Source organism: Rutidosis leptorrhynchoides, chromosome 11 (genome assembly GCF_046630445.1).
Source record: "Rutidosis leptorrhynchoides isolate AG116_Rl617_1_P2 chromosome 11, CSIRO_AGI_Rlap_v1, whole genome shotgun sequence".
In the NCBI taxonomy this organism is placed as follows: Eukaryota; Viridiplantae; Streptophyta; class Magnoliopsida; order Asterales; family Asteraceae; genus Rutidosis; species Rutidosis leptorrhynchoides.
In genome coordinates this window covers 322275887-322347975 of record NC_092343.1, presented here as the reverse complement: position 1 = coordinate 322347975, position 72089 = coordinate 322275887, and positions in this window count along the sequence as shown.

Here is a 72089-nt window from a genome sequence, read left to right as displayed (position 1 = left end):
TCCAAGGTACATTGGACCATTCAAGATTATAGATTGTGTCGGACCAGTAGCTTACCAACTGGAGCTACCTCAACAACTCGTGGCTGTACATAACACTTTCCACGTCTCGAATTTGAAGAAATGTTTTGTTAAAGAAGATCCCACTATTCAGTTGGACGAAATCCAAATCAATGAAAAACTTCAATTCATTGAAGAACCCATCGAAATAATGGATCGTGAGGTTAAGAGACTTAAGCAAAACAAGATACCGATTGTTAAGGTTCAATGGAATACTCGTAGAGGACCCGAGTTCACCTGGGAGTGTAAAGATCAGATGAAGAAGAAATACCCACATCTATTTCCAGAAGATTCGTCAACACCTTCAACAGCTTAAAATTTCGGGACGAAATTTATTTAACGGGTAGGTACTGTAGTGACCCGAACTTTTCCATGTTTATATATATTAATTGAGATTGATATTTACATGACTAAATGTTTCCAACATGTTAAGCAATCAAACTTATTAAGACTTGATTAAATGAAATAAGTTTCATATAGACAATTGATCACCCAAGTTGACCGGCGATTCACGAACGTTACAAAATTGTAAAAACTACATGTTGTGGTATATATAGACATATATATATGGTTGACATGAGATTATGATGAGTAAGTATCTCACTAAGTATATTAACTATGTGTGATATACATAAGAAATGAGATTACTAAGTTAAGAAACTCGAAATGATATATATAACGATTATCGTTATGATAACGTCTACTAAATATATATGTATCATATTAAGATATTGATACACTATATTTAACATGATAAAATGATATTTAAATATATCATTAAGTGTGTTAACAATGAACTACATATGTAAAAACAAGACTACTAACTCAAGAATTATGAAACGAGACTTATATGTAACGATTATCGTTGTAACGATATTTTAATGTATATATCATATTAAGAGATATTCATACATCATAATATCATGATAATATAATAATTTAACATCTCATTTGATATAATAAACATTGGGTTAACAACATTAATTGAGATCGTTAACTTAAAGGTTTCAAAATAACACTTACATGTAACGACTAACGAAGACTTAACGACTCCATTAGAATGTATATACATGTTGTGTTTTGATATGTATTCTTAAACTTTTTAAAGACTTGAAGACACATATCAAAGTACTTCTACTTAACAAAAATGCTTACAATTACATCCTCGTTCAGTTTCATCAACAATTCTACTCGTATGCACCCGTATTCGTACCCGTACAATACAAAGCTTTTAGATGTATGTACTATTGGTATATACACTCCAATGATCAGCTCTTAGCAGCCCATGTGAGTCACCTAACACATGTGGTAACCATCATTTGGCAACTAGCATGAAATATCTCATAAAATTACAAAAATATTAGTAATCATTAATGACTTATTTACATGAAAACAAAATTACATATCCTTTATATCTAATCCATATACCAACGACTAAAAACAACTACAAACACTTTCATTCTTCAATTTTCTTCATCTAATTGATCTCTCTCAAGTTCCATCTTCAAGTTCTAAGTGTTCTTCATAAATTCCATAAGTATAGTTTCATAAAAATCAAGAATACTTCCAAGTTTTCAAGTCTACTTCCAAGCTTTCTAATCTATTCCAAGTAATCATCTAAGATCAAGGAACCTTTTTTATTTACAGTAGGTTATCTTTCTAATTCAAGATAATATTCATATTCAAACTTTGATTCAATTTCTACAACTATAACAATCTTATTTCGAGTGAAAATCTTACTTGAACTGTTTTCGTGTCATGATTCACCTTCAAGAACTTTCAAGCCATCCAAGGATCCTTTGAAGCTAGATCAATTTTTCTCATTTCTAGTAGTTTTATCCAGAAAACTTGAGGTAGTAATGATGTTCATAACATCATTCGATTCATACATATAAAGCTATCTTATTCGAAGGTTTAAACTTGTAATCACTAGAACATAGTTTAGTTAATTCTAAACTTGTTCGCAACCAAAAGTTAATCCTTCTAACTTGACTTTTAAAATCAACTAAACACATGTCCTATATCTATATGATATGCTAACTTAATGATTTAAAACCTGGAAACACGATGAACACCATAAAATCGGATATACGCCGTCGTAGTGAAACCGGGGGCTGTTTTGGTTTGGATAATTAAAAACTATGATAAACTTTGCTTTAAAGGTTGTTCTTCTGGGAAAATGATTTTTCATATGAACATGAAACTATATCCAAAAATCTTGGTTAAACTCAAAGTGAAAGTATGTTTTTCAAAATGGTCATCAAGATGTCGTTCTTTCGACGGAAATGACTACCTCGTTAGTAATTGACATGTAACTTAAATTTCAGACTATAAACCTATATTTTTTCTGTTTGGATTCTTAAATTAGAGTTCAATATGAAACCATAGCAATTTGATTCACTCAAAACGGATTTAAAATGAAGAAGTTATGGGTAAAACAAGATTGGATATTTTTGATCTTTTTAGCTACGGGAAATGTTTAACAAATCTATATAAATCATATCCTAGCTAACTTATATTGTATTATACATGTATTCTAATATATTATGTAATCTTGGGATACCATAGACACGTATGCAAATGTTTTGACATATCATATCGACCCATGTATATATATTATTTGGAACAACCATAGACACTCTATATGCAGTAATGTTGGAGTTAGCTATACAGGGTTGAGGTTAATTCCAAAAATATATATACTTTGAGTTGTGATTTAGCCTGAGACATGTATACACTGGGTCGTGGATTGATTCAAGATAATATATATCGATTTATTTCTGTACATCTAACTATGGACAACTAGTTGTAGGTTACTAACGAGAACAGTTGACTTAATACACTCAAATCTTTAAAACATAATAAAAATGGTCGTAATTATATTTTGATCATACTTTGATATATATGTACATATTTGTATAGGTTCGTGAATCGATCCGTGGCCAAGTCTTATTTCCGAGGAAGGAAATACCTGTGAAAGTGAGTTATAGTCCCACTTTTAAAATCTAATATTTTTGGGATGTGAATACATGCAGGTTTTATAAATGATTTACAAAATAGACACACGTACGTGAAACTACATTCTATGGTTCAATTACCGAAATCGAATATGCCCTTTTTATTAAGTCTGGTAATCTAATAATTAGAGAACAGACACCCTAATTGACGCGAATCCTAAAGATAGATCTATTGGGCCTAACAAACCCCATCCAAAGTACCGGATGCTTTAGTACTTCAAAATTTATATCATATCCGAAGGGTGTCTCGGAATGATGGGGATATTCTTATATATGTATCTTGTTAATGTCGGTTACCAGGTGTTCACCATATGAATGATTTTTATCTCTATGTATGGGATGTGTATTGAAATATGAAATCTTGTGGTCTATTGTTACGATTTGATATATATAGGTTAAAACTATAACTTACCAACATTTTTGTTGACGTTTAAAGCATGTTTATTCTCAGGTGAATACTAAGAGCTTCCGCCGTTGTATACTAAAATAAGGACAAGATTTGGAGTCCATATTTGTATGATATTGTGTAAAAACTGCATTCAAGAAACATATGTCGATGTAATATATTTCTATTGTAAACCATTATGTAATGATCGTGTGTAAACAGTATATTTTAGATTATCATTATTTGATAATCTACGTAATGTTTTTAAAACCTTTATTGATAAAATAAAGGTTATGGTTGTTTTAAAAATGAATGCAGTCTTTGAAAAACGTCCCATATAGAAATCAAAATCTCGCAACGAAATCAATTAATATGGAACGTTTATAATCAATATGAACGGGACATTTCAGAAGGATGATGAAGAATATTATCCGCAAGAGTTGAGAGTAAGGAGCAAGGTATTCGCTAAAGACTTCAACAGACACTGAATCATTTGGATTCTTTGAAGGAATATTTAGTCTTTGTGAATTGTCCACACCCTCCTTCATGGTTTGCTCTATCCGTTTTTCAGTACCAAATTTTCTCATTTTCTGAGCTTCTTCAACACTCTATCAAACTTTTGATTGTTAAGGTCGTTTACAGTTTTTGTTGCTTCATCAGCATTCAAAGTTATCATAACCGAATCGTTGGTTATCTATCCGAGGTGTTTTCAAGAGTTTGAAGGGTTTGAATGAAGATTGTAATTGTCAAGATTTATATGATGTTCTAGAATTTTGAATGACATAATTATTTTTCTGGGTTTTATGAATAGGAGTGATGTTCTAGCATAGTTTTGAAATCAAAGTACAGCTTTGAAAGATGTAGGGATCTAAGAGTGATGATATCGGTTATATCTCGACTTGGATTCTGATATGTTAAAATCAGAATATGTAATTGAATTTGAATGAGTATGGTTATTTTGATTTCTATGAAAGAATATATCTCGTTGTGAAAGTAGTGAGTATAGTTGATGATTTATTAAATCAGAATCAAAGAATGTAGCATATTAATTGTGAATTTATATATCTCTCGGGTATTACCTACCCGTTAAAATATTCTCACCATTAATAGTTTGTACAAAAGAATTTTTAATTACAATCTTTATGAAAATATACCTACATATATATTTTCTTTAGATGTAATCATGGATTTAATGAGTTAACATAATATTAATCTCATCTGATTTTCGATTAGGACTAGATTATAAAATCTCTAAAACTTTAGATATTACATAATCGGCGTAGAATATTTATTCAATGAAGTTATGAATTAATACTTCATCGTTTGTTGTTGTTGGTATTCCTTGGTATCTACAGGGCGTATGACGTTGATGCTCGAGGTACACATTGTGATGTTGAGGCATGTGATGCGGACGTTGTTGTTGGTGGTGGTAATGGTACTGTTGGTGTTGATGATGGTGGTACTGTTGATTCCGGTGATGCTGCTGGTGCTTGTGGTATTGAGGCTTGTGATGTGGATGTTGTTAGCGGTACTGGTGTTGTTGATGGTGCTTGTAATCTTTGCACCATATTCTCCAAAGCCGTCACGCGAGCGCTGGGGTGATTGTCGGTTCAGATGAGCGGATGAATAAGATCTAGAATTTGAGATAGTATATAATCATGACGAGATATTCTGGAAATGAGGGAGAAAATAGTATTACGAACAGGTTCGCCGGTAAGTGCTTCAGGTTCTTCGCTAAGAGGGGAATGTGGTGGATGAAAGGGATCATCTTCTTCTTGTCTCCAATGATTAAGTAGATTACGAACCCATCCCCAATTCATCCAGAATAGGTGATGCCTAATTGGTTGATCCATTCTGGTTACACTGCTTTCGAAGCTCAGGTCGAATTCCATATCGGAATAACTGTCGGAATCCAAGGAATTTGAACTAGATGCGGGATCCATCTTGTATAATCAGGGAATTGATTTTTGATATGAAATAGATTATAGTACTTAGAATGGTATTCTTCAACACATAATTTACATATGTATATATAATACCAAAATCCCATAAATTACGGAGAATTTTTTGAAAGATGTCAGGAAAAGTTTACAGTAACAGATATGTTAAGATATGAATTCGTCTGTATACTATCTATGCAATAATTGCAGAAAAACATGTCTAGAATCAAAAATGATAAGCAAAACTCGGTAAAAACAGATACGGTCATAGTCTAGACTCACTAATGCATCCTAACAATTATCAGTTAAACACACTAATGCAAATTCTAGTTTCCTATGACCTCAAGCTCTGATGCCAACTGTGATGACCCGTCCAAATCCACTTGGACGAATACATCATTCATCGATTTCATAGTGAGGTACTGACCTCTACATGATACGTTTTGTAAACATTGCATTCTTTTGAAAAGGCACACCATAAATGAATATCAAATTCCAAGGTTTTCGACATCTGATGATTTCTACATATAGACAATCACCGTAAATAATAGTTTACCATAATACATCCGTTGACAATGCAGTCAAAATAAGATACATGGTAATGATTTTGTGAATGCAAAGTTTTCTCGAATAAAGCATGTATGACTCCACGCACATAGCTTGTATAACGTATAAGTAAACATCGGAAGACTTCTAGGAACCTGAGAATAAACATGCTTAAAAGTGTTAACACAAAGGTTGGTGAGTTCATAGTTTTAGTGTTGCGCATAATCTGTATATAAAGGTGGATCACAAGATTTCAGTTGTTTCATCCAGAAACGTTTATCAAAATATTCTACGAAATTGAGCACCTTGGTAACTAAACTTTAACGTTATAATAAGTACCCCTGTTTTAATATACATGCAACCAACATGTACAATACACGCAAACCAACATGTACTAACCTCAAATAGCATACGTCTGTTTTATAGTTCAGGCTAGGGTTTCTATACCTGGAACAGACGGGGATGTCAAGCCCTATGGATCCATATACAACTACTCGCGCCCACCAGTTCTTATAACCGGTAGTTACTAGTTACCAAAGCTAAGGGATTTTCAGTTCAAACTCAGTGTAGAATTTAATATGTACTTGTGTCCATTGCGTTTAAAATAAATTGTATGTATTCTCAGCCCAAAAATATAGATTGCAAAAGCAATTAAAAAGGGAGCAAATGAAACTCACCTTAGCAGCACATAAGGTCATTCACCGAAATGTGACCGAAACTCGGAATGCAAAATAACCGTAGATCTCAACCTAGAGAACATATGTTGGTCAATACATGTCTAACAAGCTAGGTCAGGTCATAGTGTATCACAATCCTAATGCTCGAGATCGACATGCAAAAGTTAACAAAAGTCATCTCAAAAGTCAACCTGACCCAATATGATCTTTAAATCTATACATGTTTATTAACATAGTATAAATCTTGATAATTGAACGAATTTATAGTTTATCAAACTCAAAATATTATTTATTTGAGAAGCTATGTTATATTTGAATTATCATGGCAATAGAACATATTTTACTATTTCACATAGTTTTCCAATACTTGTAAAATCAGATTATAGTGTTTATAAAGCTGTAAAACATGATAAGACAGTCAATTTTGACAATTGATCAACAAAACAAGACGTGCCTTATATAGAAATTCATTTACCCGATTAGTAATATCTAAAAATCCAATTTATCAATCTCATAGACAAGTTGTTTTAAATATTAATTTACAGTTTCAATTAACATCAACCATAATTCAGTTGATCATATCTTTTAATCCGTTCATCGAAATCACGCGATTTCTAAATGAAAAGTTATTAATTTTTCGATAGCTTTCCAACGACATGCATATCATATACTTTATATCAGTAACATATGTATTAAATTCGTGATTCATCATAAACTATCTAACGACAAAATTAAAGCATACAAGCATGCATAAACATATATACTAGAGCACTAGACATGGATACACTATTAATATATAAAAGATAAGATATGGCTCACATATCAATATTGTTATTCAATATTGCAGGAAAAGTACGCAAACGCAACAGAAATGATAAACGCTAGGTTGGTCTCACGAACAAAACCCATGAACCATACCCATAACCTCCATAGCTATAACTCATAATTTCCTTAGCTTTATCCCGCTCGAAAAGTTTGTTTTGAAATAACTCGCTCATGACCTCGTCGTAGTATTTTATGTATAATATTAATAATACTCCTAATTATAAGATTAATAATAATATTAATCTTAATAATAATAATAATAATAATAATAATAATAATAATAATAATAATAAAATAAATTAAATAAATACGTAGTAATATAAAGATCAGAGAGAGATTGATTTTTGTGAAGTGAAAGAGCAGAAAATGATCGAGCTTTATAGATGTTTTCTGTGATGACCCGTCCAAATCCATTTGGACGACTACATCATTCATTGATTTCATAGTGAGGTTTTGACCTCTATATGAAATGTTTTGTGAACATTGCATTCTTTTGAACATGCACACCATAAATGAATATATAAATCCAAGGTTTTTGACATCTGATGATTTTTACGTATAAACAATCACCGTATATAATAGTTTTTAACAATACATCATCCGTTGATAATACAGTCAAAATAAGTTACATGATGATGATTTTGTGAATGCAAAATTTTCTCGAATAAAGCATGTATGACTCCATGCACATAGCTTGTATAGCGTATAAGCAAACATCAGAAGACTTCTAGGAACCTGAGAATAAACATGCTTAAAAGTGTCAACAAAAAGGTTAGTGAGTTCATAGTTTTAATGTTGCGCATAATCTGTATATAAAGGTGGATTACAAGATTTCAGTTGTTTCATCTGAAACGTTTATCAAAAGATTCTACGTAACAGAGCACTCTGGTAACTAAACTTAATGCTATAATGATAATTACCCTATTCGTTTTTAATACACGCAAACAAACGTGTCATAAACTCAAATAACATACTTCCGTTAAAAGGCTAGCGCTCTAGCTCGGACGGGGATGTTGATATTGCTCAATTACATCACATATATATATATATATCTCGCAATATCGTGTAAAATACTCTCGAATCAAGGATAGTTAAGGCAGTTTCTACAAGTAATACACAAAAGTATGAAAAGTGTATCGGAAAGTGGTTTATAAAGAGTTTTGGTGAATTATGACCATTCTATAAGTTGTGATTTCATCATAGTTGATCCCGATACAAGTTATGGTCAAATTAGCGCTCTAAAACGATAAAACAAGGCTTCAGGTGTGTTGGACGCCGTCCAAAATGATTGGGACGCCGTCCAAATGAAGGGAGATTTGGAAAAAACGTTACAGAACAATTCAGCACAACTGGACGCCGTCCAGATTTCTGGACGCCATCCAGCCCTTCATAACGGGACGCCGTCTAGAAATCTGGACACCGTCCAGGCCTTTAAAATTGGACGCCGTCCATAAGTAGGTTTCAGCTACTTTTTGCTTTTGACCAACTTTCACCGCTTTAAAAGTGTATTATTGAGAGAGATACGAGTAGTTACGATACAGAGCAGTTCCAAGACGATTTTAGGAGCAAAATTGGAGAATTCCAAGCTCTTGGAAGAGGCTTAAACATCCAAGAATCAAGATTCAACACCTTCTCCATTCAAGATTCATTCTCTATTAGGTTGATTTCTTGTTCTTCACAATGAATTCTACTTATCAATTGATTGCTATTTTGTTGGTTAATATGATTTTTTGCTAAACTCTATAATGTTTGTCTAGATTAATAACTGAGGTATTGGATGTAATCTTATGGATTGAATGTATTATGTGTGATTAGATTAGAGCTTGAATCAAAGAACCATGCTTATTGATGTCAAATGATTTGTATCTAGTTAATTGATATGTTGTTGATAAAGAGAACTCTTGTTGATGTATCATATTGATTTACAATCAACTTGTCTTAGCTTGATTGTTTACTAAACTGGACCAAGGGGGTAAATTAGATCAAAATGATTAGACGATATAGGAATGAATTGTGTAGAGCGAATGCAAAAGACAATTGTTATTCAAGTCTTTGAGCTAGCTAATCAACTAGTCACAAACGAAAAGGTCTAGGTGATAGAGAACCCTCCACTTAGTAATTCTAGTTTGAGTACTTGCTAAAGAGAACTCTTGGCAAGTCGATTTGGGTGATTAGCATATATATCATAGTTATTTGGTTACAAACACGAGAACTATAGAGAAAAGGGAACCCTTAATCTTGTAATCGAGTTTGCGTGTTTACTAAGAGAACTGTTGGTAAATCTATTAGGTAACTTACACACATATTCATTCAATCGGGTCTTAACAATATAACTTACATCCAATACCGAGGGTAAAATATCTAGATGAACATTTCGTATCTTTGATCTTAATCAAACTATCTTATTTACTTTCTTTGCATTTGATTTCATTATATAAACTTAAAAGACCAAAAATATTGTTTTTACTTTTAATCTTCTCTGATTTGGCTAGATCGTTAAATAGCCACAAAAACACAATATCTTGTACCTTTAAGTTTCGTTTACTTAGTTATCACAATATAGTTTCTAATTTTAGTTTGACTAATCCAACTGTCCTTGGAACGATACACGGAACTAAACCATTATTTATACTACTACACGATCGGGTACACTGCTCGTTAGTGTGTAACAATCTTTAATCGGTATTTTTCCATACTATTTCATATAATAATTCATATACCACCTTTTGCACATCAAGTTTTTGGCGCCACTGCCGGGGATAGTTTTGTGTCAAAATAGAATTGTTAACTAATTTGTGATTAAGTAGTTTCTTAATTATTTTAAATTATTTATAGTCTTTGATTTTTAAACTTATAGAATCGGTGTGTTTAATAAGTTTTATTAGTTGTGTGATTGACAGATTTTAGGTTGCATATGTCACATACCCGAAGTTCAGATTCTCCATTACTTACACCGCTTACAGAACCTGATAGAAAGCTTGGTAGGATCCCAAAAGAAGTACTTGAACTTTTTGAATCTTTATCAAAGCAGGAAACTTTTGATTCAGAATCAAGTACAACCAAGCTGAGATATTCTGAATTTGGTGAGCCCGTTCCTCCTCCAAAATTTAAAATGGAAGGAGAAGCAAGACCGGTGGTACCAAGACAATCAATGGCGGCCAAGATGAAAACAACACGAACCGGACAAGGTAGTGCTATTACTCCGCCCACTGGTGAGGTAAATTTTGAAATAAAAGGACCTATTCTCCAAATGATTAATAACAGGTGTCAATTTGGTGGTGGTCCGAATGAAGATGCAAACGAACATATCCGTCTTTTTCAAGAGATATGTCTTCTTTTCAAACTTAAACCCGACACTGACCAGGCCATATTTTTAAGACTTTTCCCATGGACACTCTACGGGGAAGCACGAAGTTGGTTAGATTCATTGGCCGAGGCTACGATAGAAACTTGGGATGGTATGTTGGAAAAATTTCTTAAGAAATATTTTTCCGCTTCTAAGTCCGCGAGACTCCAACACGAAATTACTCAATTCTGTCAAAAGCCGATGGAAACCTTGTACGAAGCATGGAATCGATTTTCCAAAATGCTAAGAGGTTGTCCAAACCATGGTTTGGATACCTTCCAAAAAGTCTAAATCTTTTACAAGAGTTGTGATGTTGCAACCCGAATTTCCATTGATCAAGCGGCCGGAGGTTCACTTATGGACAAAACTGAGCAAGAGGCTTATGAGATAATCAAGAAGCTAGCCGATTATTCTCATGAGTGGCATCAAGAACGACCAATTACTCGTAATGCTCAAGTCCAAAGCGCCGGTGCTTATGATGACCTTAGTTCCCTAAGTGTGAAAATAGACGGTGTTGCTCGAAACATGGACAAAATCACCAAGGAAATTCATAGTATGAAAGTAGGTTGTGAATACTGTGGTGGTCTCCATTTAGGAAAATATTGTGATGCTGGTTTAACAATGGCTCAAAAAGAAGAAGTGGCTTTCATAAGCCAAAGAAATAATAATCAATTTCAAGGAAGAGCCCAATTTAATCGAAACTTCAACAACCCCTACAAGCCTCAAGGTCAAAATTCCAATTACCAACAAGGGTCAAGTAGTGGGTTCCAACAACAAACTCTGGGTTTTTATCAAAAACCCCAACAGGAAGATAAAAAGTCAAATTTGGAGAGTATGTTGGAAAAATTGATTGCGTCACAAACTCAGCTTGTCACAAACATAAACCAAACAAACGAGAAAAACGAACACCAGATTAGAAACCAACAAGCCTCAATTCAGAATTTGGAGAAGCAGATGAGTGGTTTAGCTAGTTTACTTAGTGAGAGAAAACCAGGAAGTTTACTGGGCGATACCAATAAGAACCCTCGAAATGAGCACGCCAATGTTATCACCACACGGAGTGGTTTAGCATACGAAGCTCCAAAGATGCCCAAAAATTCTGATTTCAGTGTTCCATTGAACCAAAATGATGAACCGGTTAAGGCGCCGGAACAGGTGGTTGAAAAAGAAGAACGGGAGAAACCCGTAATGAAGCCATATCAACCACCGCTCCCATACCCAAGGAAGCAACAACAAGAAAGGCTAGAAGCCGAAAGGTCAAAATTTCTAGATATGTTTAAACAAATTAACATAAATATGCCTTTCATTGATATAATCTCGGGTATGCCAAGTATGCTAAGTTCTTAAAAGACTTACTTACTAATCGGAAGAAAATGGAGGAACTTTCATCAGTCACTATGAATGCTAATTGTTCCGTAATCTTGATGAACAAAATACCAAAGAATTTAGCAGATCCTGGAAGTTTTACCATACCATGTCTCCTAGGAGATTTGGAATGCATTAAAGCATTAGCGGATTTTTAATGCCTTATTCATTATATGTTAAGCTAAACCCCGGGGTACTAAAACCAACCCAAATGGAAATTAAACTAGCAGACCTCTCTGTTAAATTCCCTCGTGGGATTTTAGAGAATATGTTAGTAAAAGTGGGTACCCTAGTATTTTCGGCCGATTTTGTAATTTTGGACATGGAAGAGGACACACGTGTGCCTCTTATATTGGGTCGACCTTTCCTCAATACCGCTAGAGCTATGATAGATGTTCATGGGCAGAAATTGACCCTTAGTATTGAGGATGTTAAGGTTACCTTTTCCGTTGACCATGCCTTGCAATACCCTGAGTCTACTGATGACCAATGTTATTATTTACAAACCGTAGACGCATATTCAGAGTTGTTGCAAGAATTTCCAGAATTGCAAGGTTCGGGAGAATTCATTTTGGCTGAATGCGATGAAGAAAACATGGTGGAAGAAGTGGAGATGTTGACCACCTTGATGGCTAACGGTTATGAGCCAAATGATGAAGAATACAGAAAGTTGGATTTAAAAAATGAGTACCGATGTAAAACATCGATTGAAGAACCTCCTGTTTTGGAATTCAAGCCACTTCCAAGTCACTTGGAATATGCTTACCTTCAAGAGGATTCTACTCTCACGATTATCATTTCATCCGAACTCTCTGTAAGTGAGAAGTCTAAACTTGTTTTCATGTTAAAAGCCCATAAACCAGCTCTAGCATGGAAAATTCATGACATCAAGGGTATAAGTCCCTCTTATTGTACACATAAGATATTGATGGAAGATAACTATAAGCCATGTGTACAAAGACAAAGGCGACTGAACCCTAATATGCAAGAGGTCGTTAAAAAGGAGATTGTCAAACTCCTAGATGCGGGTCTTATTTACCCAATTTCGGATAGTCCTTGGGTGAGTCCGGTCCAATGTGTACCCAAAAAGGGTGGCATGACCGTTATCACCAATGAAAACGATCAATTAATTTTCACTAAGACTATCACGGGTTGGAGGGTATGCATTGATTATAGAAAATTAAATGATGCTACCCGAAAAGACCACTTTCCCCTTCCTTATATTGATCAAATGTTGGAAAGGTTAGCAGGAAAGAACTTTTATTGTTTTCTTGACGGTTTCTCGGGATATTTCCAAATTCCTATAGCACCCGAGGACCAAGAGAAAACCACCTTTACATGCCCTTATGGTACTTTCTCCTATCGACGTATGCCCTTTGGCTTATGCAATGCTCCTGCTACCTTTCAAAGGTGTATGGTAGCTATTTTTCATGATATGATTGAAGACTTTATGGAAGTATTCATGGATGACTTTTCAGTCTTCGGTGATTCTTTTGATTCATGTCTTCATAATCTTGAGCGTATGTTGATTAGGTGTGAAGAATCTAATCTTGTACTTAACTGGGAAAAATGCCATTTTATAGTAAGAGAGGGCATTGTTTTAGGTCATAAAATTTCCTCTGTGGGATTGGAGGTGGACAGAGCTAAAGTGGAAGTCATAGCCAAATTACCACCACCGTCAAATGTGAAAGGTGTAAGAAGTTTTCTGGGGCATGCCGGTTTCTACCGTCGGTTCATTAAAGATTTTTCTAAAATTGCAACCCCGATGAACAAACTTCTTGAGAAAGACGCTCCATTTGTCTTTACGGACGAGTGTCTTAACGCCTTTAACCTCCTTAAAGCAAAACTCATGCAATCACCCATTCTCATATCGCCGAATTGGTCAATTCCATTCGAACTTATGTGTGACGCTAGTGACTTTGCTATTGGTGCCGTCTTGGGGCAAAGAATTGAAAAACATTTCCAGCCCATTTATTATGCTAGTAAGACATTGCAAGGAGCCCAACTTAATTATACTACCACCGAGAAGGAACTCCTGGCAATTGTCTTTTCATTTGATAAATTCTGATCCTATTTGGTAGTAGCAAAGATGGTTGTCTATACAGACCATTCAGCATTAAAGTACTTGCTTGCTAAGCAAGATTCTAAACCCCGGTTAATACGTTAGGTCTTTCTTTTGCAAGGATTTGACATTGATATTAAAGACAAAAAGGGGGCCGAAAACCTAGCTGCCGATCACCTTTCTCGACTTGAGAACCCGAATCTTGAGGTTCTCCATGAGACTGTTATCCAAGATAACTTTTTGGACGAAAATCTCATGAAAATTGAGAAAATTGATGATCCATGGTTTGTTGACATAGCCAACTATCTTGTTGGAGGGTACTTAGAAATCGGTTGGTCACATCAGAAAAGAAAAAAAATTCTTTAGTGACCTGAAATACTACTTCTGGGAAGAACCTTATCTTTTTAGGCATTGCGTGGACGGTATGATTCGGAGGTGCGTTTTGGGAAAGGAATGCACTCAAATTCTTTTTGATTGTCACCGTGGTCCAACGGGTGGGCACTTTGGTACCCAAATTATGGGGAGGAAAGTTTACGAGGCCGGTTTTTATTGGCCTACAATATTCAAAGATGCCTACGCCGTTTATAAGGCTTGTGACTCGTGCCAATGGGCCGATCAAATCACTAAACGGGATGAAATGCCTCAACAAAGCATCCAAGTATGCGAGGTGTTCGATGTTTGGGGAATTGACTTTATGGGGCCCTTTTCAAAATCTCATTCTTATCTCTACATACTCGTAGCAATTGATTGTGTTTCCAAATGGGCGGAGGCAAAACCTCTCCCCACAAATGATGGCCGAGTTGTAGTAACCTTTTTAATGGAACTTTTCTCTAGGTTTGGCATGCCTAAAGCCCTTATCAGTAACCGAGGTACCCACTTTTGCAACAAGCAATTAGAAAAGGTGTTAAAAAGATATGGAGTAATCCATAAAATTTCAACATCTTATCATCCCCAAACAAGTGGGCAGGTGGAGAATACCAATCGATCGTTAAAATGCATACTTAAAAAGACCGTTGGTGCGAATCCAAAAGAGTGGTCAGTTAAGTTAAACGATGCATTGTGGGCCTTTCGCACGGCCTACAAAACACCTATTGGAACCACTCCTTTCCGAATGGCATACGGAATGCCATCTCCCGTTGGAGATTGAGCACAAAGCGCATTGGGCGCTAAGGGCATGTAATTTGGATTACCAAGAGGCGGGTCGGTTACGTTTGACCCAGTTAAATGAATTAGACGAGTTGAGGCTTGAAGCCTATGACAACTCTCTAATTTATAAGGAAAAGACAAAAAATGGCACGACAAGAGATTGAAAAATCAAAAAGAATTCATGGAAGGAGATCGTGTCCTTGTTTACAATTTCCGTTTCAAGTTATCACCAGGAAAGCTTAAGTCCCGATGGTCGGGACCATTTGTTATTAGAAAAGTGTACCCTTATGGAACAATTGAAGTGGTGAACTGGAAGGGCGACATTTTTAAAGTGAATGGCCACCGGGTCAAATACTATGTCGATGGTCCCCTGGAAATCGAAGACGAGGTTAGCCTCAACTTCGAGAACAGCGCCTAAATCAAAATGGGGACGAGTTGGGTGAATGACTAGTTAAAGAAAGTTCACGCGTGTAAATAGTGTGAATTGAGTGTTTCATGATTGGTTTGATTGTTTTTAATGTACAAAATGACCTATGATGATGATATGAGCTTTTGTGTGTTGAAAATGGGAATTTTTATGAAGATTTTGAGCCTCCAGACCATTGGGACGCCGTCCAAATAGCCTTGGACGCCGTCCAATTTCAAAGGATTTTCGAAAAAAGAGGTCAGTAGGTTTTAGTGTAACTGGACGCCGTCCAGATTTTCTTTACTGGACGCCGTCCAGATTTCTGGACGCCGTCCAGATTTCTGGACGCTGTCCAGCTCTTTAATACTGGACGCCATCCAGAATGTTGGACGCCGTCCAGACACGTCACTCAGAAAAAAACGCGTTTTAAAGGTTATCCAACCTATTTTTCAACCACACACACTTTAAACTCAGTTTTTCTCTCCCAAAAACGAACCAACACCTAAAAACCCTAATTTCTTACTTCAAATTCGTGCATTCTTCCTTCAAATTCAAGATTGAATCATGTTTTCTAGGGTATTGCTAATCTCTTTTCATACATTTCTTTCTCAATTACTTGATTTGTATGTCTATATGCATAATTTAGTGAAAGATAAGTGTGGGGTGTTTGATTTGCATGATTCTTGTTTAGATTAACATACCTTAGTTGTTTAATTACCCATTATGTCTTGATTTTGCAATAATTATATGTTTGATGGGTATGTTCATGATTCTAGGGTTTGTAGTGATTAAATCAGAAATTAGGTTAATTAATTCAAGATTATTGAGTTTGTTTGTGATGTTTATGAAGCTTGTGAAGTGTTTAATTGTTGTTGATGATATAGATGTTAATTTGGCCGGGTCATAAATTGAATTTTAGTGAATTTCTAGCATGCTTTGAATTGTGATGTTCTTATGAAAGATGTATGCTAGTTTCTCACATGTTTAAGCCTATTGAAGTGGATTGATGGTATGGAATGCTATGATGTAGTGGCTTTATAATGGTCATTTTGAACTAAATTGTGATAACTAGTGCTATGATTATAATGAATATCATTAGAATGCAAGTTTAAATGTCATGACCTATGAACGCAATATGCTCGAGTCCTAAGTTGATGCCTAATTGTGAATTTTGTGAACCACATTTTTGTGAGAGTGTATTTGCTAGTTTATGTTGACTTTGGTTGACTGTGATCAATTATTCTGAACATACACTTTTACTTATATGAATCACAATGCTTATGAACTTTGAATGGCATGACTAATTCCTCTTGCTACTCGGTTATGTTTTTAGCTAACATTAACACAACGGTTTCTATGTTTTTTGTTTTGGTGTTATTATGTTTTACAGGGACAATCTAGCAGGGGTGGACAACCGAAAAGGGGCAGAACATCAAGAAACGTTCCACCACCACCACCAGCTCAACAACATTCATCATCATCATCTAGCGAAGAAGAAGACGCTCAAAATAATCCAATAGTTTGGTTAGAACATCTTCGGGACAATGATGATTACGGGGAAACTTTTGCTCGAATTACCCGTCGACCAATTAATGCTACATGGTATTTGGACTGGGCTCCTTTGATTGAGGCGGGTATGCATGCCCATGTTACTCATTTGTTAGCTATACCATATAGTAACAGATTGACAAACGCATGGGAACAAATTTTCAGTTTACACGATCAAGTGTTTCCCGTGCTATGTAAAGAATTTTACTCAACTTTCTGATTCAATAATGTTCGCGATCCACTCTCGGAAACTTTCTTTAGATTCCGGCTAGGGGGTGATGAAAGAAGTTTGAGTAGTTTTGGGTTATGCAGAGTTTTGGGTATTTTTCACGAGCTTACTGACGCACAATTAAGGCAATATTTGGTAAGCTCAGAGTATCATGGGGGAGTAAGTTTTAATGAACAATCCTTTTGGAGAAGGATTAGAGGGCCAAATTCATCTACCCCGTTCAAATCAAGCAGACACAAGTATACTGAAATAGCAACCCCTGACGATAAGCTACTCCATCGACTTATCGCATGTACCTTTAATGCGAGAGTTGAAGGACATGAAAAGGTTAAATCTTTGGATCTATGGATAATGGATCAAATAAAAAGGGGTTGTCACACCGATATACCGGGGTTAATTGGGAACTATTTACTGGGTATAGCTACGGATGCGCGAAGAGACAAACCACTTCTAGGGGGCCACTACATTACGCGGATTGCCCGTCACTTTAATATTGATCTTAATCGCCTCATAGAATGTGACCATGCAATGAAACCCCTGAAAAAGGTTTCTTATGTTATCGCCGAGATTTTGATGTACGATGGAAATAGGCGTTTGGTACCTTTTGTGGCAGGTGGCGCGAGTGGTAGTGGCGCGAATGTACAACAGGAACAACAAGAGGAAGAGGAAGCAGAAATGGAAGCCCAGACAAATGTTCAAAGTCAAGGTCCTTGGTATCTGTCTCAATCTGGTTGGGATGATTTGGTCAATAATATGAACAACATGAGGGTGAGTCAGCAAGGAATGGAGCAACGCCAGATTGCTTAAGTACATAACCAGGGATGGAACAGTTATGGTATTGATTGGAATAACCATAACACCGAATTATATTATTCCAACCCCGATCAGTACTATGGAACAACACGTCTGACACCCCAATATTACACTGATCCTGAAAACCCACCTCCGCCTTACCCAATTTATAATTCTAACGTTACGATGCAGGATGCCAGGAACCGATTTGAGCAGGAATACCCGCGAGGACGCTGAAGCAGAGATGGCTCAGAAAACTACTTTTGGCCTTACGATAACTGAAGGCCTGCGAGCCAATGATCATCTTGTTACATTTTCAAACAATCTATTTATTTGTTATGGTGTGTATTAAAACAATATTGGTTTGTATTTTTAAACTAATTATGTGGTTTGATAATGGATGTGATTGTAAAAACACCGTTATTTTTATTATTATTTGTGTGGTTTGTTAATTTGTGCAGCATGGTTGAACTTTAAAGACTGGCATTAAGTTCAGCAACATTTGATATTATGATGTATGTATGTTGATAATCGAGGAATGGACGATGCTCTTATGCTGGCAGTAAGTTCAGCGGCATTCATCTACATGTTCCACGATTTACAGGTTAAAAATTTGAAAATTTCTACAATCACCCTATCACTTTGCCCTCTAAATTTAATCATTTTTTTGATTTCATGCAATGAGGGCCTTGCATGATCTTAAGTGTGGGGTGAGAGATAGAAATTTATCGGGAATTCGTTTTACAAAAATTAAGGCGTTTATGATCAAAATTTTAAAATTTTCAGGTAGCCTTAGAAACGAAAATTGTCCAAAACCATTTTACATACATTGTGTTCTAAAACTAGAAAAGAAATGTTGAGTTATGTTTTATATTATTAATAGTCTTTGAAGTTGTACTATCATTCAATTATTTGAATGAAAATCCTACTAATTTAGTAAATCTAACTTGTAGGTCACTTGTACCAAAATGAGTGTAAACCGTGAGAGAGCGGTGATTGCATAGCGTGGTCAGAAATCGGACCTCGCGCCAGATCGAAAACTAAAACAGGACGATCCTCATTGTTTCTCCTAACAAGGACAAAGTTGCGTCCGACCACTTTATTATTACCCATAGGATGTATCCATTCCATCCTCAAGGAAGTAAAGTCTTCCGAACGACATACTTGCTGATTTGTTTCAGAAGTTTTAGTCCAGACCAGTTGTAGGGTGACGAAAAATCTTGAAAAGTCATTGCTAAAATCGACTGGAAATCTACCAGGCCTCAATGTCAAACAGAGAAACTGGTAGTCAAAGCTTATCTCAATAAGGGAGATTTGCTAGCCAAATGGGAAGCGCACCATGATACACGAAATTTCAGTGAATTGATCAGATTCCCAGTGGATAACCTCCGAAAAGGTAAGATATCAGCTTTTAAGCCTGATGAACCTCAATCTTTATGATTGACTTAACGGATTAGATGATTACCTCATGATTATCGATGATATCTGGACGTAATGTGTATCCTCCTAAACGCATTATTTTCTTACCAACATCTAACGATGTTAGGTACTGTGGGAGGGATTGGCTTGACCAATAGCGGGAAACCCGCACTCATTTTCCAAAAATTCAGAAAATCCGACAAAAAATCGGAAAACGTGCCTAGTGTAAAAACTTGCATTATATTTTCAAAAACATAAAACGTTTTTCATAAGGTCCTGATTTCCGTAGGATCAAATTTTTTTCGGATACTTGGCTCTAAAACTCCCAAAAATGTGTGCGTGTGTTCTCATTGTGTATATAACGTGAGTGTGATTACAATAAAAGTGTGTGTTATACTTAAAGCGTGTGTTTTATATAGCGTGAGTTTGCGTTTCAAATAAACGTGTGTGTTTCATGTGTTTTGCGTTACTTGTGTGATGTGTGTACTCTATATTGTGTAAGTGTGTTTGATAGTTTTCTACTTTGTAAGAATGAATTGCTTGAGGACAAGCAAGGTTTAAGTGTGGGGTGTTTTGATATTGCTCAATTACATCATATATATATCTCGCAATATCGTATAAAATACTCTCGAATCAAGGATAGTTAAGGCGGTTTCTACAAGTAATACACAAAAGTATGAAAATCGTATCGGAAAGTGGTTTATAAAGAGTTTTGGTGAATTATGACCATTCTATAAGTTGTGATTTCATCATAGTTGATCCCGATACAAGTTATGGTCAAATTAGCGCTCTAAAACGATAAAACAAGGCTTCAGGTATGTTGGACGCCGTCCAAAATGATTGGGACGCCGTCCAAATGAAGGGAGATTTGGAAAAAACATTACAGAACAATTCAGCACAACTGGACGCCGTTCAGATTTCTGGACGCCGTCTAGCCCTTCATAACTGGACGCCGTCCAGAAATCTGGACGCCGTCCAGGCCTTTACAACTGGACACCGTCCAGAAGTAGGTTTCAGCTACTTTTTGCTTTTGACCAACTTTCACCACTTTAAAAGTGTATTATTGAGAGAGATACGAGTAGTTACGATATAGAGCAGTTCCAAGATGATTTTAGGAGCAAAATTGGAGAATTCCAAGCTCTTGGAAGAGGCTTAAACATCCAAGAATCAAGATTCAACACCTTCTCCATTCAAGATTCATTCTCTATTAGGTTGATTTCTTGTTCTTCACAATGAATTCTACTTATCAATTGATTGCTATTTTGTTGGTTAATATGATTTTTGGCTAAACTCTATAATGTTTGTCTAGATTAATAACTGAGGTATTGGATGTAATCTTATGGATTGAATGTATTATGTATGATTAGATTAGAGCTTGAATCAAAGAACCATGCTTATTGATGTCAAATGATTTGTATCTAGTTAATTGATATGTTGTTGATAAAGAGAACTCTTGTTGATGTATCATATTGATTTACAATCAACTTGTCTTAGCTTGATTGTTTACTAAACCGGACCAAGGGGGTAAATTAGATCAAAATGATTAGACGATATAGGAATGAATTGTGTAGAGCGAATGCAAAAGACAATTGTTATTCAAGTTTTTGATCTAGCTAATCAACTAGTCACAAACGAAAAGGTCTAGGTGATAGGGAACCCTCCACTTAGTAATTCTAGTTTGAGTACATGCTAAAGAGAACTCTTGGCAAGTCGATTTGGGTGATTAGCATATATATCATAGTTATTTGGTTACAAACACGAGAACTATAGAGAAAAGGGAACCCTTAATCTTGTAATCGAGTTTGCGTGTTTACTAAGAGAACTCTTGGTAAATCTATTAGGTAACTTACACACATATATTCATTCAATCGGGTCTTAACAATATAACTTATATCCAATACCGAGGGTAAAATATCTAGATGAACATTTCGTATCTTTGATCTTAATCAAACTATCTTATTTACTTTCTTTGCATTTGATTTCATTATATAAACTTAAAAGACCAAAAATATTGTTTTTACTTTTAATCTTCTCTGATTTGGCTAAATCGTTAAATAGCCACAAAAACACAATATCTTGTACCTTTAAGTTTCGTTTACTTAGTTATCACAATATAGTTTCTAATTTTAGTTTGACCAACTGTCCTTGGAACGATACACGGAACTAAACCATTATTTATACTACTACACGATCGGGTACACTGCTCGTTAGTGTGTAACAATCTTTAATCGGTATTTTTCCATACTATTTCATATAACAATTCATATACCACGTTTTGCACATCAGATGTTAAGCCCTATGGATCCATATACAATTATTCGCGCCCATCAGTCCATATCCTATGTACTGGCAGCTACTATTTACCAAAGCTAAGGGATTTTCCATTTAACTCTGTGTAGAATTAAGTATGTACTTGTATCCATTGTGTTTAAAATAAATTGTATGTATTCTCAGCCCAAAAATGTTTAAAGCATTTAAAAAGGGATCTATAAACTCACCTTAGCAGCACATAAGGTCATTCACCGAAATGTGACCAAAACTCGGAATGCAAAATAACCGTAGATCTCAACCTAGAGAACATATGTTGGTCAATATATGTCTAATAAGCTAGGTTGGGTCATAGTGTATCACAATCCTAATGCTCGAGACCGACATGCAAAAGTTAACAAAAGTCATATAAAAAGTCAACCTGACCCAATATGATATTTAAATCTATACATGTTTATTTTTATATTAACATAGTATAAGTCTTGATAATTGAACGAATTTATAGTTTATCAAACTCAAAATATTATTTATTTCAGAAGCTATATTATATTTGAATTATCATGGCAATCGAAAATATTTTATTATTTCACATAGTTTTTCAATACTTGTAAAATCAGATTATAGTGTTTATAAAGCTTTAAAACATGATAAGACAGTCAACTTTGACAATTGTTCAACAAAACGAGATGTGCCTTATATAGAAATTTATTTATTCGATTAGTAATATCTAAAAATCAAATTTATCAATCTCATAGACAAGTTGTTTAAATATTAATTTACAGTTTCAAACACAATTTCAATTAACGTCAAACATAATTCAGTTGACCATATCTTTTAATCCGTTCATCAAAATCACGCGATTTTTAAATGAAAAGTTATTAATTTTTCGATAGCTTTCCAATGACATGCATATCATATACTTTATATCAGTAGCATATGTATCAAATTCGTGATTCATCATAAACTATCTAATGACAAAATTAAAGCATACAAACATGCATAAACATATATACTCGAGCACTAGACATGGATACACTATTAATATATAAAAGATAATATATGAATGCTCACATATCAATATTGTGATTAAATATTGCAGGAAAGTACGTAGACGTAACGGAAATGATAAACACTAGTTTGATTTCACGAGCAATACCCCCGAATAATACCCATCACCTCCTTAGCTATAACTCATAATTTCCTTAGCTCTTTCCCGCTCGAAAAAACATTTTGAAATCATTTGGACATAACTTCGTCGTAGTATTTTATGTATAATACTAATAATTATTATACTACTGATAATAATAATATGATTAATAATAATATTAATCTTAATAATAATAATAATAATAATAATAATAATAATAATATAAATATTATAAATATAGAGCAGAGAGATTTGAGAGAGGGATGGATTCGCAGAAAAAATGATCGAGCTTTATAGATGTGGCCTGGACTTGGCTGCCATGCGATCGCATGGCTTCCAAGGCCTTTTCCCATGCGATCGCATGGGGTGTTTTACATCTCACTTTGTTTTGTTGTTTTGCTTGTCGACATAATTAAATAAATATATAATATATATAATTTATATTAATTAATTATATATTATATTATATTCTCGTGCCTAGTTAACTTATAATTTTAGTTCCGATGTCTTGTACGTTTACGTTCGACTTATGTCCCGGTTCCGATTTTTCGAACGTCCTTTCGTACGCTTAGAAAACTTGTACTTTACGTTTTGTGATTCGTACTTTTGTCAAAATATAGTCTTACATTATCAATTAACTATATTACTCAAAGTGTATCTTGAACTTTCGAGTGTTTTGGTCATTTGCTTCTTTAAATCATTTTCTCGTTATTTATCAAAGTATATTTAATAATATTGTTTTAAATCAACACGTTTTATTACCAAGTTAATATTATATTTTATCACTTTTGTAAAATATACATACATTTTCATTTTGAAATAGTGTTTTATTGTAGCAAAATGATTTTTACAGTAGCAAATAGTGATTTTTGAAAACACTGTAGCTTTTCGGGTACTGTAGCAAATTAGTGTTTTACTTGTTCATCTTAAACGTTTTAGTTAACTTATCTAAATATCAATTGAATCAATAAATGAATGTTACTATCGTTTACTAAATAACTTGAAATTATATATATGTATATATCTTTATTTAATATACATAAATCAGTTTTTAAATACACATTGCAAGTTATTTATAATTAATTTTAATAATTAATATTCCAACTTATTGTGTATATATATATATATATATATATATATATATATATATATATATATATATATATATATATATATATATATCTATTTACAAATAGATGTTCGTGAATCGTTGGTCAATAGTCAAAGGTTAACTGAATATATAACATTGGTTCAAAAATTTCGAGAATCAATATTACAGACTTTGCTTATCGTGTCAGAAACATATAAAGATTAAGTTTAAATTTGGTCAGAAATTTCCGGGTCATCACAGTACCTACCCGTTAAATAAATTTCGTCCCGAAATTTGAGTGAGGTCGTCGTGGCTAATAATAAAAATGTTTTTATGATGAATATGAGTGGATAAATAGAGTTTTATCATTATTGACTAATATAGATAATACGATTCGATTATGTGAAGCGTATGAGTGAAGCTATCATAAAAGGTTGAGATAGAGATTTAACTTTGGACGTAGTCACGGTGGATTTCCGGATTTCAAGGGATTTAAAGGAAAATCTTCGTAATAAGATTTGGTTCTTTTGTAATTAATAAAATTAGGATCTTCTTTGGTTAAATGCAATAATCTGTTTTAGTTGCTCTGTCGAATATTTCACTATAAATCCACTCCCTTCATTTCCTTATTTCCACAGCTCACACCTTCTTTTCTTTCTCCCTCAATTCATACTTTAAAGCATTCGTCAATATGCTCCATCCCGTTCTGATTTTTGATATACTCCTAACTTTCATATCTATCATTCTTCTTTTTCATCTGCCGCCGGAAGAATCTATTCACTTCTAATATACTCTTGGTTTTATAGTGTTTTTAGTTCTCCTGTGTCTTTACGTTGCAATACTTATTGATATACACGGTTTGTAATTTATGTGTTGTCGTCGGGCTTTATATCTTTCCTTATTTTTCGGAGTCCCTGCTTCTATCTTTCTATAATCATTGACATCCACAGTTAATGCTCTCTCCTATTTTCTACGATTTATACTCCCATTTCCATTTCAGAGCTTCATGCTTTTGTTGTCTTCTTCCCGAATTCAAGTCAAGCGAATGATGGTCCAGAATTCGTAGGTATGGAGTTTCGAATGATCATAATATACAAAGCAGAAAGGAAAAGTAATAGCACGATTTGATTTTTCAAATTACCAGAATATCCCAAGAAGACTGAATCATCAAGAAAATATTTTCTTTATATATATGTTTAGAGGTTTAGAGGTTAAATAGAATGAAAGAGTTATGTAACATAGTTCATGATGAGGGTATGATCTGTGAACCTTTATCACAATCCATTAGAAACTCAGCATGCCTTACTGTAATATAATCACGTTGTTCAAGTGTCATTATATTATACTAACTCATGCTTCATTTCCCAACACTACTTCAATAACATTCATAATTTAAGTTCAAACTTTTCAGAATTTAGAAACTAAAACAGTTTCCTTTCCGATGTAACACTGATATCGCGAAGAGATAAATGATTTCAGATAAGAATAGTTATGAAAATATCTTCAGAAATATCGAGGATATTTATAATGAGAGATACGATGATATCTTAGAATTTCTAATATCGATGGATGATGAAGAAAATTTGTCTGTAAAGGTTTAGAGTCAGGAACAAGGTATTCATTAATGTCTTCAGCAGATACTGAATCATTTGGATTCTTTGAAGGCATGTTTAGTCCTTGTGATTTGTCTACAGCCTCCTTCATGGTTTGCTCTATCCGTTTTTCAGTACCAAATTTTCTCATCTTCTGAGCTTCTTCAGCCACTATTCTTTATCATCAAACTTTTGACTGTTAAGGTCGTTTACAGTTTTTGCTGCTTCCTTCATCTTTTTCAACATTCAGAGTATTGATTCATAGACTGGATGCTTTTCAAAATTTTAGAATGAAAGCTCATAATTCTAAGAGATGAATGTTATATGTATACATATGATGTTCTAGTATAGTTTTGAATTCAAAGTATGGCATTTGAAAGATGTAAGAATCTAAGAGTGATGTTTTCTGTTAAATCTTGGCTTGGATTCTGATTTTTCAAAATCAGAATATGTAATCAAATTTGGATGCGAATGGTTGTTTTGATTTCTAGGAAAGAATGTATATCGTTGTGAAAGTAGTGAGTATAGTTGATGATTTGCTGAATTAGAATCGAAGAATGTAACATATTAATTGTGAATTTATATATCTTTCGGGTATTACCTACCCGTTAAAAGTTTCACAAGTAATATTTTGTACCAGAGAATTTTATTAGTCTTTATGAAAATATATGTATGTATATTTTCTTCAGATGTAATACAGATTTAATGAGTTAATATCATATTAAACTCATTTGATTTTCGGCTGGATTAGAAATGAATAATCTCTAAAACATTAAAGATTTCATAATCTTCGCGGAGTATTTCACTAATGTAATCAATACTTCGTTATTCAGTTTTATTGATATTTTCTCAGTGAATCATGTTGGTGCTTATGGAACTCTTGCTAACTTCGCAAGGTATGAATGATGTTTGCTTGAAAGTTTTAAGTACATCGAAAATGAAAGTGTAAAGTCAAACATGTATTTGAATAATACACTTGATTTATTATGAAATGGAATCTATTAAGTCGAATCAGAGATTATAGTTAACGATTGTTAAGTCATTAACGAAGGATGTACATTATAGCATATTAATAACATGAACTAACTGAGTAGTTAAGATTCACACGTAATAGCTTAGTACGAAAAGATTTATTTTGATCTCAAAATTCATATATATAAAATATACATATAATTTCTTCAGAGGGAATGAGTTAATACTTCATAACTCGTTGATACAATATACGCGTTGTTGATTAGTAATGATGTTTGCGGTGATTATGGATCTAGCGGAGCTTGTGATGTTGTAGATACTGCTGATGCTGACGATGTTGACGGTACTCACGGTGCTGGTGATGCTGACGGTACTGTTGATGCTGCTGGTAAAATAGATCTAGCTTGTAAATCGTGCACCATTCCGATCAGGGTTTTATTTCATCATTTCTATTCGCTCACTCATCTGGTTTACAATTAGAACTAGAATAAGTAATCTCTAAAACTTTTAGAAACTACATATTCTCTGCAGAATATTTCTTCGATGAAGTTATGAATCAATACTTTATCGTTTGTTGTTGTTGGTATTCCTTGGTATCTATGGTGCGTATAACGTTGATGTTCGAGGTACAGATTGTGATGTTGAGGTGTGGGATGCGGATGTTGTTTTTGGTGGTGTTAATGATACTATTGGTGTTGATGATGGTGCTACTGTTGATGCCGGTGATGTTGCTGGTGCTTGTAATCTTTGCACCATATTCTCCAAAGCCACTACTCGAGCGCGAAGCTCGTTGACTTCTTTTACTACACTGAGATGATTGGCGGTTCGGATAAGCGGATGAATAAGATCCAGAATTTGAGATAGTATATAATCATGACGAGATACTCTGGAGATGAGAGAGAAAATGGTATTACGAACAGGTTCACCGGTAAGTGCTTCAGGTTCTTCGCCAAGAGGGGAATGTGGTGGATGGAAGGCATCACCTTCTTCTTGTCTCCAATGACTAAACAGGCTAAGAACCCATCCCCAATTCATCCAGAATAGGTGATGGCTGATTGATTGATCCATTCCGGTTACACTGTCTTCGGAGTTCCGGTGAATATGCATATCGGAATAGCTGTCGGAGTTTAAGGAATTTGAACTATATACGGGATCCATCTTATATAATTAGAGAGATAATTTTTGATATGAAATAGATTATAGAATTTAGACTGGTACTCTTCAATACATAATTTACATATGTATATATAATACCAAAATTCCATAAATCACGGAGGAATTTTCGGAAGATGTCAAGCAAAGTTTACAGTAATAGATATGCTAAGATATGAATTCGTCTGTACACTATGTATGCAATAAATGCAGGAAATGTGTCTAGACTTAAGAATGATAAGCATGTAATTTCCGACAAGAAATGATAAGTAAAACTCGGTAAAAACAGATACGGTCATAGTCCAGACTCACTAATGCATCCTAACAGTTACCAGTTAATCACACTAATGTAAATTCTGGTTCCCTATGAGCTCAAGCTCTGATACCAACTGTGATGACCCATCCAAATCCATTTGGACGAATACATCATTCATTGATTTCATAGTGAGGTTTTGACCTCTATATGATACGTTTTGTAAACATTGCATTCTTTTGAAAAGGCACACCATAAATGAATATATAAATCCAAGGTTTTCAACATCTAATGATTTCTACGTATAGACAATCATCGTATATAATAGTTTTTAACAATACATCATCTGTTGACAATACAGTCAAAATAAGTTACATGGTGATGATTTTGTGAATGCTAAGTTTTATCGAATAAAGCATATATGACTCCATGCACATAGCTTGTATAACGTATAAGCAAACAGCGGAAGACTTCTAGGAACCCGAGAATAAACATGCTTAAAAGTGTCAACACAAAGGTTGGTGATTTCATAGTTTTAATGTTGCTCATAATCTGTATATAAAGGTGGATCATAAGATTTCAGTTGTTTCATCCGAAACATTTAGCATAAGATTCTACGTAACAGAGCACCCTGGTAACTAAACTTAATGTTATAATGATAATTACCCTATTCGTTTTTAATACACGCACACCAACGTGTCATAAACTCAAATAACATATGTCCGTTAAAAGGCTAGCGCTCTAGCTCGAACGGGGATGTCAAGCCCTATGGATCCATATACAATTATTCGCGCCCACCAGTCCATATCCTATGAACTGGCAGCTACTAGTTACCAAAGCTAAGGGATTTTCGGTTTAACTCAGTGTAGAATTAAGTATGTACTTGTATCCATTGCGTTTAAAATAAATTGCATGTATTTTCAGCCCAAAAATGTTTAAAGCATTTAAAAAGGGATCTATAAACTCACCTTAGCAGCACATAAGGTCATTCACCGAAATGTGACCGAAACTCGGAATGCAAAATAACCGTAGATCTCAACCTAGAGAACATATGTTGGTTAATACATGTCTGACGAGTTAGGTCAGGTCATAGTGTATCACAATCCTAATGCTCGAGACAGACATGCAAAAGTTAACAAAAGTCATATCAAAAGTCAACCTGACCCAATATGATATTTAAATCTATACATGTTTATTTTTATATTAACATTGTATAAGTTTTGATAGTTGAATGAATTTATAGTTTATCAAACTCAAAATATTATTTATTTCAGAAGCCATATAATATTTGAATTATCATGGCAATCGAAAATATTTTATTATTTCACATAGTTTTTCAATACTTGTAAAATCAGATTATAGTGTTTATAAAGCTTTAAAACATGATAAGACAGTCAACTTTGACAATTGTTCAACAAAACGAGATGTGCCTTATATAGAAATTCATTTATTCGATTAGTAATATCTAAAAATCAAATTTATCAATCTCACAGACAAGTTATTTAAATATTAATTTACAGTTTCAAACACAAATTCAATTAACGTCAAACATAATTCAGTTGACCATATCTTTTAATCCGTTCATCGAAATCACGCGATTTCTAAATGAAAAGTTATTAATTTTTCGATAGCTTTCCAACGAAATGCATATCATATACTTTATATCAGTAGTATATGTATCAAATTCGTGATTCATCATAAACTATCTAATGACAAAATTAAAGCATACAAGCATTCATAAACATATATACTCGAGCACTAGACAAGGATACACTATTAATATATAAAAGATAATATATTAATGCTCACATATCAATATTGTGATTCAATATTGCAGGAAAGTACGTAGACGCAACGGAAATGATAAACACTAGTTTGATCTCACGAGCAATACCCCCGAATAATACCCATCACCTCCTTAGCTATAACTCATAATTTCCTTAGCTCTTTCCCGCTCGAAAAATCATTTTGAAATCATTTAGACATAACTTCGTCGTAGTATTTTATGTATAATACTAATAATTATTATACTACTGATAATAATAACATGATTAATAATAATATTAATCTTAATAATAATAATAATATAAATATTATAAATATAGAGCAGAGAGATTTGAGAGAGGGATGGATTCGAAGAAAAAATGATCGAGCTTTATAGATGTGTCCTAGGCCTGGCTACCATGCGATCGCATGGCTTCAAGGCCTTTTCCCATGCGATCGCATGGGGGTGTTTTACAGCTCACTTTGTTTTGTTGTTTTGCTTGTCGACATAATTAAATAAATATATAATTTATATTAATTAATTATATATTATATTATATTCTCGTGCCTAGTTAACTTGTAATTTTAGTTCCGATGTTGTACGTTTACGTTCGACTTATGTCCCGATTCCGGTTTTTCGAACGTCCTTTCGTACGCTTAGAAAACTTGTACTTTACGTTTCGTGATTCGTACTTTTGTCAAAATATAGTCTTACATTATCAATAAACTATATTACTCAAAGTGTATCTTGAACTTTCGAGTGTTTTGGTCATTTGCTTCTTTAAATCATTTTTTCATTATTTATCAAAGTATATTTAGTAATATTGTTTTAAATCAAAACGTTTTATGACCAAGTTAATATTATATTTTATCACTTTTGTAAAATACACATACATTATCATTTTGAAATAGTGTTTTACTGTAGCAAAATGATTTTTACTGTAGCAAATAGTGATTTTCAAAAACACTGTAGCTTTTCGGGTACTGTAGCAAATTAGTGTTTTACTTGTTCATCTTAAACGTTTTAGTTAACTTATCTAAATATCAATCGAATCAATAAACGAATGTTACTATCGTTTACTAAATAACTTGAAATTATATATATGTATATATCTTTATTTAATATACATAAATCAGTTTTTAAATACACACTGCAAGTTATTTATAATTAATTTTAATAATTAATATTCCAACTTATTGTATATATATATATATATATATATATATATATATATATATATATATATATATATATACAAATAGATGTTCGTGAATCGTCGGTCAATAGTCAAAGGTTAACTGAATATATAACATTAGTTTAAAAATTTTGAGAATCAATATTACCGACTTTGCTTATCGTGTCGGAAACATATAAAGATTAAGTTTAAATTTGGTCAGAAATATCCGGGTCGTCACAGTACCTACCCGTTAAATAAATTTCGTCACGAAATTTATTTAACGTCGTCATGGCTAATAATAAAAATGTTTTTATGATGAATATGAGTGGATAAATAGAGTCTTATCATTATTGACTAATATAGATAATACGATTCGATTATGTGAAGTGTACGAGTGAAGCTGTCATAAAAGGTTGAGATAGAGATTTAACTTTGGACGTAGTCATGGTGGATTTCCGGATTTCAAGGGATTTAAAGGAAAATATTCGTAATAAGATTTGGTTCTTCGGTAATTAAGAAAATTAGGATCTTCTTTGGTTAAACGCAATAATCTGTTTTTATTGCTCTGTCGGATATTTCACTATAAATCCACTCCCTTCGTTTTTCCTTATTTCCACAGCTCACACCTTCTTTTCTTTCTCCCTCAATTCATACTTTAAAGCATTCGTCAATATGCTCTGTAGCGACCCGACAAAATCGTCATTGACGGCGCCGTCTACTTAGGTCCCGTTACGTGGTCATAAGTCTTTAAAACAACGTTTGACCAAAAGATATGTCGCATTCATTTCAAATGTAAAGATTGTTCAAAGTTTACGAGAATAGTTCCACCACAAGTTACGTTACAAAGTTATAAGTACAAATGAAACTTATGCGACACAATTTAAAAGTAGCCAAAAGACGCTCCGTGTATGCATATATACTCGACATCCAATGCAAGTATCAAAATAATGAGCGGAAGCATGTATCATGTATCGTTCAAGGGCCTGAGAAAAACATAGAAATCTGTCAACGAAAACGTTGGTGAAATCATAGGTTTACGTAAGTAAGTACAAGTGAACCACAAGATTTGCATCAATGAAATAATAGTAATACATTCCAAAAGTTTGTTTCACGAGCACCCAATTATCAATGCTTAACATTCCTTCCATAGAACCCCATCACTTAGTGCTAGAACATACACTGTTTCTCGAAAATATATTTCATTCGTAAACGATAGCGAACCGTTTGAATGAGGGTTTGTCAAACCCATATGGATCCATACAACATAAGTTCTCGCTTACACCCGGCAAGTGTAACTAATGATAATCGAATTGAGGATTTTGTTCTAAACTCGTATGTAGAATGTTTGTTTTCCTGTACTTGTGTTCACTTAGTAAAGAAATGTTTATGTTTTCTCATCCCAAATGTAAGTTCAAAAAGAGTAAAAGTGGGACTATGATCTCACCTTGAGTGCACGAGTAGTAAAGTACTTCAACAAGTAAATGTGTGCAAAGAACAATGCTAATCTTGACCTAAACAATAGGTTGTATCAATAACGGTAAACACGATAGGTCAAAGATGTTCAATTAGTCCTATGGCTCGTTACGACTCGATTATGTAGCATGTGAATCAAATTGTCACGTTTCATGCAAGATACAAGTATAAAAGCATGTTAGAACGATTGCACAACCATTTGGTTAAGTTTGATTAAAAGTCAACTTGGTCGGGTCAAAGTCAACGAAAAAGTCAACATGTTCGGGTCGGGTCCCGAACTATTTTTCTGAGGTTTTTAATCATATATGAGCATGTTAGAACAAGTTTCATGTGAATCGGAGGTCCGTAGTATGCCAAACATTTTTCGTATTTTGGACATGGAGGTCAGAACCTGACTACGGCTTATGTCGCGCCGCGACATAAGCTGGCCGCGCCGCGGCATTGGCCGTGCGCTGGTACCTGGTCAGTCTCAATTGTTCAAGTCCCAAATCAAAACTCTTTCAAGCATAAATTACAAACCGCTAACTCTTAGAACTCGCACCTTATATCGTTGGAAAGGTAATTTGACAAAGAACACAACTAAATATATTTCACCAACCAAAAACATTATTTGTAACAATCGGCTTTCCAAAATAAATGATCGATTAATGCACACATTTAATACTCGAATTTGATAAGTGCACATTTATGATTCGGGCATTTAATGCATACATACAACACGCCGTTTTGTAGATAATCGAGCATACAATACAACTAACTACTTACTAACAATAATTCATGGCATTCAATGTATCATCTATTCATTTCAAGCTTATCAAATCCTAACCCAAATTCACCAAAAATCACTAATCAAGTTTATGGAGTTTTCTCAAGCAACCTACACATCAAATTGAAGCTAGTGATACTAGGAACACAATTAGAACATGAACTTTTGACATCTAACAACATATGATCATCCAAAATTCAAGAACAACACACCAAAATTCAAGTTCATGCTAGTTATACTAAAACAACGAGATCGAGCATACAAATTACATACACGACATCACAATGAGCCATAGACACTAACTAACACCATTTCAAGTCAAAAACATGAATTTAGAGAAATCTAGAGTTTTAGAAATGTTACCCAAATGAGATGAAGTTGGTACCAAAATGAAGAGGATGAAGAGAGGATCACGAATATGTAATTTATTTTGTTGTAAGCCTCCTAGGTCGAATTTAGATGATGATTGAATGAATTTGGTAAATGTGTGTGTGTTCTTGCTAGAGAGAAAGAGAGAGAGAGGGAGATGGTTGAATGGTGGTGATTGGGGTGGACTAGTTGACCTAGTCAACTAGTTTGCCCCGTGTCAATTTTAGTCCCTCGAGTTTGTAGTCGGGTGCGGAAAATACCTAAACGGAATATTTTAAAACGCGTATTAACGGGAGATGTTATAAACATATAACGGAGTTTAAATTAGTATAACGGAAAAGTAAATGGAAAAATACGGGATGTTACATGCTCCATCCCGTTCTGATTCTTGATATACTCCTAACTTTCAAATCTATCATTCTTCTTTTTTATTTGCCGCCAGAAGAATCTATTCACTTCTACTATACTCTTGGTTTTATAGTGTTTTTAGGTCTCCCGTGTCTTTACGTTGAATACTTATTGATATACACAGTTTGTAATTTATGTGTGTCGTCGGGCTTTATATCTTTCCTTATTTTTCAGAGTCCCTGCTTCTGTCTTTCTATAATCATTGACATCCACAGTTAATGCTCTCTCCTATTTGCTGCGATTTATACTCCCATTTCCATTTCGGAGCTTCATGCTTTTGTTTTCTTCTTCCTGACTTTAAGTTAAGCGAATAATGGTCCAGAATTCGTAGGTATGGAGTTTTGAATGATCATAATATATAAAGCAGAAAGGAAAAGTAATAGCACGATTTGATTTGTCAAATTACCAGAATATCCCAAAAAGACCGAATCATCAAGAAAATATTTTCTTTATATGTTTAGAGGTTAAATAGAATGAAAGAGTTATGTAATGTGATGACCCGGGAATTTCCTACCAAATTTAAACTTTAATCTTTATATGTTTCTGACACAATAAGCAAAATCTGTAATGTTGAGCCTCGAAAGTTTTGAAATCTATATTCATGTAATCAATTACCCTTTGACCATGCCTGACGATTCACGAACATTTATGTGTATATAGATATGTATATATAATATATACTTATTAATTGAAAACATTAACAAAGTATTAAATATATAATACTTTACATAAACATATTTTGTTTCAACATAAGTTTATTATAGTTATCGACGAGATTAAAAGATAATATCAAATGATTGATTTATCAGATACATTGTATGGTTACGAGTCTCTGTTATGAGGTCCACTATGATTTAATAAATCTGTTCTTTTTAACAATATTTGGAAAATGGTAATGTGATTTACATGAAAGAATGAAAGTGTTAATTAATGAGAACCAGACAAATGTTAGTAGAGTTTCCTGCTTAACTTTCAGTGCAATGATTGCCACATGTCTTTGATAAGATAATTATTTAGTTTCATATTATTGAAAACGTTTATGATATAGGTAAAACCTTTTAAAGAACGAATTGGAATATATACAAATGTTAGTTTTTAGAACTATATATATATATATATATATATATATATATATATATATATATATATATATATATATATATATATATATATATATATATATATATATATATATATATATATATATATATATATATATATATATATATACATAACTTGCATCGTGTATTTAAAACGTGTTTATGTATATTAAATTAGTTAAGTAAACGATAGAAGCACTCGTTAAGATTCATTGATTATTTAGACGAGTTAAATTCCCAACTTATATGATTTAAAAATAAACGGTGATTCGAAAATGAGTTCTATAAATTTTAGGCTTAGTAAAAAAATGTATTTAGAATCTAGTTATTAAATTTTAAGACTTTTTATATTTTACCCAGAATTGAGAGGGACAGATGATGTATTTTTTATTTAATAAATTAATGATCAAATTTTATACCATAATGACTGAAATAAATAAAGGAATTTAATTTAAAAATTTGGGATTTTTCTGAAGACTTTTATCCGCCACTGATTTCAAATAGTAGACGATACACAGTCCATGAAAACTGTCGGCACAATTAACCAAATCAAAAGGCTGCGTACTATTTTTGATTGTTTCACCTACTATTTTTTTAATTGATTCAATCACACAATTGAATTATATGAGTAATATTATATTATTATTATATTTATTAATTATTATTAATTACTATTAGTTTTATCTTATTATAGTTGTATTACATAGATAGATATAAGTTTGATCAATCAGAAAACCTCACACTTTCTTTCTACGTACTAACTTATGTTTGTGATTGAATAAACCCCCCCCCCCCCCTAAAACTCAAACTACTACATGATGAGATCAACATCCATACAACCATTTAGTTTTAGTTTTAATTTCTATTTCGGCTACGAACTAGAACCCATCGAATATAACTATTACTATCCTTCCATTTTCTTTTTCTATTCGATCTTCACCCATCAACTACTAAACCACCCTGCTGTTTCTGTTTTGGTTGTCCAATAAACCACTCCAAAAACAATCATCTTGTTTGATCAAAACCCAAAAGTCATTACACCACCTTTGATCGTTTTTATCATACAACCGCTTGTACATGTTCCTGTTTTGATTAGACCCAAAAATCGATCACTATCTTTTACATCACCACGAAACCACCTTCACCATTATCATCATTTATTTATATTTTTTTATTACTTTGCTTCTTTCGTTTCTGTTTACTGGGCGTGAACACCTGAAGCTCCATCACCTTAAAATCACCCATACCATCACCATATAATACTCGCTGCTGCCATATTTTTTTATGTTTCTGTTTACATCCGAATACAACCACACAATAAACCCACTTCAAATCCAAATATTTTCTTTTCTGTTATGGTTTCACGATACTGCCATACCTATTTATGTATTACCCACTTGCTCTCTTCAATCTACTTCTAATTTCTGTCATAGAAAGGATGCGTGATAATAATGGTTGTGATAGAATAAGTTATGGTAACATTGGATAAAGAATGATGATACGTTTTATTCCACAAGGATCCCACTAGATAACTATTTAAATGAAAAAGAGAACCAAAAGTCCTGGATGAATTATAGCTATTCGATTTACCTGTTAGATGGGACCGAATTTCTTTTTTTTTGAACTTTCCTTGGAGTATTCTAATGAGTGGGTCGGACCCATTAATATTATAAGTTTTCATCATGGATTAGGTATTGAAAAGAATGATGTTAGTGGGAGACGAATTGTTGCTGCATATTTCTGTTCGAACCCCACGACCTTTTGGCTGCTATTATTTATTCTTGATCGTTGATGAGTTAGACGAAGCAATCAATACACGCACACTCCTTATTTTAATTACTGGGTCTATTAATGGACTACTAAGAGTTTGCATCTTGGGCTCGTTAAGTATAGGGTTAGAATAAGTGGGCTTGTAACAAGTCACTTTGTGTTTTATAAGATGAGATAAATCCAGTTACTATTCGCTATCTTTCTTGTTTCTGTTCTATTAATCATCGATGAAGATGATGATGTTTATGATATATTATGATAATAAACAAAATTTTGATGATGAAAGTCGATACAGTATGATGATCCTATGATGATATAGATGATGATGGTAGGGCGACATAGATGTAGGTTCATGATGAAGTGGTTATGATGATGTGTATAATGAGTTTTGATGATGACTTTTAGAATGTAGAAGAAAAAGGGGAACAAAAGAATACAGTTTAAGTAATAGTTAGAAGGGAATAATATCAGAAAAATGGAAATGGTGGAGTGGTTCGTGTGTTGGTTTTGTGAGTGGGAGGTCACGGGTTCGAGTCCCGTCTGTGGTAATATTTTTGGGAAAGCTTTTAAGGTAGTATTTTATATTTATAATTATTATGATTACTATCATTATTATTATTATTATTATTATTATTATTATTATTATTATTATTATTATTATTATTATTATTATTATTATTATTATTATTATTATTATTATTATTATTATTATTAAAAGTAACACTTTTATTAAAATTATCATTTTGAGTACTATTAGGATTACTATTATTATTATTAACAATTGTATTATTTTTAGAGACATTATTATTATTTTTATCACTATTATTATTATTACTACTATAAAAATTATTATTATCAATATCAATATTAGTATTATTATCATTATTTTAGTATTATCATAATTATTATATTAACAAATAAAAGATATTTATATAAGATAAATATAGTTAATTTAGTTATTAATGAAACGTACAAGTTACTAAAATAACAATTAATAATGATACCTAAAATTGTTCGATTACCATTATACGTGTTAATATATATATACTTGATATAGGTTCGTGAATCCGAGGCCAACCCTACATTGTTCAGTTTCGTCATATGTATTTTTACTCTAAAATACAATAGGTGAGTTTCATTTGCTCCCTTTTTAAATGCTTTTGCAATATATATTTTTGGGACTGAGAATACATGCGCCGTTTTTATAACTGTTTTATGAAATAGACACAAGTAATTAAAACTACATTCTATGGCTGAATTATTAAACCGAATATGCCCCTTTTAGTCTGGTAATCTAAGAATTAGGGAACAGACACCCTAATTGACGCGAATCCTAAAGATAGATCTATTGGGCCCAACAAGCCCCATCCAAAGTACCGGATGCTTTAGTACTTCGAAATTATATCATGTCCGAAGGAGGATCCCGGAATGATGGGGATATTCTTATATGCATATTGTGAATGTCGGTTACCAGGTGTTCAATCCATATGAATGATATTTTTTTGTCTCTATGTATGGAACGTATGTTTATGAGAAATGGAAATATGAAATCGTGTGGTCTATTAAGATGATGGAAATGTTAATTTATGATAAACTAATGAACTCACCAACCTTTTGGTTGACACTTTAAAGCATGTTTATTCTCAGGTATGAAATAAATCTTCCACTGTGCATTTACTCACTTTAAAGATATTACTTGGAGTCATTCATGACATATTTCGAAAGACGTTACATTCGAGTCGTTGTGTTCATCAAGATTATTATTAAGTCAATTATAGTTGGATGTATTATGAAATGGTATGCATGATGTCAAATTTCGTTGTAAAGAAAGTTTGACTTTTCAAAAACGAATGCAATGTGTGAAGACCCGTCCTAATCCATCCGGACGAAGTCCATATCGATTATAAACAATTCTCAACAGTTGATTACATCGCGAGGTATTTGACCTCTATATGATACATTTTACAAACATTGCATTCGTTTTTAAAAGACAAACTTTCATTTACATCGACAGTTGACAGACATGCATACCATTTCATAATATATCCCAATATAATTGACTTAATAATAATCTTGATGAACTCAACGACTCGAATGCAACGTCTTTTAAAATATGTCATGAATGACTCCAAGTAATATCTTTAAAATGAGTAATTGCACAGCGGAAGATTTCTTTCATACCTGAGAATAAACATGCTTTAAAGTGTCAACCAAAAGGTTGGTGAGTTCATTAGTTTATCATAAATAATCATTTCATAATTTTAATAGACCACAAGATTTCATATTTCCAATTCTCATAAACATACGTCCCATGCATAGAGACAAAAATATCATTCATATGGATTGAACACCTGGTAACCGACATTCACAATATGCATATAAGAATATCCCCATCATTCCGGTATCCTCCTTCGGACATGATATAAATTTCGAAGTACTAAAGCATCCGGTACTTTGGATGGGGCTTGTTGGGCCCGATAGATCTATCTTTAGAGTTCGCGTCAATTAGGGTGTCTGTTCCCTAATTCTTAGATTACCAGACTTAATAAAAAGGGGCATATTCGATTTCGATCATTCAACCATATAATGTAATTTTGATTACTTGTGTCTATTTCGTAAAACAATTATAAAAACAGCGCATGTATTCTCAGTCCCAAAAATATATATTGCAAAAGCATTTAAAAAGGGATTAATGAAACTCACGCATATAAATATTGTAAAACAGTGCATGTATTCTCAGCCCAAAAATGTAATGAGTAAAAGGGAGCAAATGAAACTCACGCATATAATTATTGTAAAACAGTTAATAAAACATTTGCATGTATTCTCAGCCCCAAAAATGTAAAGAGTAAAAGGGGAGCAAATGAAACTCACCTTAAAGCGCAGCGAACAAAAATGCACACGTAAAACAAGCGGTGACTGGTACTCTCAACCTATTTGTTATAGATAAGTCATAATAGTCAGATTATCATTACTTGAAATTTTGACTCCAATTAATTAATAAGATACGCGTCCAATAACTCATACGTACATACATAAAAAAATGATATTATTTATTATTTCGTATTCCATCTTTGTTGAATTCATATGTATATGTATGTACAGATTAGGGGTAAAAGTAAATAACGAATTAAATAAATATGGTGTTGCACGTTTGTTGATACTTTAAGGACCAAAACGGAAACTTATATGAATATCAATTCATCTTTCTTCTTCCTAAATTCGTATATGCCTAAAAAGAGTGTGTTTATTTATTTTCTCAATATTCCGACTCCTAGCTACTTAAAATTATGAAATCGTCAATTATACTTAAGGACTTGATAATTTTATCACTAAATAATATTTGAAACATTTTATTCATCTAATTAGTAAAAGCTGCTCATATATAATTATACAATTTATAAATAATTCCAACACATGAATTAAATATCACGATCCAACGTGACCATTTATAGTTTAAAATAAATCCAATTTAAATGCCTTAAATTTATCTCTTCGAGCTTTTTTTTATTTTATGAATTATTGTATTTGTACAACTATTTAAGAACCTCTGTTTCATTATTGAAAACATAAGTTACAGACATAAACTTAAAAACTTTATGATCGTCGACAAAATGAACGACATTAATAGTTAGTTTCTCTTTGTTTATTATTACTATTATTTTAGTTTTTACACTAGTCATAAGTCAAGAATTAAATTCTTATATTTAAACCAATAAAATCTTCATGTAAACATATCAACATATGTATATGTATGTACAAAATTCGATATCTTGTTTTTTTTATATGTCATTCATATTCATATTTTCATTATTTTAGTAAAGCAAATAAGTATATAAAGTATTAATTAGTAGTATAATTATTTATCTTTAGTTTGTAAACTTGATCATATTTCAGGGTTTAAAGTGAAGTTTATAAAATCCTATCACCATCTTCATGGTTTCATTCGCACAACAAGTTTTTGTGTATTAAAACTCTTTTAGTTTTATTAAATTTTGATTCTAAGATATCAACAAATACTAACATGTTCTCGAGTATTATTAGATGTATCATTATATTGTAGTTTGTCATAAATTTCAAAATCCAAATCATCAGTAGGCTACGTACCCAAAACCCAAATACATAACGATAACGACATCGTAAAATAATCTTAACGACTGGTTTTGTTTTGTACTGTCTAATTATATATGAACGGTAGATAAATATTAAGGCCAAATAAATTAGTAATAATGAAGTTATAGAGTGGGAGATACCTTCAAAACGTAACCGAGTTGCACCTAATTATGAACGCCAAATTTATCCTTTTGTTGCTCTGATTTTCACGTGTAGATCTTTTGCTCATGTGGAGTAACCCTTTGATTGTAGGTTGTGTATAAATTGTGATTTATTGTGAACTGAGATATGGAATTTAGATTTTTTTTTTTTTTTTTTTTTAAACTACTCGTTTACGATATTATGAAAATAGAATTTTGTGAGTTCTAAAGTGGGGTTAAATATGCTAGCAAAGTTGGACTATATGGGAAGTGATAATCTCATATCTGTAACAGTTGTTTCAACCACTCCAACTAAAATCATTCAACCACTCCAACTAAAATCCAGAGTTTTTAATTCAATTTAAAGATTATTTGCCAGCTAATTCCATGAATTCCATATTTATTATTTTTTTTGACTTTTTGTTATAATAGTAAACGAATAAATTTATGTAGGATAGGATAACTATCAAGATAATTGGTTATCTCATTAGTGTATTCTTCTCGTTTTATATTTGAAAGGAATGATAAGCTTATTTGTTATTTTATATAGATATTACTACTATTATTATATTCTAACTCAACCATGTTAATTAGGGTTATACTATAAGTTGATATTTTTATTATTATTTTCATGTACACATTTACCCTGATTTATTACAATATATTCTACTAAAAAAAATTTAGTAAAAACATTTCGTAGATTGAGGTGGTGACCACAGTTGTACTATGTGAGCTCGAAACTAGGAGTAACATAGACATATAATATGCACACATGAAATGCACAAATAAATGTCAAATGTGAATGATAAGGGTTATGCCAGGATTTTTTTTAACATGAAACTACACGTTACGCGATTTAAATATGCGAGAAGGATAAGAATTTATAAAATAAAATATAGGAATATTTTATTAACTCATACGACGTATTAAAAAAATTCGGATTTGAAAATCTCGAAAGTCTAATCGTTGGTATGGAAACCGAAACGAATCATTCAATAAAAAAGTTATACGTAGGAACGTACTAACACATAGTCACACTTTTGATCTAATAAATAATATAGGAATATTATTTAATTTATATAGAATATACTCTAGTCACATAAATTGACATGGCAAGGATACCAGTTAACGATAGTTAAATAACTTAACAGAAAAAGTAGGGTCGTGACACAATGTTTGTAAAATGTATCATATAGAGGTCAAGTACCTCGCGATGTAATCAACTGTTGTGAATCGTTTGTAATCGATATGGACTTCGTCCGGATGGATTAGGACGGGTCTTCACATGTAACATGGTTCATGATGAGGGTATGATCAGTGAACCTTTATCACGTTCCATTAGAAACTCAGCATGACTTACTGTAATATAATCACGTTAATCAAGTGTCATTATATTATACTAACTCATGCTTCGTTCCCAACACTACTTCAATAACATTCATAATTTAAGTTCAAACTTTTCAGAATTTAGAAACTAAAACAGTTTCCTTTCTGATGTAACACTGATATCGCGAAGAGATAAATGATTTCAGATAAGAATAGTTATGAAAATATCTTCAGAAATATCGAGGATATTTATAATGAGAGATACGATGATATTTTAGAATTTCTAATATCGATGGATAATGAAGAAGATTTGTCCGTAAAGGTTTAGAGTCAGGAATAAGGTATTTGTTAATGACTTCAGCAGATACTGAATCATTTGGATTCTTTCAAGGCAGGTTTAGTCTTGTGATTTGTCTACAGCCTCCTTCATGGTTTGCTCTATCCGTTTTTCAGTACCAAATTTTCTCATTTTCTTAGCTTCTTCAGCCACTATTCTTTATCATTAAACTTTTGACTGTTAAGGTCATTTACAGTTTTTGCTACTTTCTTCAACTTTTTCAACATTCAGAGTATTGATTCGTAGACTGGATGCTTTTCAGAATTTTAGAATGAAAGCTCATAATTCTAAGAGATGAATGTTATATGTATACATATGATGTTCTAGTAAAGTTTTGAATTCAAAGTATAGCATTTGAAAGATGTAAGAATCTAAGAGTGATGTTTTCTGTTAAATCCTGGCTTGGATTCTGATTTTTGAAAATCAGAATATGTAATCAAATTTGGATGCGAATGGTTGTTTTGATTTCTAGGAAAGAATGTATATCGTTGTGAAAGTAGTGAGTATAGTTGATGATTTGCTGAATCAGAATCGAAGAATGTAACATATTAATTGTAAATTTATATATCTTTCGGGTATTACCTACCCGTTAAAAGTTTCACAAGTAATATTTTGTACCAGAGAATTTTATTACAGTCTTTATGAAAATATATGTACGTATATTTTCTTCAGATGTAATACAAATTTAATGAGTTAATACCATATTAAATTCATTTGATTTTCGGCTGGATTAGAAATGAATAATCTCTAAAACATTAAAGATTTCATAATCTTCGCGGAGTATTTCACTAATGTAATCAATACTTCGTTATTCAGTTTTATTGATATTTCCTCAGTGAATCATGTTGGTGCTTATGAAACTCTTGCTAACTTCTCAAGGTACGAATGATGTTTTCTGGAAAGTTTTAAGTACATCGAAAATGAAAGTGTAAAATCACACATGTATCTGAATAATACACTTGATTTATTATGAAATGGAATCTATTATGTCGAAGCAGAGATTATAGTTAATGATTGTTAAGTCATTAACGAAGGATGTACATCATAGCATATTAATAACATGAACTAACCGAGTAGTTAAGATTCACACGTAATGCTTAGTACGAAAAGATTTATTTTGATCTCAAAATTCATATATATAAAATATACATATAATTTCTTCAAAGGGAATGAGTTAATACTTCATAACTCGTTGATACAATATACGCGTTGTGACGACCCAAAAATTTCCTACCAAATTTAAACTTAATCTTCATGTGATTTCGACAAGATAAGCAGAGTCTATTAAACTGAGTCTCAAAATGTTTGAACTATTTACATGAATACATTTAATCTTTTGACTATTCCCGACGATTCACGAACAATTGTGTGTAAATAAATATATATATATATATATGTAAATATTAAATTGTATTAATATAATATCATTTAATCATGTGATTTAAACATGTAAGCTAATTTACAAAATGGTAAGATATTATTAAAATAAATATATAAATATATATATATGAATTCTGTACACAATTAATATTATATGTATGTTTTAATATATTTAATGTATATAAATATTAAATATTCAAATGTGTTATTATAGGTATTACATAACTAATGAGATGTAATATTATTATGAGTTAGAATATAGTGATTATATTACTTTCATTATTAATAGTATTAATCTAATATATAGTATATATATATGAGATTTGATATGTATAAATTGTTATATCAATATTATTATTATTTTCACTAGTATTATTAATACTATTATTTGTATTATTAATATTATTATATAAAAATGAAACATGTAACATGATTAATATTAGTATTATTATTAGATATTAGTATTATTATTATCATTACTTTATCATGATTTTTATTCATAATAGTATTATTTTGATATCATTATTACTAAAAATTATTATTGTTATTATTAATATTATAATAATATTATTAACGCTTTTATTATTATTATCAATAATATTATTATTATGTTAAATATTATTTATTATTATTATAATTACAATTATAAATTAACATGATTATTTATATTATATAGATAATATGTATAAAGATATATATAAAAACAGTTATATATATATATATAATGAATTAAATATACAGATACATTAGGAATCAGTATATAGAATTGGTATTATATACAGATACGTAATATATACAGTATATATATAAATACAGTTTACACATAATTAAATATAAACATATTACGTATTCTATTCCCAATCGATTTCAAACTGTTTTAAATGGTTAATCTTGTTTGTAAATCTGTACTGATCGAATCTCAATCTCTAAATACCACCAAAATCTGTTAGAAATCCCTTTTACCTTTTTATTTTTCTTTATTTATTTAGTGTACCTGATTCAATTATCTGATGACTTTTATTTGTTATATAATTGAGCCAATCCAGTTGTAAACGAGAAAAAAAGGAGTCACATTATCAGTCATCAATCACATAAACCTTTCATAGCTTTGAGTTAAACGAATTCGATTAGAAAAACACGAAGAAACAGGTTATGCCCTGTTCTTATTTCATTTTTCAAAACAAACGATTTTGCAATCAATTTCAAAAAGTGTAAATGTGGTTTTGATAGGATTCTATTACTAAAACTTTCTGCAAAATATAAAATCCAAATTCCTTATAACGAGTTCAGATTTTGAGGTCAAACTTTAATTTGGAAAAGTCAAAGAATGTGTTCATCGAGAAATTCGATTTCGTTTTGATGTTTTAAGTTAAATTGATGTTTGATAAAGTTTCTAGGAGTGATTTAAGGTATGTTTCATTTAGAAATCAAGAGCTAAAACGTTTTAAAAATTCGAAATTGATTTCAAGTTTCAACGTGTTCTTCAGCCATCATTATTTATTTTATTTTTTTATTCTGTTAATTTAAACATCACAAGTGGTTAACAATCGATCCTTTTTCTTTTGTTTATCCTAAAATTAAGTATTTGATTCGTAAATAGTTGGATTTAGTTATGGGTTGGTATCTCTGGTCGACTAGCTTTCCTTGTGAGGAAAATATAGAACAGAAAAAGATCTAGACTAAATAGAAATAAAAGGGGTTTTAAAACAGAAAGACGGATCAGTTCAGACGGTTAAGGGATGTTTCGGGTTTTCGAGAGGTCAAGGGTTCGAGTTCGGGCGATGGCACCTATTTTTTTTTAAATCCTATTCTAGTGAGGTAGTTTTTCTAATTATTATTATTATTATTATTATTATTATTATTATTATTATTATTATTATTATTATTATTATTATTATTATTATTATTATTATTATTGTTATTATTTTTATTGTTATCATAATTATAAGTAGTATAACCACTATTATTATTATCATTATTATTAATCTTATAAGTATTATTAATGTATGTATTATTGTTAAGGTTATCACTTAAGTATTATTATTATAGTTATCTTTAACAATGTTAATAAAAGTAATATTATTTAGTATTATTGTTATTATCACTAATATTAATATCATTAACATTTCTAACACTAGTATTATCACTAAATATTATTATTAGTATGAATATTATTAATATAAGTATTACTATTATTATTATGATTAGGATTATGAATTGATGTTATAGAAGTTTTAGTTATTAGTTTAGAAAATTAACATGAAAATTTTGATTATGATTAACTTAAGTATTGTTATTAATATTATCACGAATAATGAAATTGCTATAATAATTATTATTATTAAGTATTATGTATTACTATAAAAATTATTATTTTCATTATTAATAAACTTTTCATTTTATTAAAAATTACTGTTATTATCGTTATTATAAGATGTATTATTATTAAAACTAACATTAATATTATTATAAATAGAATCATTAAAATTATTATCACTATTATTATTTTAATCACTACTAATATTATTTTGGTATTATTATAATTACTATCTTAACAAACAAATGATATATATATATATATATATATATATATATATATATATATATATATATATATATATATATATATATATATATATATATATATATATATATATATATATATATATATATATAAATATTTAACAAATATAACATAACAAAAATTAATATATTATATAACAAAATGAATATATGAAACATATATATATTATTTATATAAAAAGTATATAACTAATAAATTTATATATATATTGTTCGATTACAATTATGTATATTAATAAATATACAAATGATATAGGTTCGTGAATTCGAGGCCAATCCTGCATTGTTCAGTATCGTCGTATGAATATTTTTACTACAAAATATTGCAGAGTGAGTTTCATTACTCCCTTTTTATATATATTTTTGGGACTGAGAATACATGCGCTGATTTTATTAATGTTTTACGAAATAGACACAAGTGATCAAAAACTACATTCTATGGCTGGATTATGAATATTGAATATCACCCCTTTTTAGCTTGGTAACCTAATAATTAGGAAACGGGTATGGCCCCTAATTGACACGAATCCTAAAGATAGATCTATGAAACTCGACAAGTCCCATCCGGGGTACGGATGCTTTAGTACTTTGAGATTATTATTATTATACAGACGAGAGGTTCTGTTTGGGGATATTTTATGCATTAAAGTTAAGTCGGTTATCAAGCCTTCACCATATGAATGATTTTTAATTCGCGGGTTACGCGTATTATTTTGTACTCGGGTTACGTGTACAATTAAATATATGAAATCTTGTGGTCTATTAAAATGATGGAAATGAATGTTTATGATAAACTTATGAACTCACCAACCTTTTGATTGACACTTTAAAACATGTTTATTCTCAGGTATGAAATAAATCTTCCGCTGTGCATTTACTCACTTTAAAGATATTACTTGGAGTCATTCATGACATATTTCGAAAGACGTTGCATTCGAGTCGTTGTGTTCATCAAGATTATTATTAAGTCAATTATAGTTAGATGTATTATGAAATGGTATGCATGATGTCAAATTTCGTTGTAAAGAAAGTTTGACTTTTCAAAAACAAATGCAATGTTTGTAAAATGTATCATCTAGAGGTCAAATACCTCGCAATGAAATCAACTATCGTGAATCGTTTATAATCGATATGAACAGGGCATTTCACGCGTTGTTGATTAGTGATGATGTTTGCAGTGATTATGGATCTGGCGGAGCTTGTGATGTTGTAGATGCTGCTGATGCTGACGGTACTGACGGTGCTGGTGATGCTGACGGTACTGTTGATGCTGCTGGTAAAACAGATCTAGCTTGTAAATCGTGCACCATTCCGATCAGGGTTTTATTTCATCATTTCTATTCGCTCACTCATCTGGTTTACAATTAGAACTAGAATAAGTAATCTCTAAAACTTTTAGAAACTACATATTCTCTGCAGAATATTTCTTCGATGAAGTTATGAATCAATACTTTATCGTTTGTTGTTGTATGTATTCCTTGGTATCTATGGTGCGTATGACGTTGATGTTCGAGGTACAGATTGTGATGTTGAGGTGTGGGATGCGGATGTTGTTGTTGGTGGTGGTAATGATACTGTTGGTGTTGATGATGGTGGTACTATTGATGCCGGTGATGCTGCTGGTGCTTGTAATCTTTGCACCATATTCTCCAAAGCCATTACCCGAGCACGAAGCTCGTTGACTTCTTCTACTACACCGGGATGATTGGCGGTTCGGACGAGCGGATGAATAAGATCCAGAATTTGAGATAGTATATAATCATGACGAGATACTCTGGAGATGAGAGAGAAAATGGTATTACGAACAGGTTCGCCGGTAAGTGCTTCAGGTTCTTCGCCAAGAGGGGAATGTGGTGGATGGAAGGGATCACATTCTTCTTGTCTCCAATGACTAAGCAGGCTACGAACCCAGACGTCACACGTATAAATTTATTTGAGCATTCAGGGTCACACGTATTTATTTGAGCATTCGGGGTCACACGTATTTACACCTAGACGTCAATTGAAATATATGTATGATGTACATATATTATTCAAGTAATAATTAAGTATGAGTTAATTAATTAATATGAATTAATTAATTATAATTAAATGAATAGTTTAATAACTTAATTGACAATTATAATAAATAATTCAATTCAATTATACTCCATATCATGTTTCCTTTTTGTTTCAAAACGAGTAAATACATATCGCTTCTAAATGTCGGTTAACTAGAAAAATATTGGCTATGAGATGACCCGTCCTAATCCATTAGGATGAATACAATAACATATGGTTACATTATAAGGTATTTGACCTCTATATGATACATTTTACAAACATTGCATTCGCTTTTAAAAGACAACCTTTCATTACTTCGAAAGTTGACAGGCATGCATATTGTTTCATAATATCCAAACTATAAATGACCTAATCTGTCATTTGCTTAATAATAATCTTTATTGAACTCAACATTTTGAATGCAACGTCTTTTGAAATATCCTAGAAATGACTCCAAGTAATATCTTTAAAATGAGCAAATGCACAGCGAAAGATTTCTTTAATACCTGAGAATAAACATGCTTTCAAGTGTCAACCAAAACGTTGGTGAGTTCATTAGTTTATCATAAACATTCATTTCCATCATTTTAATAGACTACAAGATTTTCAGATATTTAATTGTATACGTAACCCGAGTACAAAATAATACGCGTAACCCGCGAATTCAAAATCATTCATATGGTGAACGCTTGATAACCGAACTAACAGGATGCATATAGAATATCCCCATCATTCCAGGACTCTCATTGGATATGATAATCGAAGTACTAAAGCATTCGTACCCCGAATGGGACTTGTCAAAGTCCATAGATCTATCTTTAAGATTCGCGTCAATTGGTGGCAATTATAATAAACACCAATTCTTAGGCTACCAAGCTAAAAAGGGGCATTTTCGATTCGATAATCCAACTATAGAATGTAGTTTCGATTACTTGTGTCTATTTTGTAAAACATTTATAAAAGTGGCGTATATATTCTCAGTCCCAAAAATATACATTGCAAAAGCATTTAAAAAGGGAGCAAATGAAACTCACGATACGATATTTTGTAGTAAAAATATGCATACGACGATATTGAACAATGCAGGGTTGGCCTCGGATTCACGAACCTATATCATTTATATATATATTAACACGTATAAATTGTAATCGAACAAATTTATATATATTATTAATTGTTATTTTAGTAAATTATATGTTTCATTAATAATTTAATTAACTATATTTATTTTATATATACTTTAGATAAATAAAGTTAAAAATAATAATTTTAATGTTAAAAATTATAATGATGATAATCATAATAATAATAATTACAATATTCATAAAAATAATAATAATAGTAATTTTCATAGAAATAATATTAATACTCATAAAAATGATGATAATGATAATGATAATAATAATAATGATAATAATAGTAGTTTTCTAATAAAGGTAAAAAGTTTAATAATAATGATAATGAAAATAATAATTTGATAATAGTACTTAATACTTAATAATAATAATAATAATAATCTTATTACTAAGGATAATTTTAATAATAATACTACTTAATGACGTTACTAGCAATGATAATAATATTAGAAATAACTATAGTAATAATAATAATCATAATTGTAATGATAATAATAATAATTGCTTAATAGCAATCAATAATAAATAATAATAATAACAATAATAATAATAATGAAATAATGATAATAAGAGTATTAGTAATAACTACCTCAAAGGAGTAGTCCTTAAAAAAAATGCCCAAGTCCGGGTTTGAACCCGTGACCTCCCGCTAACTTAATAACTCCCTTAAACCATTCCGCTGTCCGTTTTCTTTCTGATTTAATCTAGGACTTAATTTAGTTAACCCGTTTTTCTGTTTCCTCTTTCTTCTTTAAAAAAAAGCCACAGATCGGAATTGAACTCGCGACCTCTAGCTTAACAAACAAAACCCCTAACCAATGATCTGCTTCATATATTTCTGTTTTAATTAGCTTTTAAATTCTTTTAACCAATATCTTATCTGCTTTCTTCTTCTTCTAATTAACTCATCATCTAATGAATCATCATCATCATCATGTCCTTATCATTATTACTATCGCCATGTATCAACTATCGAAAGCTCTATTGAATTATCCACCCTCATTTACATCGTTTTCAATTGGGATTTCAACACTTCCCAGCTTGACAACTAAATTCATTAGTAAGCCTGGTTCTTCGGCCCAATAACTCGTTTCCAGGCCCACTAAATATTATAAACAAAACACGGCCCAAGTTGTAAGTCCAATTGAATTAATGAAGACCATGTATGCCGGCCCATAAAAGGGAGTTCATCATATAGGAAGATGGTTTAACGGGTAACAGAAATTTTATCAGATGGTTTCATGGGTTTTGGTTCAACAATGCAACGTAACAGCAAAATAAAGAAAACACAATCTGGTTCAGTTTAACATAATTGTCTTCATTGAATAACCCACTGTTCATCTTCTTCAACAATTGATCATCACCATTTTATCCTTCGTTAACCGACTGCAGAAGCACCAGCACTCTAGCAGCAGTAGCAGGTTCAACAGAAACGTAATAGCAGTACGAAACAGAAGGAAGAAACACAGCACATATCGTAACAGTAGCAGTGAGTTGTAAGTAGTTTTCGAATGTGGTGGTGGTAAATGAGACTGTTCGAACAGATCATATAAATCGGTTTTAATGGTAGATGGTGGTTTGCTTCTGGTTTCAAAATAGAAAGAAAAAGAAATATTGAATAGCATGAGATGGTGATCATGGTAGATGAAGATGGTTGATGAAGGTGGGTTGTAGTGTTATTGATGGCAGGTGGTTGTAGTGGGATGGTGGTGGTCTTTATCGATGGTGCTGTGAGGCTTGTCGATTATCAAACAAAACAAGGAACAAGAATGATCATTTGTAGAAGTGGGTTCACATATGAAGATGAGAGATAGATGGAGGTGGTGATGGTTGGTGAAATGCCCCGTTCATATTAATTATAAACATTTCATATTAATTGGTTTCTTTGCGAGGTTTTGACCTCTATATGAGACGTTTTTCAAATCTTGCATTCGTTTTTAAAAACAACCATAACCTTTTTTATTGAATAAAGGTCTTAATGACATAATTTAGATTGTCTATCAAAGACAATCTCCTCAAATAAATAAGTTTTTACATAACCCATTACAATATGATCAAATATATTACAACAAATACTCCGAATGCAAGTTTAAACAATATAAACAATTATGCCGACTCCAAATCTTGACCTTGGGTTGGCATACGATAGCGGAAGCATTTTTAATATTCACCTGAGAATAAACATGCTTAAAACGTCAACAAAAAATGTTGGTGAGTCATAGGTTTAATTTCTATATAATAATCATAACATTTAATAAGCTACAAGATTTCATTTAATCAAATGCGCAGGATCATTACAACTGCAAAAATCATTCATACGATGAGTCACCTGGTAACTGACCTTAACATAGAGCGCTTAAGATATCTGGCATCATACATTCCACTATTCAAATGTATGACAAGAACCCTTCTAAGTACTAAAGCATTTCCACTATTCGAAAATGGGGGTGGTTGGTGCCCGTAGATCTACCTTTAGGATTCGCGTCAATTAGTGTTTTTCACTAATTCTTAGGTTACCAAGCATAATAATAATAAGTACAGATATCCAGTATAACAAAACAGTCATAGAATGTAGTTTTATGAACTTGTGCTTATTTTGTAAAACATTTATAAATTTGCATGTATTCTCATCTCAAAATAATTTAGATAGTAAAAATGGGACTATAACTCACTTTCACAGATTACTAATTCGTCGAGAATTAGACTTGGCCACGGGTTGATTTATGAACCTATAACAATATATACATATATTAAAATATGATCGAAATATATTCACAATATTTTCTTTATTACGTGTTGATGATTTTAGTTGTCGAGTTAGCAGTCCAATGTTAGTAGTCCATAATTTGTCGTACATGAATAAATTAATATATATCTTGAATCAATCCACGACCCAGTGTATACATATCTCAGTATTGATCACAACTCAAACTATATATATATTTTGGAATCAACCTCAACCCTGTATAGCTAACTCCAACATTTGCATATAGAGTGTCTATGGTTGTTCCGCAATATATATATATAGATGGGTCGACATGATAGGTCGAAACATTGTATACATGTCTATGGTATCTCAAGATTACATAATATACAATATAAGTTGATTAAGTTATGGTTGGAATAGATTTCTTACAAATTTTCACGTAGCTAAAATGAGTAGTTTTTACCAATTTTGTTTTACCCGTCATTTCTTCGTTTCAAATCCGTTTTGAGTGATTTAAGTGGCTACGGTTTCATATTGAACTTAAATTTATGAAACTAAACAGAAAAAGTATAGGTTTATAGTCGGAAATATAAGTTACAAGTCGTTTTTGAAAGAGGTAGTCATTTCCGTCGAAAGAACGACATCTTGATGACTATTTTGAAAAACATACTTTCACTTTGAGTTTAACCATGATTTTTGGATATAGTTTCATATTCATAAGAAAAATCATTTTCCCAGAAGTATAGCTTTTAAATCAAAGTTTTTCATAGTTTTTAATTATCCAAACCAAAACAGCCACCGGTTGTACTACGACGGCGTGTATCCGGTTTTACGGTGTTCTTCGTGTTTACAGGTTTTAAATCATTAAGTTAGCATATGATATAGATATAGAACATGTGTTTAATTGATTTTAAAAGTTAAGTTATAAGGATTAACTTTGTTTGCGAACAAGTTTAGAATTAACTAAACTATGTTCTAGTGATTACAAGTTTAGCTCTTCGAATAAGATAGTTTTATATGGATGAATCGAATGATGTTATGAACATCATTACTACCTCAAGTTTTTTGGATAAACCTACTGAAAATGAGAAAAATAGATCTAGCTTCAAAGGATCCTTGGATGGCTTGAAAGTTCTTGAAGTAGAATCATGACACGAAAACAAGTTCAAGTAAGATTTCCACTTGAAATAAGATTGTTATAGTTATAGAAATTGAATCAAAGTTTGAATATGAATATTACCTTGAATAAGAAAGATAACCTACTATAAATAACAAAGGTTTCTTGATCTTAGATGATGAGTTGGAATGGATTAGAAAGCTTGGAAGTAGTCATGAAGACTTGATATGATTCTTGAAGTGTTCTTGAAAGATGGTTGTTTTTATGATGATTAAAGCTTGTAATTGAAGCTAAAAAATGGTGAAAATGCTTGGAGATGATCAAGTATGATGTTAGGAGTATTTTTAGAGAGAAATTGGAGTGTAAGTATGAAAAAATTGAGTGAAGAAATGGTGTGCATTCATGAATACGTTTTTTACATTTTATAAAGAAAAAAAGATACTTAAGTTTGTTTTCTTGCTAAATAATTCATGCAAGTTGAAAAATGATGGTTCCCACATGATCCTTAATCATTTAAGGCTGCTAAGGAGCAGATTTTTATTAGTATAGATGAATAATAAATACATCTAGAAGCTGCGTATTATACGAGTACAATACCATACATGTACGAGTAGAATTTTTGATAAAAATGAATGAGAATGTAATTGTAAGCATTTTTGTTAACTAGAAGTACTTTGATATGTGTCTTGAAGTCTTTCAAAAGTGTATAAATACATCATAATACATTACATGTATATATATTTAACTGAGTCGTTAAGTCATCGTTAGTCGTTACATGTAAGTGTTGTTTCGAAACCTTTAGGTTAACGATCTTGTTAAATATAATTGACCCATTGTTATTACACTTAAATGAGATGTTAAATTGTTATGTTAACATGTTAACATGGTGTATTATCATATCTAATATCATATATATATATATATATATATATATATATATATATATATATATATATATATATATATATATATATATATATATATATATATATATATATATATATATATGTGTGTGTGTGTGTGTAAAATACTATTACAACGATAATCGTTACATATATGTATATTGTTTCGAAGTCTTTAAGTTAGTAGTCTCATCTTATATATATAACTCATTGTTATTATACTTAATGAGATACTTAAATATCATTTAATCAAATCATACATATATATATATATATATATCCAAATATATTTTCCTTTAATTAATTATTACGATATATGACGTTCGTGAATCGTCAGACAGACAGGGTGTCCAAACGTTTGTATAAAATTAATTCCAAATAACCAAGTCTTAATGAGTTTGATTGCTTAACATGTTGGAAACATTTAATTATGTAAATATTAATCTTATATATATTATCGGAAAAATCCGGGTCGTTACACACACTAACAAACAAAACCCCTAACCAATGCTCTGCTTCATATTTTTCTGTTTTAATTAGCTTTTAAATTCTTTTAACCTATATCTTATCCGCTTTCTTCTTCTTCTAATTAACTCATCATCTAATGAATCATCATCATCATCATGTCCTTATCATTATTACTATCGCCATGTATCAACTATCGAAAGCTCTATTGAATTATCCACCCTCATTTACATCGTTTTCAATTGGGATTTCAACACTTCCCAGCTTGACAACTAAATTCATTAGTAAGCCTGGTTCTTCGGCCCAATAACTCGTTTCCAGGCCCACTAAATATTATAAACAAAACACGGCCCAAGTTGTAAGTCCAATTAAATTAATGAAGACCATGTATGCCGGCCCATAAAAGGGAGTTCATCATACAGGAAGATGGTTTAACGGGTAACAGAAATTTTATCAGATGGTTTCATGGGTTTTGGTTCAACAATGCAACGTAACAGCAAAATAAAGAAAACACAATCTGGTTCGGTTTAACATAATTGTCTTCATTGAATAACCCACTGTTCATCTTCTTCAACAATTGATCATCACCATTTTATCCTTCGTTAACCAACTGTAGAAGCAACAGCACTCTAGCAGCAGTAGCAGGTTCAACAGAAACGTAATAGCAGTACGAAACAGAAGGAAGAAACACAGCACATATCGTAACAGTAGCAGTGAGTTGTAAGTAGTTTTCGAATGTGGTGGTGGTGAATGAGACTGTTCGAACAGATCATATAAATCGGTTTTAATGGTGGATGGTGGTTTGCTTCTGGTTTCAAAATAGAAAGAAAAAGAAATATTTAATAGCATGAGATGGTGATCATGGTAGATGAAGATGGTTGATGAAGGTGGGTTGTAGTGTTGTTGATGGCAGGTGGTTGTAGTGGGATGGTGGTGGTCTTTATCGATGGTGCTGTGAGGCTTGTCGATTATCAAACAAAACAAGGAACAAGAATGATCATTTGTAGAAGTGGGTTCACATATGAAGATGAGAGATAGATGGAGGTGGTGAGGTTGGTGAAATGCCCCGTTCATATTAATTATAAACCTTTCATATTAATTGGTTTCTTTGCGAGGTTTTGACCTCTATATGAGACGTTTTTCAAATCTTGCATTCGTTTTTAAAAACAACCATAACCTTTATTATTGAATAAAGGTATTAATGACATAATTTAGATTGTCTATCAAAGACAATCTCCTCAAATAAATAAGTTTTTACACAACCCATTACAATATGATCAAATATATTACAACAAATACTCTGAATGCAAGTTTAAACAATATAAACAATTATGCCGACTCCAAATCTTGACCTTGGGTTGGCATACGACAGCGAAAGCGTTTTTAATATTCACCTGAGAATAAACATGCTTAAAACGTCAACAAAAATGTTGGTGAGTCATAGGTTTAATTTCTATATAATAATCATAACATTTAATAAGCCACAAGATTTCATTTAATTAAATGCGCAGGATCATTACAACTGCAAAAATCATTCATACGATGAGTCACCTGGTAACCGACCTTAACATATAGCGCTTAAGATATCTGGAATCATACATTTCACTATTCAAATGTATGACAAGAACCCTTCGAAGTACTAAAGCATTTCTACTATTCGAAAATGGGGGTGGTTGGTGCTCGTAGATCTACCTTTAGGATTCGCGTCAATTAGTGTTTTTCACTAATTATTAGGTTACCAAGCATAATAATAATAAGTACAGATATCCAGCATAACAAATCAATCGTAGAATGTAGTTCCATGAACTTGTGCTTATTTTGTAAAACATTTATAAATTTTGCATGTATTCTCATCCCAAAATAAATTAAATAGTAAAAATAGGACTATAACTCACTTGTGATAATTTCCGAATAGATGGTGATAAGACTTGGCCTTTTGACAAATTCACGAACCTAATAATAATATTCTTGTGTCAAGATATATATATATATATATATATATATATATATATATATATATATATATATATATATATATATATATATATATATATATATGTATATATATTCCATACTTATGATACTTGTGATAATTTTAATTGTCCATTGTTAGTAGTCCAACGTTCGTAGTCCAATAGTCCAATAGTCCAACAGTGTATATATATATATATATATATATATATATATATATATATATATATATATATATATATATATATATATATAATGTGTATATTGTGTTAGAATTCACTAACACTATAATATATTGTCTTAATATAATAAGACACATAATATGTATATTGTCTGAAGCAATCCGCGACCCATTGTATACATGTCTCAGGCTCGATCACAACTCAAAGTATATAATATTTTGGAATCCACTTTGGCCCACAGCTAACTCGAGATTACTGCCAATGGTGTCTAAAAGTTCGTTCCAATAATATATATAGAAGAAGTCAAAATTATATGTCAAAACTTTGTATACGAGTCCACGGTGATCAAGTCATATATATATATGGTGCCTTACGATCTTTATTAAGACTATAATATATTGTCGTAGAACTTAATCACGACTATTATAAATTGTATTTCCATAAGTTCGGGAACAAGACATGTATAAATACATGTAGAATACAAGGTAAGTTAGCTAGGATAAGGTTAGCATCCATTTTTATAAATCATGTCCGTAGCTAAAAATTATGAAAAATATCCAATTTTGTTTTACCCATAATTTCTTCGTTACAAATCCGTTTTGAGTGATTCAAGTTGCCATGATTTCATATCGAACTCAACATTATTAATCTTAACATAAAAGGTATAGGTTTATAGTCGAAAATACAGCTTAGGTGTCAAATAAGAGAAGATAGTCATATTCGTCGTAAGAACGACATCTTGATGACCCTTTCGAAAAACATACTTCCACTTTCAGTTTAACCATGGATTTTGGATATATTTCATATCCATATAAAATTAGATTTTTCACCAAAGGAAATTTTTTAATTCAAAGTTTAAGATAGGTTTTTAAAATTAAACCCAAGACAGCCCCCGTTCGACTAAGACGACGTATATTCGATTTTAAGGTGTTCTTCGTGTTTACAAGTTTTATATCCTTATGTTAGCTTGACATACTGTCATAATACATGTGTTGAAGTGTTTTAAAAGTCAAGTTAGAAGGATTAAGTTTATTTGCAAACAAGTTTAGAAATAATCTAAACTATGTTCTTGTTGTTATTAGTTATAACTCAAAATAAGATGGCTATATGAATACGAATCAAATAAGATTATGAATAAGGTTACTAACTCAAATCAAATGAGTAAATTTTCTGGAGAAATAAGGAGAATATCTTGAGTTTAAAGATACCCTTGATGGCTTGGAATTCTTGAAGTGTTCTTGATCAAGCTTTGTTATGATGATTATAACTTGGATTATGAGACCAATACTTGCTGAATTGAATGGAGGTTTAAGAGAGTGTTTGAGTATGTGTTTAGAGAGTAAAATGATGTAGTTAATTGGAATGAAATGTATGGTTATTTATCCTACATATTGGCATCAAAATGGAGACAACAACATGGCCCCATGGTTTGTAATTTTATGCATTTAGTCATACTAGTTTCCAAGTCATGGTTCCCACAAGTCTACATCATGTTTATACATGTCTCACAACTGATTGAGGGCTACTAAGATCAATGATTTGGTATGTATTTACCCATAGTAAATACATATAGAAGCTGGGTATTATACGGGTATAAATACCGTATGAATACGAATAGGATTCTTGATAAAATTGAATTAGAAAATGAGTATAGCTATCTTTATTGAGTATAAATATATTGATATATATTATTAAGTCTTTCAAAAGTGTATTAATACATATTAATACAATACATATACATACATTTTAATTTAGAAGTTATTACAACGTTAATCGTTATATATATGTATATAGTCTTGAAGTCTTTAAGTTAGTAATCTCATTTTATGTATATAACCAATTGTTATTATATATAATGAGATACTTAAATATCATTTTAAAAAATCATAAGTATATATATATATCCATATATACATCATTATATAATTATTTCAAATTATGATGTTCGTGAATCGTCAGACAGACTGGGTGGTCAAACATTTGCATAAAATCCATTCCAAATATATATATCTTAACAAGTTTGATTACTTAACATGTTGGAAACATTTAATTATATAAATATTAATCTTCAATATATTATCGGAAAAATCCGGGTCGTTACAGTTGGTTCGACAGAAAACATAACGAAAGAAAGGTGGTGGTTAGGGTCGGGTGGCTCACGGTGGAAGTGGTGGCGAGTGATGTTTGAGATGAAGTGGTTTGTGGTGATGAAACCCGATAAAAATGAAATAGAAAATAAAACGGCGGTTGGTGTTGGAGGATGATGGTTCTCCGTGGTGTATTAATGGTGGTGGCAACGGGAACATGATGATCAAAACAGTGGTCTTGTTTAGGTTGAGCCGTCACTAGGAAGAAGAAGAAGGAATAATTGAGTGTGTGCTCGAGGAGAAGAGTAACCATGGGTATATAATTCTTCTATATGTATAATTATATATATAGATATAGTAATATGTAAAGAGTTGATAGATCAGTGAAAAAGCCAACACAAACAAATAAATATAGTAACTCAATAATACTAATTATCAATCATAAACAGTAACATGTTGAAGTATTTAAAAAGGAAATAGGAAAGCCATCGGGAAGGTTGATGTGCGAGCGGTGGTACGTGAAATACTATTGTAGTTTACTACAATATACTATTAAATACGATACAATTTTACATAAGTTATTTATTTATTTATTGAATGGATATACCTAAACCTTGCTACAACACTTATAGGCAGTGTACCTAATCGTAGAGTAGTGTAGTTTTTAGTAAGTCCGGTTCGTTCCACAGGGATACAGCTGAGTTAACACTATATTTTTTGATACTATATTTGTATAAATATATAAGTAGTATTATTATTATTATAAAGGGGGTTTTTACCGTTTAATGATCGGTTTGTCGATTTTAAGTTTTATATCACAGTCAAAACCTAATGCAAAATATTAAATATAAATATAACTTATTTTAAAGCGTAAAGTAAATGACGATAATCAAAAGTGCGATAATTAAAAATGCGATAATTAAAATGACAGTAAATAAAAGTGCGATGAGATATAAAATAAATGAATTATGCTTATTTAAACTTCCATAATCATGATGTTTGACGTGTTGATTTTAATTTATTACCATGGGTTAATTGTCCTTTGTCCTGGTTTATTTGATACGTCTATCTGGTTTTTGTCCATAATAGTCCATCGGTCATAAATATAAAGTGCGAGTGTCCTCGTCAAATTACCCTTATACCAGAAGTCGAATATTCCAACTAATTGGGGACTTAAACTGTAATAAGGTTTTAATACATTGCTAATGATTACACCAGGTTATCGACTGTGTGTAATCCAAGGTTTTAATACTTTATTAACAATTACACCAATTTTCCTTGTATGTAATTCACCCCTGTTTTAATGAGTCCATTGACTATTAATCCATCCCCGTATCTGGTCAAATGAATGATTATTAGTATTTATAAATATCCCGCCCATCGTATCCGATCGAGTATATGTGGTTATTTATAAATATATCAAATTGTAAATCTCTACATTAAATTAACGAATTATCATTCAGTTAAACAAATATAAAGCCCATTAATAGCTCATAGTACAATTTCTACAAGTGTCGGTCTTTTTTCTAAACCCCAATTATGGTCCAAAGCCCAATAACCCCGTCTTAATATTTAGTCCAACATCACGATTACTTCGGCTTAAATAATCATAATAATAACTTATCTACGAGACATTAATTTAAAAAGGTTGAACATAACTTACAATGAGTATTAATCGCGTAGTGTTACACTGACAGAGTTTCGACTTACAAATCTTAAAACATTCGCTATAATAACCTTATTATTATTATTATTATTATTATTATTATTATTATTATTATTATTATTATTATTATTATTATTATTATTATTATTATTATTATTATTATTATTATTATTAACTTAATATTAAAATTATAATTAAAATATAAATATAAATATAAATATAGATCAGAGAGTAATTGATGATGAATTGTGTAATATGATCGTAGAATTGCATGGCCTTTTATAGGAGAATTTGACTCCTGGTGTGCTCCGCGACTGTGGAGCTTCGAATTCCAATTCACGTAAAATTTGGATCCTAGCTTGCCGAAGTTATTTATTTAATATATAAATATAATATATATATAATTTACATAATTAATTATATATTATATTATATTTATGTGCATAGTTGATTTGTAATTTTAGCTCCGTTGAGTCGCACGTTGATAGTGGGTTCATATCTCGGTTCCGGATTTTCGAACGTCCTTTCGTACGCTTAGATATCTTGTACTTTGCGTTTCAAGGCTTGTACTTTTGTAATTTTTAGACATTTCTCATTAAGAATTTGAACCACTTGGATTGTATCTTGTACATTTGAGCTTTTTGGTCATTTGCTTCTTCAAATCGTCGAATCTGTCTTTTGTCTTTACCTTTTATTATTTAAACGAATATCACTTGTAAATAGAACGATTTCAACTAAAAGCTTGTCTTTCTGGAAGGATAATGTTATGAAATATATGTTTGTTTTTAGCATTATCAAATATTCCCACACTTGAGTGTTGTTTGTCCTCAAGTAATATAGAACTTGAAATTAATTCACATTTCACTTCTTTATTCTTCACACTATATACATCAGTGATTTTGATACGGCGGTATGAACAATGGTAGTAACATTGTGGTTTACAGTCTCACATGACTATAAAAATTTAGATCCTTTAGGAAATTGGATCTTTATGAAAACATTTGATCTTTTTGAAAATTCATTCTAGCTTTTACCCTAGATACGTTTTCTGATTGACCCGCCATCGGTGTTGCAAAATATTTTTGTGGATCAATATTTTGGCTAAAACTTTTAGGTTCGTGTAATCCACTGCTATCCCTGTATTGGAAAGCACACATCCAGTTTACTTGTTCCGTATATTACTTTTCGGTAAAATACCGTCCGGTTGTAAAGGAAAGCGATGAACAAGAAACTGTTAAGTCAATGTCTAATGACATGCAGTTATTCATGGTCCACAGGGAAGGGACCCGTCCTAATCCATCCGGACGAATACATTACATTTGGTTACATCGCGAGGTACTTGACCTCTATATGATACATTTTACAAACATTGCATTCATTTTTAAAAGACAAAATTTCATTACATCGAAAGTTGACGGCATGCATACCCTTTTCTAATATATCCAACTATAAATGACTTAATAATAATCTTGATGAACTCGACGACTCGAATGCAACGTCTTTCGAAAATATGTCATGAATGACTCCAAGTAATATCTCTAAAATGAGCAAATGCACAGCAGAAGATTTCTTTCATACCTGAGAATAAACATGCTTTAAAGTGTCAACCAAAAGGTTGGTGAGTTCATTAGTTTAACAAAAATAATCATTTCCATTATTTTAATAGACCACAAGAATTTCATTTCCAGTTCTCATAAATAAACGTCCCATGCATAGAGACAAAAATATCATTCATATGGTGAACACCTGGTAACCGAAATTAACAAGATGCATATAAGAATATCCCCTATCATTCCGGTAAATCCTTCGGACATGATAAAAACGAATTCGAAGTACTAAAGCATCAGGTACTTTGGATGGGGTTCGTTAGGCCCAATAGATCTATCTTTAGGATTCGCGTCAATTAGTAGATCGGTTTACTAATTCTTAGGTTACCAAGCAAAAGGGGCATATTCGGTTTCGATCATTCACTCATATAATGTAGTTTCAATTACTTGTGTCTATTTCGTAAAACATTTATAAAAATTGCGCATGTATTCTCAGCCCAGAAATATAAAGGGTAAAAAGGCAAATGAAACTCTCATGATGTATTTTGTAGTAAAAATACATATGACGATATTGAACAATGCAGGGTTGGCCTCGGATTCACGAACCTATATCATTTGTGTATATATTAAAATGTATAATCGAAATCGAACAATTTATTATATCTTAATTTATATATTATATATTTAATTTATGTTTATATTTAAAATGGTTATTATTTATATAGTTATATTAATATATCCATACTTGTTTAATGTTATATTTAAAAATCAATAGTTTTTTATTTGTAAGCATTTATATAAATAATATTAGTAAGTTTGATATATATAGTTATGTGAAATTTTAGATGCGTCGATATGATATGTCAAAACCTTGTATACGTGTCCCGATATTTAAAGTGCGTAAAATAAATAACAGAAATTAAATGACGATAAATAAAATTGCGAGAATATAAATTGCGATAATTAAATTGCGATAAATGTAATCAGTTAGCTATGAACAGTTAGCGTGGATTCTTAACAAAATTTCTCTTAGTTAAATTTGTTTGTTTCTAACAAATATTATTTTGTCCAATGTTTTCTTCATTATGCCACTTGTTGGATTCTGAAAAGTCAAAATCCAAATATGAAATTGAATGAAAATGGTTAATTTGTGGTGAACGGATTCATATATCTATGGATGTAAGTAGGATAGTAAATGACTATCGAATCAGATTCGAAGAATGTACAGTGTAACTTATTAAAGTGAAATCTAAATATTCCTCGGGTATTACCTACCCGTTAAAATATTTTCACCATTAATAGTTTGTACAAAAGAATTTTTAATTACAATCTTTATGAAAATATACTTGCATATATATTTTCTTCAGATGTAATCATGGATTTAATGAGTTAATATGATATTAATCCCATTTGATTTACCGTTAGAACAAGAATATATAATCTCTAAAACACTAGAGATTACATAATCATCATGTCGAACGAAGATCAAAGATGTAGAACGATACGTAGAATGAAGATAATTGATGTAGGATGTCATGTAGTACGATGATTATGCTGGAGGTACAGAATGAGATATTGGGGCATGGATTGTTGATGGTACAGGTGCTGTTACTGATGGTACTGTTGGTGTCGGTGATGTTGCTGAAGCTGGTAAATTTTGCACCATGTTCTCCAAATTGATTACTCGAGCGCGAAGTTCGTTGACTTCTTCTATTATTCCAGGATGATTGTCGGTCGGAACGAGCGGATGAATAAAATCTAGAATCTGAGATAGTATATAATCATGACGAGGTACTCTGGAAATGAGAGTGAAAATGGTATTACGAGTATGTTCGCCGGTAAGTGCTTCAGGTTCTTCGTCAAGAGGGAAATTTGGTTGGTGGAAAGTATTTGCCTTCTTCTCGTCTCCATTGATTGAGTCGACTATGAACTCAGTGTAAAGACCCATCCTAATCCATCCGGATGAAGTCCATATCGATTATAAACGATTCACAACAGTTGATTACATCACGAGGTACTTGACCTCTATATGATACATTTTACAAACATTGCATTCGTTTTGAAAAGACAATCTTTCATTACATCTAAAGTTGACAAACATGCATACCATTTCATAATATATCCAACTATAATTGACTTAATAATGATCTTGATAAACTCAACGACTCAAATGCAATGTCTTTTGAAATATGTAATGAATGACTCCAAGTAATATCTTTAAAATGATCAAATGCACAGCGGAAGATTTCTTTCGTACCTGAGAATAAACATGCTTTCAAGTGTTAACCAAAAGGTTGGTGAGTTCATCAGTTTAGCATAAATAATCATTTCCATCATTTTAATAGACCACAAGATTTTCATTTCTCATAAATATACGTCCCATACATAGAGACAAAAATATCATTCATATTGATTGAACACCTGGTAACCGACATTCACAATATACATATAAGAATATCCCCATCATTCCGGGATCCTCCTTCGGACATGATATAAATTTCGAAGTACTAAAGCATCCGGTACTTTGGATGGGGTTTGTTAGGCTCGATAGATCTATCTTTAGAGTTCGCGTCAATTAGGGTGTCTGTTCCCTAATTCTTAGATTACCAGACTTAATAAAAAGGGCATATTCGATTAGATAATCCAACCATAGAATGTAGTTTCGATTACTTGTGTCTATCTTGTAAAGCATTTATAAAAGCAGCGCATGTATTCTCAGTCCCAAAAATATATATTGCAAAAGCATTTAAAAAGGGAGCAAATGAAACTCACCTAATGTATTTTGTAGTAAAAATACATATGACTATATTGAACAATGCAGGGTTGGCCTCGGATTCACGAACCTATATCAGTTATATATATTAACATATATAATTGTAATCGAATAAATTCATATATAATTACAAGTGATATAAATTATATGTCTCATATATGTATATATTTTAATATAATATATTATTACATTATAACTTAATGTTATGTATATATATAATGTATTAAGATTAATATTTATATTTATATATGTGTTGATATTATTAAATATATTTATACATTATATGTAATTTTAGTTATCATTATAGTTAATAACATTTCATATAAAAATATATTGAGTAATATACTTTTTTTTTATATATAAATCGCTTTTGTTTGTAAACTTAATAATTATAATAATTTGAAAATAAGAATAATAACACTAGTAATTAGATTTAACAATAATATTGAAAATAATAATTTTTGGTATTAATATTAGTCATTTTATTTGTATTAATAATGATAATAATGATGATAATAATAAATAGATAAATAAATAAAATAACTACCTCAGAAAGCTTTTCCTAAAAAAAAATCCCCGAACAGGACTCGAACTCGAGACCTCTCGCTCACCCGCAAACACCACTAACCACTCCGCTACTCCTTAATTTTCTGACTCAAATTGCATGCCATAGTTATTTAACCCGTTTGTACTTCATCTCGGCCCAACAACAGATAAACTCTCTGGCCCAACAGAAAAACTTGATCCAACAGGCCACACTATTAATAATTAGAAAAAAAAAATTATGCAGCCTGCTGGATTCGATCCTGGGACCTCAAGCTTACACCACAACACTCCTAACCACTCGTGCCATCTTGTCTTTCTGATTTATACCCAACTGATATACTTAAAATCCGTATTTCTGTTTGAGCCTAAAGTTAAAAACAGGCTCAATAGTAGCAACCGGGTCACAACCCATCAAGTTTATGAACCCAATTAACATGGTCCATAGATCCGTTAGAAGTCTGTTTGTATCGAATAATGAGGGCTCGATTTATTTTGTTAATTGAAATAAAGAATAGAGAAAAGAAAAAAAATACATAATACAATCAGATCAAGTTGTATGTCGGCCATTAGCAAAAAAGAAAAAGAGAAAAAGAAAAAAAACAAAACATATAACCATGGTAGCATAATTCGATTTTCAACTTGTGGGTTTGTAAAGTGAACCTGTAGCAGCCAAAAAGAAAAAATAAAGGGTATCGTGGAAAAGAAATGTCGGCTACCATGAAAAAATACTCAATCATCATCTTCATTCACGTTTATTCATAACACAGAAGCAAAAGGTATTGCAGCAGGATAGTCTCATAGTATTTGCAGGTGGTTTTCGATGGTAGTCGATACGAAGAAGTAGAAACAGCGAACAGATGGAAGTAATAACAGTAACAAGTAAACGAGTGAATTACGAGGGTTTGTAGTTTCATCAATTAGAAAATAGAAGGTAATGAATGTGTGTATTCTTGGTTACCTTATACGTCGACTAAAACCAAGGCAGTGATGGGTGTAATAGTAGGTTGATGATGGTGATCGACAAGATAATGATGGTTGTTTAAGAGAAGGAAGAAAAGAAAAAAATAAAACGTGAAGATGGCTCACGAATGAAGGAGATGATGGTGATAGTCATTGTATGGGTGTTCCACGACCGATTATAAATAACATGAAACAATCTTTGATGGGGGTTGGTCTGGTTTAGAGGTGAACCGATTACTAGCAACAAGAGACCGTAGGTGGCATTTGACAACACCTATCGGTTAATGGTGATTGTGTTGTTTGATCGAAACAAGGAGTGTACCGGAGATAGTGGGGACGTGGTGGTGAGTGAGTGAGCCAAGGTGGTGGTGATTGAAGATTGATCAAAGTGGTTTCGTTTGTTTCAAAAATAAACACAGAAATAGCAGTAGCAATTGTAATTGATAAATGATAGGGTGAATTGGAAAGACTCAATAATTCCTAACAGCTGGAGTATTTGTTTTGTAGTTGAAGTGGTCGACAGTTTGTACCAAATGAAATAGAAGATGAAGAAAATAAAAGCAAATATAATTTCTTTAATCAAATTCGTACGCTTTTAATGACCTAATCAACAGATAATTAATTTAGATGTGATTAGGACAAACAACATATTACTTGTTTTCTTTATATATATATATTTATATAATTGTGTTATATATAAATACTTGTATATATATCTAATCGTATTGTATATAATATATACATCTATCTGTATTAGGTATAATTAATTTTATATATCTATTTATATATGTTTATATATTTTTATTTATATAACTAAAATTTATATATATATTTGTATTTATATAAATTTATCTTTGTATAATTATATATATCGATATCGACTATATATGTGTATATACATTAAATATATAAGGAGTCTTAATATCATTTATAATACAAACATTAAATATTAATTTTAAAAATACTATAGAACTAATGATATTAATAATAATAATAGGAATAATTATGATAATTAGATTAATAATATTAATCATACTTGTACATATAAATTTTACAAATTTATATATATATTTAATATTAATAATACAAATATTAACATCGTCATTTATAATGAAAGTATTGTTTAATAATATTAATCAATTATATTCAAACTTGTAATTTATTTATTAATGTTATATGATAACATATATTAAATATCTAATATCTATATATATTTATGTAAAGCTTCTTTTTAAATTAATCTTAATTATTTTATGTCTAATTTTACATATTTAACTCAAATGTTTAAATTATAATTTAAAATTTCAAATTAATATATACACTTGTATTTATGTATATACATATTTATTTACAACTATTGTTTGCGAATCCTCGGAAACAGTCAAAGGTTAAATGATTACATGAACACAGTTCAAAAGTTTTTTTTTTTTGAGACTCAACATTACAGACTTTGCTTATCGTGTCGGAAATATATAAAGATTGAAGTTTAAATTTGGTCGGAAATTCTCGGGTCACTACAGTATCTACCCGTTAAAGAAATTTCGTCCCGAAATTTGAGTGAGGTCGTCATGGCTAACAATAAATATGTTTTCCTGACGAATATGAGCTGATAAATAGAGTTTTCATCTTTACCGAATAATACAGATAAAATAATTCAATTATTCGAAGAGCACTAATGAAACTATCATGAGAGAGGTCCCAACGGGCATCGTCCACCTTCGCCCAAAAACTTGCCCAAATTTTTAGCCGTTAGTAAAATAATAACAAAAATTCCAACGGCTATCCCAACGGTCACTTTTACACTATATAAACACCAACCATATACTTCATTCTATACACTCAACATATATTTCTTTTATATTTCCATCTTTCTCAAGATCAAGATCAAACACTCCCAAACTGCAAAATGTTAACACTTCCCCCAATGATTGTTTCATTCGATGTTCATTACGGAGGTGATTTCCGTAATCAAATGAAGGAATATGAGTGGGGCGACAGTATTTCGTTTGAAGATATTGACATTCGTGATGTTGGTTTACAAGATTTGCTATCCTTTCTGAAGGAAAAAGTTCCGTGTGAATTCACGTGTGTGTTCTTTTATAGAGACGATTATGATGCGGATTGTAGGGCAAGTTTTCTGTGTACCGATGATCAATGGTACTTTATAAAAGATACCATTGAAGATCGCGGTAAATGCATTTCTTTGTATGCGATTCTTGAAGATGAAGAGACGTTGGGTTATCGTTACCTCGATGAATCAGTTGAAGCAGCAGTTGAGGCATCAAGAGAAATACCGATATCTCCAGAGTACCTCACAGATAGTGAAATGACTGGTGAACGCTACTTTGCAGATGACAATTGACGACGACGAGTAGTTTGATTGTAATCTTTTAATTTTTAATTGTCGTGATGTTTTAATTTTTAATTATTGTAATTTCAGTGTTGTTGTCGAGTTTTATATCTTCCTTTATATTTCGGAGCTCTTCATCTTTTTAATCTCCTCTCGATCTCTAGAAAAACGAGTAATGGTCTGGAATTTGTAAGTATGGAGTTTCGAATGAATTTAATGTTTTAATCAAGAAAGAACGTAACAGCACGATTTGATTCGTCAAATTACCAGAATCATTGAGAATAGAGCTATCAAGAATATACTTTCTTGATATGTTCTGAAGTTAATTAGAATGAAAGAGTTATGTAACATGACACAAGATGGTGGTATGATCTACTGTGAACCATCATGTCCCATTAGAACTCAGCATGAGTTACTGTAATATAATCACGTTGATCAAGTGTCATTATATTATACTAACTCATGCATCAGTTCCCCACATTACTTCAATAACATTCATATTTTAAGCTTGAAAGTTTACAGAATATAGAAACTAACAGTTTCTATATGATGTGACACTGATATCATGATGAGATTAATGATTTCAGATAAAAATAGTTATGAAATATCTTCAGAAATATGGAGGATATTTATAATGAAAGATACGATGATATCTTGGAATTTCTAATATCGAAGGATGGTGAAGAAAATCTGTCCGCAAGAGTTTGGAGTCAGATGCAAGGTATTCGCTAAAGATTTCAGAAGACATTGAATCATTTAGATCCTTTGAAGTCAAACTTATTCTTTGTGATTTGTCTACGGCTTCTTTCATAGTTTCGCAATATCTGCTTTTCGGCACTAAATTTTTTTTTTTTTTGAATGTTTCCAATATAATGATACACAGGAAGCACGAAGAGGTATATAATTTTGAACGAGAATATTTACGAAAATATCCTCAGAAATATCGAAGATATTGATGATGATATTTTGGAATTTCTAAGTTCGATGGTTGATGGAGAAAGATTTTCCGCAAGATTTTAACATGACTTCAGAGCAAGATATTCTCTAAAGATTTCAACGGATTCAGAATTACCTGAATTCTTTGAATATAGGGTTTGGTCCTTGTATTTGTCCTTGGTCTCTTTCGTGATTAGCTCAATCCGTTTTCCAGTTCCACTTTTTCTTAGCTTTTCCAACATACTATTCTTTATCATCAAACTTCCGATGATTAAGGTCGTTTACGGTTGTCTATGGTTTTTGTTGCTTCATTCAGCTTTTTCAACATTCAGAGTATTGATTTGTGACTGAGTGCTTTTCAGAATTTCAGAACGAGAGATCATAATTCTAAGAGATAAATGTCATACATATAACTGTTGATGTAGATATGCTGTGAGTTTTTAAAGTACTGATTGCTGATTCCTGGTAATTGTTATGGCAGTTCTCGTTACAAGATGCGGATGAGTATATGATAGGGTTTCAATGGATAAATATAGTGATTTATCGAAGAGGCTTAAGCCAAGGAGCAATGAGGTTGCTGGTAAGTTTACTGCTAATGTGGTGGAATATAAACGGTTCCCCGATAATGATGATGAAAGGTAAACTTATATATCAAAGTTATAATAAGACTTATTCGAATGAAAGGTCGATGTACTAGCTGGAGCTGTGACAAAATTTGCTACTTTGAAAACGGATCGCAAAGTTATTTTTGTTAATAAATGTCAAAGGATCCGATGCTGCTACGTGTTAAACTTTTACTCAGTTGTCGAGAGTTTCTTAGGTGCATAACTATATGCACAAATCTTTCCTTCTGTAAATGAAGTGCGGTTGATTCATCATATCGATTGTGGTGTTTTCAAGAATTATGAAAGTTTGAATGCAGATTGGAATCGTCAAGGTACAATTAAGGTTTAAGATGAAATCAAGTGGCAACTTGAAGAATTGTTTAGTTTCATATGTTATAATCAATATTTTAATTTATTTTAATTGTTTAATGTTATTAATCTACAGTCGATAGTCCACAGTTGAAAGTCCAATAATTCATATATATAGTTTAATATATAATATTCGAATTAATTAATACGTGTCGTGACCCGTATACGTCTCAGACTCGATCACAACTCAAACTATATATATTATTGTAGAATCAACCTCAACCCTGTATAGAGAACTCGATCATTACTGTATATAGAGTGTCTATGGTGATTCCAAATAATATATATAGATGCGTCGATATGATATGTCAAAACCTTGAATACGTGTCCCGATATTTAAAGTGCGTAAAATAAATAACAGAAATTAAATAACGATAAATAAAGTGCGTAAAGTTAATAACAGAAATTAAATAACAATAAATAAAATTGCGAGAATTAAATTGCGATAAAATAATTTGCGATAATTAAATTGCGATAAATAAAATGTAATACAGAATTAACAGTTAGCTAGGAACAGTTAGCTAGGATTTTGTTAGCGTGGATTCTTAACAAAATTTCATATTGTTAATTAGTGTGTTTCTAATCAATTTTTATTGTGTCCATCTTTTCTTCATTATGCCACTTGTTGGATTCTGATATGTCAAAATCCTAATATGAAATTTGAATTTGAATGAAAATAGTTATTCTGTGATGAACGGATTCGTATAGCTGTGGTTGCAAGTAGGATAGTAAATGACTGTTGAATCATATTCGAAGAATGTACAGTGTAACTTATTAATGCGAAAT